This window comes from Falco punctatus (genome assembly GCF_963210335.1).
Source record: "Falco punctatus genome assembly, chromosome: 3".
Taxonomy (NCBI): domain Eukaryota; kingdom Metazoa; phylum Chordata; class Aves; order Falconiformes; family Falconidae; genus Falco; species Falco punctatus.
Window position 1 is genome coordinate 92,931,867 of NC_137582.1, and position 72,089 is coordinate 93,003,955.

At 39.9% G+C, this 72,089-nt stretch overlaps 1 protein-coding gene and 1 long non-coding RNA gene across 4 annotated transcripts; both read right to left on the minus strand.

Moving 5' to 3' along the window:
• Positions 1 to 572: 572 nt before the first annotated feature.
• Positions 573 to 35,055, minus strand: ECI2 (enoyl-CoA delta isomerase 2). Of its 3 annotated transcripts, XM_080379925.1 has the most exons (11): positions 34,912 to 34,989; positions 20,411 to 20,466; positions 15,573 to 15,735; positions 14,458 to 14,556; positions 12,691 to 12,882; positions 11,775 to 11,844; positions 8,627 to 8,729; positions 6,911 to 7,031; positions 3,774 to 3,863; positions 1,878 to 2,021; positions 573 to 1,103 (listed from the first exon to the last, which is right to left on the minus strand). In XM_080379925.1, exons 2-11 carry the CDS (start codon positions 20,419 to 20,421, stop codon positions 948 to 950), a joined length of 1,149 nt encoding a protein of 382 aa, XP_080236051.1. In that variant the 5' UTR covers positions 20,422 to 20,466; positions 34,912 to 34,989; the 3' UTR covers positions 573 to 947. The 3 variants fall into 3 exon arrangements, with proteins under 3 accessions (XP_080236051.1, XP_080236050.1, XP_080236052.1); XM_080379924.1 differs by lacking the exon at positions 20,411 to 20,466 and having other exon boundaries at positions 34,912 to 35,055; XM_080379926.1 differs by lacking the exon at positions 34,912 to 34,989 and having other exon boundaries at positions 20,395 to 20,466.
• Positions 35,056 to 55,455: 20,400 nt separating this feature from the next.
• On the minus strand, positions 55,456 to 61,259 carry LOC308060594. Its single transcript, XR_013926806.1, has 2 exons — positions 57,149 to 61,259; positions 55,456 to 55,939 (listed from the first exon to the last, which is right to left on the minus strand). It is a non-coding gene; the product is annotated as an uncharacterized lncRNA (long non-coding RNA).
• Between the last annotated feature and the right edge of the window lie 10,830 nt (positions 61,260 to 72,089).

The following is a 72,089-nucleotide window of genomic DNA, read 5'->3' on the forward strand; positions in this document are numbered from 1 at the left end:
GCCCACCGGCACCCGCTGCACCCCTGCTATGGCATGCAGTGCCAGGGCCTTTGGTGTTTCTCACTGTCAATGCTCTTGAGACTAGTCTAAAGCACTGAAATTAACAATTATTTATTTTCTTTACAACATTGAGCACCTTGTCAGTGACAGGCTTTTCTTGACAAGTAGCTTTGGCTTCTCCGTGATCTCCTTTCACTGGCACGAGGTAAATGCCTACCTACCTCCAGCAGCCTGACCCTGCCCTCTGTAGTGGCTGGTACACACGCTCTACCCAAAGACAGCCACAAACAGTGAAGAATTTTTCTGTTAAAAATAATTTGTTAATTTAGCTCCAAAATGGCTAAAAAGGTCATACTACTATAATAGGGTTTTTCACATAAAAAGTGCAATACAAGCAATTCATGGAAACATATATTTAAGATTAGAATCATAAAGCTCACAACAAACATCTGAGAATCTTCCAGTTAGTCAAGTGAGTATTTTTTGTAAGACTATTGTGTTAACACACCTCCAGGAACTACTTCCCCTCTCACTAAGGATGTTTAACAGAAGGAGCAAGAATCAGCACAACAGTCATTAAATACCTCGATTTATTTTTTCATTAGTACAGTATTTCTTTCCCCACAGATTAATAAAAAGAATCATAAGATATTTATTGGAGTACTATTGAATCCGTTGCTTCTTTTGGGAGACAGTCTGCTTTAGTATTATTCAGAAACACCACTGCTGTTTACAGAATAATGAAACTTCTTTCCCCAACCTAATATCCGTAATGGATCCAAGGCACATAATATTGTATTAATTTTATGAACCAGTTTTAACTCAGTACTCAGGACAAAAATATACCACATCAAAAGGTATAAGAACAATTATTTCAAGAGAAAGTTTATTAGCAATAAGAGTAGGTTAAGCTGTTGCCAGAAGGTGAATTATTCTACTGGTGAAGATTAGAGTTTTGATTTCTTCTGAAAGAAGCTGACAATAGCATTTACACATTCATCAGATAACCACCTCTCCTTCAGGACTTCACACTCCTTACTATTCACTGCATGGAGTTTCTCCTTTTCCACACTTCGTAAGAGTTGCTTTGACACCGCCAAGGACTGGAGGAGAAAGAGGAACATTAGTAAGTTATGTCTTCTATACCTTGATTTAATGTTTCAGAAAACAGCACAATAAACACATTGGAATTCTAACAGTTGTATTACCATTTTAGCTTTTAGTCAACTTTTTTGGTGGAAGTAATTAATTACTGACTGCTAATAAGGTGGAGGAGGTTCATGGGAAGCAAAACAGCAGTCCACTAAGTGCTCATAATCAAAGTAGATAGACATAAGAAGCAAAACCTGTTCAACTGTTTGCAGTGCCAAATGCAACCTCCATTATCAGCAGTTGGCACAAGTGTCTCCTCTTGTCTAATGGAACATAACACCATCGTGACTCAAGCAGTTTTGCAAAACCTAAACTAGTGAGCAGGATGACTGAATTCAGCAAAAAGTAAAGCCACCCAGCGTCATCTTGCGCTCCCACAGTGCATACAGTACAATTAATACTGTAGAAACAGTGGTAAGGCTCTTCAACCTAAACTACTGCCAAAACAAAAGTCTAAGAGAAGGCATCCAAGGCACGCACACGGAGACTGCAGGTGGATTAGTTAAGTTTTTAAGGCTTTTTGGCCTTTGAGTCTCTGCACTGTCTCAGATTCAGCCAAAGCAGAAGAGATGTATCCGTTTCCCAGCAGCAGGGGGACAGATCTGTGCTTGAAGGAAAATACATTGAGCCTTGTTATTTCAATTAAGGACCAAATATCAGGATACCTTTGGCAGGACTGGGAATGCTACAGACTTACAAGGTGAAGAAAAATTTAAAATACTGACATTTTTAGGAAGGCTTGCATAAGCTTCTAGTTTTGCCCAAACTTCCTTCTGAAAAGTGCTGTCGGGGAAGACTTCAGTCACAAGTCCCTGGGCACAGGCTTCTGCGGCAGTCAGCTTTTTATTGAAAAGCAAAATCTCATTTGCCTATATAAAGGAAAGCAGGAAGTGTAATTCAACAAGACAAGAATTGAGTAATCTGACAGGAAACGTACAAGCTTCCAAATCACATTTATTTTACTCTCTTGCTCATTAATGTCTGCCCTCTGAAGGGATCTCCAGATACTGCCTAGTTCAAACCACCTGCTCAAGCAGGGTCAGCTGGAGCAGGCTGCCCAGGACTCTGTCCTGCAGGGTTTTGAGTATCTCCAAGGATAAGACACTTCTCCAAGAACGAAGACTTCACAGCATCTCTCCACAATTTGTTCCCGTGTTTCACCACCCTCGCTATAAAATTAGTTTTTTACCTGCAGATGGAATTTTCTGTGTTTTAATGTGTACCCCTTTCCTCTTGTCCTGTCACAGGGCACCGCTAACAAGAATCTGTCTCAATCTTCTTTACACCCTCCCATCCCATCAAGTATTTAAAAACATTGATAAGATTCCCCCAAGTCATCTCTGCTCCAGGAGAAACAGTCCAGGCTCTTTCAGTCTCTCCTCACATATCTAATATGCTCTTGTGCCTTAATCATCTTTGTGGCTCTTTGCTGCGCCTGCTCTGGCATGTCCGTCTCTCTCTCGTAGCCAGAGCCCAGACCCAAACGCGGCACACTAGCTGTGGTCTCACCAGTGTCAACTGGAGGGGAAGAAACACCTCCCTCAACCTGCTGTCAACACTCGATCTAACGCAACCGAGGATACCACCAGCCTTCTTTGCTGCAGGGTGGTGTTGCTGGCTCACGGGCAACTTGTCCACCAGGATACACCAGTCCTTCTCTGCAAAGCTGTTTTCCAGCCAGTAAGACCCCACATACACTGGTGTGTGGGATTATTTCTTCTGAGGCACAGGACCCTGACTTTTCTTTTGCTGAGATTCCCCAATACCCCAGCCTGTCCAGGTCCCTACGGCAACGCATCTGGTGTATCAGCAGTTCCTCTCAGTTTTGTATCATCTGCTGAGGGTGTACTCAGTCCCATCATCTGGGTCATAATGAAGAAGTTAAATAAGAATTAGACCCAGTATCAACCCCTGGGCTACACCACCAGTGACTGGTCTCCAGCTCCTATTGTTCACCCAGAGTCTACATGTCTTTCTGAGCAGAGCTCAAAGGTTCACCTGACATTACCTCATCATAAATTTGTTTGTTCACTTCCTGCAGTGACTCCAAGATTTCTAGAACGTGCACTGGTAGGCTGTATCTCACTGAACAGACTGTCCTTGATACCTGGATGTTTATAAGGCAGTTCTCTATTCCATACAGATTTAAACCCTGCTCAACAAAAATACATTATATAATGCAGGCAATGATACCAGATAAGCACTTGAAGCTATCCAGATTTTTTCTGTGGGATACCAAAAGAAGCCTGATAAAGGCAGCCTACCAAGACATTTCTTGTGAATGCTCTTATTTTCTGTTCTTTTTAATCCTTCTTTACACGATACCCTCCCGTTGCTGGAGGAAAGATACAACCTTTCACCATATGGAAATTGTCTTGAGAAGGTGGAGGAAGCCATGAGAAAAAAAACTTCCTGCATCAGTATCACAGTATAGCTTCAAAAGTGGTGACTACTCTGTGATGGTGCCTGTGCTGGTTCTGTCATTACATTTCTTGATCTTTGGTTCAAAAGACATAAACAGGAGCTCTCCCTGAGGACCTCTTGCTGTGACTCCACTTACAGTTGCAGGATACCAACACACAAAGGTGAGATAATTCCATATACAGTGCAGACATTCTTACCTTGGCTGAGCCCATGATTTTTGGAAACAGGTAAGAGGAACATCCTTCTGGGCTCTGTCCAAGTTGACTAAATGGGCTGTGAAATGTAGCCTGGAAAAAAAAAAACCAGAACAACAAAACAAAGCAAAACTCACAACAGAGCACAGGACTAAATTATTAGGATTTAATTTTCATTTCAAAGCTTCTACTGTGAAAGAGTTCACCAGAAATACCTCTGAACTGTTGCCATAATAGGCTTTAACCATCACCCAGTAAACATTGCTTCAACCTCTTAATGTACCCAAGAGCTGACTTTGTATAATTCAATTCCCTTATTGTAACAAGCCCATTGATGAAGTTGCCTTATCTGAAAACAATGCTTAAAAGAAACTAATTTGCATGCGCATAATCTTTACAGAAGAGATGTTCATACACATCTGCCCTAGAAGTTATTAAATACATAGCCCAAAGCACTTAAGAGGTAAAGAACATTTTGCTTTCTGAAGGCACACTAAGTTTATTCTACTCCTGAAAAAAATCAAGTCACTGAATCTTTCCTCAGATTTTATGCAAATATAAAAAGAACCTGTGGCAGAAATGCATCATGAGATCATACAAAACAATACCCTAACTACAAGTTAGAACTCAGCTACAGAATTTTATGTTTGACAGCTCACATCAACTTTGAGCAAGGAAGATAAAATGCTTGCTTTTATTTCCATTGAAAAATATGAACTGATACACAGAGTAAAAAAGTTGGCAGTGAACCTTTCATTGTAACAGAAGGTAATCATCTATTACTGTACTACAGATGACCATACAGTAAGACAGATCAACAGACTTCCTAACAAGGAAGTGACATATAATTGTAAGAAAAGATTCAACATCTGCCAAGACACAGGCTAGTATTGGTCATGCTTAAGCAAGGGGAGATTAACTATACCAGGGGTATGAACTAGTGCCTCATGAACTGGAGCAAAATCCAGTGCAAAAGGCCATGTTAACTGACTGCCCAAAACGCTGATCTGTTGTCAGACTGGGCTGTGCAGCATCCCATAAATGTGGTTGATAATTATCTGCTCTGGAAATACCTGGCTGAGAATAAAACCAGATCTTGGACATAGCAAAGCTGGCCACTTCTAGGCTAGGCAGTCAATACCTAAGGCACTCCAATCAAACTACTGAAGAACTGTGAAATTAAGTGGTAATTTGGATGAGAATGACCCTATTGTATGGGAATTCACAAACCTGGAAAGAACAAAGAACAATCACCTTTGAGAAGGCTTCAATAAACTTGAAGTTAATAGGAAAGTTTTCATGAAGCTTTCACTTGGGTTAGTCCAAGTTAGACACTACAGAAATCCTCAAAGAACTGTTACCAAGGGCACAAGCAAAAGCTTTCCCAGTGCAGGTAGGAAGGTACCAACAGGCTGGCTCAGCTATGTCATGAGCTCATCACTGGCTTTAAACACAAGTACACAGAAAGTGAAAACTGCATCAGACAACTAAGTATGAAACCAATATAAGCATGCAGAGATAAAAAAAAATAGAAATACAAGGCAAAAATAAGATGCATTTACCAATGATTATGTATATCACTGGTAAAAGGAAGTTCAAGTTTGAATTCCAAACAAACCATTCAAGGAAGAAGGATAATATTAACAGGACAAAACTTTTACCACTTATTTGGATTAAACTTCAATTTAATCTATACTACTTATGGCTGTAAGCAGGTATTATGCTGAAATGCAAGTGATTAGAATTCAAAATAGTCTTAACAAAATGAAGAGGTAGGAGTAAGATGATACTATTTAATATGGACACGTTAAAGTTTGGCAGGAATAACTGTATACAGCACACTATATATGATAGGAACCACCATTTAACTTGCAACTCTACATTAAAGGATCCAGGTGTTATAGCAGATCACAAGTACGCAAATCAAATAACACTGGGGGATGTCAAAACTGAAAAACTGCCTGCAGAATGTGGAGTAGTTCTTCTGCTTCACTTTGCATCAGTAAGACATGAGCTGGAGTGATGTGCCCAGTTTGCACAACTATGCTTAAAGAGACACAGAACAACTGGAGGGAGTCCAGAGGAATGTGACTGCAGGCCACATGAGGAAAAAACTGAATGAATTGCAGCTGTTTAGCTCAAAAAATGAAAATATTGAGAGAGTGGATGTAAACCCGAGATATATCTAACAGTCCAAGTACACTGGTGGCTAAGCACACTTATGGCTATTGAAAGAGAAGATAAACGTAGTCTGCTCTCTAAATTCAGGAACAAGAAACAGTTTACCCTGCAGCAAAAAAAAAGATCTGATGGGAGGGGAGGAAGAGGGAGAACCCAACAATTTTCTAGTAAAAGAGAAATCTAGGGACTGCAATAGACAGAATAAATCATGCACACTATACAAGCGTATGTCAGGAGTGACACCGTCCTAGCTGATCCTGTAATGAAGCAAGCAGAAGGAGCTGGTCCCTGGTATCTCCATTTTCCTAAGTCTCATGGTGACAAATATAAGTCAGCTGGAACTTTGAGAAAAAAAATCTGACACAATGCTGAAGCAGGAGTCAAAGTACACTCAAAGACACTTCCGCAAGCAAAAGCTTGCCTAAAATTAATTAAGACCTTGGGTTAAGTTCCATATCTGTTAATAACCTTAACATAAAAAAATAACCCATATAATGGGATTCTGTGCTATGCCTTAATACAGCTTTTGGTTACATATTTGGCAAGTTACCTTAAAAGGAATCTTAAGTTGAACAAACCAAAGCTTTTCCAAAGTTACCTTGGAACACAGATTAGATAAAATGCCAGTTACTGCACTTCCATCCCATAATAATCTTTTGCTGCCCTTCACACCACGCACCTGAAAGGGGCCTGACAACTATCATCTCACATCAGCTACTCTTTACTGTACCTACTGATACAGTAAAGACTTTCAAAACTAGAGTCAGTAACTTGATAACAGCAGCAGGAACCACTGGCTGATGCAGCCCTGTGCTGGTAATTTATAGATGTTCCTTGACATGATATAAAAAGCCTTTACACTTGTGTGTTCTTCCCTAGGTCGTATCACCTCAAAACAAGTATTTCCCATAAAAAGAGGCTTAAAGACTGCCTTGGGGTCAGCTATGTAATCTACTTACCCTGTCAGAAGCATAGACAATGTCACACAATCCAAGGACTGTCACACAGATTCCAATAGCTGGGCCATTTACCACTGCTATCAGTGGTTTAGGAAAGTCAATAAAATGACCCACGAACTCTCTAGAGAGAAGGAAAACCAGAATGTAAGACGCACACCTCAATCCTTTTCATCAAATATAAACAACTTTCAAAACATGTGATTAGGTACTCTAACAAAACCCATGAGCTAGATAAGTAACATGTTTTTAACCCTTTCCCCAAATAAATTCTGACAAAGAAAGTAAGAACTAGTTGAAATACCTGCATTTCCTTACCAACTAAGAACCAAACAGGTACATGTCAGCATAGCTTTCCTAATTCCTGCAATCAGGTTATAAAAATGCTTTCTTCTTCAGCTCCAGTTACTCAATACAGCTCACTAAGAACAGTCATTAGCCCTGTCTAGCCATCTGCCTATACATCCATCCCAACTCCACCCATGGGATATTCATTCCCTTCACAGATTCTGTTCTGCAGTGAAGCCCCAGCAGGCAGCAAAATTGTGATGCTACCACAACACAGAACTCCCTAGTGCTGTTCTGCATGGGCTTGAGAAATAGCATTTTGTTTCATTTAACAGCTACTTCTCCATCCAAGAAGTGCAAAACGCATTCTCAAAATACAACAGTTTTCAAAAGCAAATTCCACGTCTTTGGCATCTCTGCGTACCAGTTGTAATGAAGCACTGTGCTTGTGTAATAGTAACAGCACAGCAAATATAGTCTTCTCCCAAGAGCAAGACATAAAGTACACGCGAGACTATTGAACACTCTACAAAACCCTGCAGGCTGGAATGCTTGCCACATACCACTGACTAACATCATCACAACAGATTCGGACTGCATCATTATCACTTTGTAGGGGCAACTGTGATCTACAGACAGCTTGCCTAAGTAAAAGCTGCAAAACTGAGTACTTGCAGTTGATCTTTAAAATATAAATCAAAATCATTGTCTGATTTTCTCTGTATTTTAGTTTTTCCATCAATTGCAGGTGCTTGAGGAAGCAATCCAACCTGCAAGCATCTCTCAGATGTAATCATCACATACAGAAATAAGACCAAAAAAATCAGCCTAAGTAGGGGAAAAAAGAAACACATCGTTTGTCCCAAAACCCCCACATTTCAGCACCTGTGTCAGATGATGCCCTTGAGCTCCCTGACTTTAGAAAATAAATTAGGTAGATTCAGACTCAAAGATGGAACCAAGACCTCAGAACTCCTGGGCAATTTTGAACAAGTTCATTACACCTAGACCTATTCAAAGAAGTCTGACAGGGGAGGCATTTTGGCATGTCCTGCTAGTGTAGACACTGTCAGACATCAAAAAACCCACAAACTTTTCATTGCAGTTAACAATCTATATAGTCAAAATCACATTTTTGTCATTATATCTGCAAGTACTTTGGGGACTCAAAAATAAAGTCTAGTCTTTAACATCACCGTACTTAAAAAGATTTCTAATATTCAACTCAATTCCTCATTTATTTCATACAATTAATACTACTTCTCCCACATGATCTTTGTGTTTATGCATATGGTGAGCCCTTAAACAGTCATCTAAATGAATGTATCATAGCATAACTAGGCCCCTGACATCATGTTTTCTAACAATGCCTGCAAACTCTATTTTACCCGTTACAGTAACTTATGCATATATGAAACCAAGATGTTCTACTTGAGTAATACTGCTCCATCTTTTGCCATCTTCTCCATTTCACCGGGCTGGATATTAGTAAAATTATTCAGATCATTTCCACTACTATAGTAGTCTCCATTTCCTGCAGAGAACACATATGAATAAATGCACCAATTATTTCTGAGTAGGTAAGAGAAGATAAACTTCCACTTACTACGTTTACAAAAGAATTTCATTCTAAGTGTCTAACATTACTAAGTAATTAGAGAGATTGTCTCAAAGTATACACACTACCTTAAAGGACATCTACAATTTAAAAATAAGGTTTGACTGACAATTTGCTGAAAAACAACGGGTAAAAAGCCAAAGAATGCTAAATCTGAAAGACTGGGGGGGCAATAGTTTTCTTTTTTTCTGTAACAGTGTCAGATGGAAAAACATTTATTTTATTTCTTTCCCTGCATACTTGCTCAAGTTTTTTTCCCCTGTTAATTCACAATCATTCACACAGTAAGACGTGAGAAACTTTTTAAACAAGAAAATGGAAATTTAAGTTTACGCATGTCCCTTCATCCCACTTCAAGCTGATGAAGGAATCAAAAGTAGACAGAATAGCCTATTTAATATGTGGTAGAAGTTTCACATGTTTTATGACCAATTAAGGGAAAGTCACAGCGTTCTAAGGATAAGACTGACAGCACTGCATTACTGCATTAAAATCATTGTACTGAAAGACAGATTCTTCAGTAAGAAGATAATCTGTTAGTGAAGGTATAAGTCAGTTTGAGGCATCACCAAAGAAGCAAGCTGTATTTAAAAGCTAGACTGCACAATTTAATTGCCTAAATCATCCTGTGTTCCGTGAGGACATTCACAGGATAGAATCTTTCACTGGTTAGCACGTCTGTTACTTTACATTGCAGTGCTCTAACTACGTAAAATGGAACAGAAAGGTTTGTGCAGGGGTGTTTGCTATTTACTCCTAGCTATACACGTGCTAGTCTTTCCAGTTGTGTCAGCTACCCTTCTCATTTTGTAAGGGCTGATGTGCCTAGTCATTACTATTGAAAAGAAGTTCAGCATCCTGGGAATATATAGTGCTGGTAAAGACAACAGTAGAGAAGAATATCATAGAATGGTTTGGGTTGGAAGGGACCTCAAAGATCATCTAAACTCCCTGCCATGGGCAGGGACACCTTCCACTAGACCAGGTTGCCCAGAGCCCCATCCAGCCTGGCCTTGAACACTTCCAGAGATGGGCCATCCACAACTTTTCCAGGCAACCTGTTCCAGTGTCTTACCACCCTCACAGTAAAGAATTTCTTCCTTATATCTAATCTAAATCTACCCTCTTTCATCTTAAAGCCATTCCCCCCCATCCTACCACTACATGCCCTTGCAAAAAGTCCCTCTCCAGCTTTCTTGTAGGCCCCCTTGAGCCCATTTTTTTCCAGGCTGAACAACTCTCAACGCCAACTTCTCTCAGCCTGTCTTCATAGGAGGCTCCAGCCCTCTGATGATCTTTGTGGCCCTCCTCTGGACTTGTTCCAACAGGTCCACATCCTTCTTATGCTGGGGGCCCCAGAGGTGAACACAGTATTTTTGCTAGGTGGGGCCACATGAGAGCTGGGTAGAGGGTGGGAATCACCTCCCTAGATCTGCTGCTCATGCTTCTTTTGATGCAGCCCAAGGTACGGTTGGCTTTCTGGGCTGTGAGTGCACATAGCTGCATCATGTTGAGCTTCTCATCAACCTACAACCCCAAGTTTTTCTCTTCAGGGCTGCATCCAATCCACTGTTCCATCCAGCCTGTATTTGTGCTTGGGATTGCCCTGACCCACATGCAGGACCTTGCACTTGGCCTCATTGAACTTCATGAGGTTTGCTCAGGCCCACCTCTCAAGCCTGTCAATGCCCCTCTGGATGGTGCTCCTTCCCTTCAGTGTGTCGACCACACCACACAGCTTGGTGTTGTCACTAGACTTGCTGAGTGTGTGCATGATCCCACTGTCCATGTTGCCGACAAAGATGCTGAACAGCACTGGTCCCAGCACAGACCACTAAGGGACACCACTTGTCACCAGTCTCTACTTGGACATTGAGCTGTTGACCACAACTCTTTTGAGTGTGACCACTCAGCCCAGTGCCTTATCCACTAAATGGTCCATCCACCAAACCCATGTCTCTCCAGTTTAGAGACAAGGATCTCATGCAGGACAGCATCAAAAGCTTTGCACAAGTCCAGGTAGATGACACCAGTCACTCTTCCCTTATCCACCAATGCTGAACCCCCTTGTAGAAGGCCACCAAATTTGTCAGGCATGATTTGCCCTTAGTGAAGCCACGTTGCCGATTATGTATGGAAATACCTCAGAAGTAACAAGTAAACAGGCTTAAGCCCAAATTCACCTTGCAACCACACTACCTAGCTTCCAGGCAAAGCTCAAGCTTTGGCCGATTTCCTAAACGCACACCTACTGCAGTGAGGATAGGCCAGACAGGCAGTGCCTGCACTCAGCCGGTTCGTCCCTCCCGCCTGCCCTTGCCACTGTGGTGTTCAGTCAGCAGACATCATCCAAATGACATGGCCTCAGAGCAGCTAGACTTCACAGGCAGCATGAGTTTAAGCTGCCCTTTCACACTGTTGCTGCAGTCATCCAGCTGCACACATCTGGCAACTAGGGCAGGCTACAGTTTGCCTGGCCAAATCTCTCCTACGGCAGCCACAGGAAAAACAAAGTATTTTTTTTTCCCCAATGATCATAGGTAAATATGCAGTGTAAACTTTCTACTGGCCATGCTAGTACAGGATTTGAGGGCCTTGTTTTAGTACGTTCCAACACATCACAGAGGTAGAGAAAATTGACTAAACCCATAACAATGAACTTCAAAAGCAGTAATGAAGATACTCTGGAGCAGATGTATCAGCTACTCAAAAGTGATAAAGGAGTACTGACATCCATCTTCTCATCTCAGATGTTTTGATGCAATAGCAAGCTTGCTAAAGCATTTGAAACATCACCTTGAAATAATTTTGCCCAAACACTGGAAAATCTTTGGTCTTTACTGGAAGAAAGTATTTCCTTACTTGTTTTATATTATGCCAAAGTACAGTATCGACATAAACTATCTACCTGTATTTAGACTAAGATAGAATTGTGTAAGACAGGCACATGAAGTGTGGTACCAGTAATAACTGCTATGGTAGAATCATCTTTCCCAGCTTCTTCAAGCGCTTTGATAATTTCTCTGTACATCTGCGTTAAGAAGAAAATTAACAAAGTATAAATGTGATGCTGCAAAAGATCATAAAAAGGAGATTCACACTGACAACAAGGAACTTAAAAGGACCATAGTTAATCTGTCTTTCAAGTAGGAAAAAAAAATCTGCATCCACAGGAAGTATTACATGTGAGGTATTTCTGACCATAAAGACACATGCTTGAAATACTCAAGACTTGCAAGGCAAATCTAAAAGGACAGAATAAGGTCCTTTGAAAAAACAAACATTAACTGGAAACAGCTAATTTTAAAACCTGAGAAGCAGTTTAATTGGGAAAAATAATATATTAAAGAATTAACAGAAGTGGGGTGAAGTCCCTGTTCTGGTACCTTTGCAGTTGTGAAACAGGATGATCACACTGTTTCCATCCATGATGAAGGATGGACTTCATCAGGAAGACAACTATGGGAACTGGAAGACTATCAAGACATACACACAACAGTGCTGAGCCAAAGTAGGCTGCACACTTGCTTTGTTATACATAAGACTACAGTCAAATCTTGTATCCACAAAAAAGGCTAGCATTCCCTGCAGTCTGCCATTTTAGTTTAGTGCATCCCATTATCCTATATTAAATTTGAAAAAACCAAGAGATACAGAAAATCCCAATTGGTAAAATTTTAGCTGAATAGTTTCATTTTGCACTGGATATTTATTCCTTAGGTTGTTATTGGAGTCAAGATACTAAGCTCTCATAGAATTCAGACCATTATGGTTTGGTCAGTTCTACTAAACCTGTAGTAACAATCTTTAAAAACTTAGTAGGTTACCCAGGAAAGAAAAAAAAAAATCATTAATCCTCCCAAGTTAATTTTTTTACCTTATGGTTGATGGCATTCTTCCTATCAGGTCGATTAAACATTATCTTTGTGATATTGTTTTTAGTGGTAACTAATATTGTTTCATAACCATCATGTCCACTCTCTTCTGGAGAAGCATCTTTCTTCTGGCCAGCAGATTCTGCAGAGACCAGACTTGAGACTAGTTCAGTATATTTCTGTCTGGCATTATCCTGTAACAAAAGGGGAAAAAAAAAAAAAGAAAAAAAAAGAAATCACAGAAGATTATCAAAGGCTGAAATGAAAATCAGCTTGTTATGCTATTCATAAAACAGTTACTGGGCAGGGGCTGTGCTTCAGGACAAAAGAAAAAAAACCCCTCAGTTAGAAAGCATTCTAATTAGGGTGAGAATAAAGATCTGCTGTATTTAAACATTGCAGATTATACTTAAAAGTCATCTGGAAAGCAGCAGCAATGGATCCACAATATAAAAGTGCTGCGATGATGACATTTATTTTGCTGAAGAGGTGCCCCCATCACTAAGATTACCAGAGACACTTTTGTCTTATTCCCAGCATTTACACGTTTCTATGGATCCTTTGTTTCTGCTTTCCAGTTTGGTATTTCTCCCACAAAATATTTTATTTTAGAACATGTGTTGCTGAAAATAAGAGTGCTGAAATGGGTGCACGGCATTTTAAAATTGCTTGAAGACACCAGCTTTCATATAGCACAAACATGACGTTTAAAAGCCTGAAGAATTTTATCTTCCTATTTCTATCATAAGCAGTGATTTAAAACAATTTTAAGTTCTTGGTTGTTACAACCTATTTTCTTGAAAGGATAATATACTTTGAACAATTCTATAATGCATAATCTGTAGCATGTGAAATTGCCTATTTCCTCTCCAGTATAACTTCAAGAGCAGATTCTTTCCCTTAAGTGTGTCTTGAAGCTGCAGAGCAATCTCAAAAAACAAACAAAACAAGACACCAAACCACAGCCCAAAAACCACAAAGCAGCACAAGAATATGTTATATTCATGACATTATGCAAGCATGTTTTCTTTTAAAAGAAAAAAATGCAAAAAACCCCTCAAGTAGTATCTTTGACTGATCTCAAACTACTCCTGAAGGCAGGCCTAGCACAGCAGTGACACAGCTGGTTTGTAAAGCTGATGTTTCCTACATTTAACAAGAGCTGAAGAAACTGCAGTAGCTATATGTGATGTCAGACTTACTACAGTCTGCATGAAAAATGAATGCTTATGTATCTGCATCTTTAATTTTCCTGTTTGCTTCACTTGAAGTAAAGACTTCTCTCAAGGTTGTGAAAGGTATTGATGTCAAGATAGAGAGAAAGAATGAGGAGAGGCTCTCAATAAACCACTTTTTTTCTAGTCTTTTAGTCTGTGGCATAAAAGGCTGCCTTTAAAAGTTACTAATATGCTGGATTCACAGATTTGTTCTTTGTTGTAAGAACTGAGAAGCTCAATCCATCTTTCTTAAAGGGAACAGCAGAACAGAAGAGAATGTGGAACAGACTTTTTATTGGAAGTCACCACATACATTTCTTACACTGATACAAGCTGGTAGTAATAACGTAGAACTAGGCTTACACAGCACAAAAAAAATCTCCAAACACTGAGGCAGTGAAATTACTATAGAATACAATGCAAAGTATTTTGATGTCTGAAGCAGAGTTGCTCAACTAGTATGTAATATGTTTAGACACCAGCCATTCACTTACAGACCAGGCACTTCAAGGTAATCTACAAAGTATTAAGTGAAATTATAGGTAATATCACCTGAGACAAATTTCCAAGAGAATTCCATGCATCCCACTTGGCTTTCTTGACAAAGTCCAACATACCTGGTTTTGGAGCATTGCAGGGACCTTCAGTAGCCTGAAAAGAGTGAAACAAACTTACTTAAGTTAAACATGTGATTAAAGTTCATACGTCTTAGTACAAAAGATGGCAACTGTTAGGAATATTCATCTGATTAGGATACAGAATTCAGCTTTCAGACAAAAAGAACACCTAGCAGTTGGGCAGTATTCAGACATACCATGAAGTACGCAGTGTCTGCCATGTCCTAATACCTGGTGCTGAGCTTTCAGAAGCTCCTAACCAATATGAGACACTGGTTTCCAAAACATCCATGCATGTTAAGTTCTCCTATCTCAAAAATTGTGGAAGCTTTATACTTAAAAAGGAAGTTAAAGACTTGTCAGCTGTGTGAACAAAGAAACCATTACATAGGACCAATTTAATAAAGTTGGACATACGACAAGCAAGGGCATTGGACCAGGTGAACTGCAAGAGTCTGAGCTATCCTGAAGTATTCTATGAGCAGTTTTCCTCAAGAAGAGTACACTATCAGAAAGAACTATTTCAAGGAGGAGGCAGGAAAGAAAGAATACATTTATAAGCTCATTATTATTAATTAGTAAAACTACCTGGAATAGGCTGAAAGATCAACTGACAGACCAAAAGATGCCAGAAATCAACCTTCAAATGTCAACACTGTTATATTATAGGCCCAGCTGACCAATTGTAGATACAACAAATTTAAGAGAAAGCATGCAGCATACACCTTTTTTCCTAGACATAAGCCATGTTCCAGAGCTGCATTAATATATGCTATATTATATGGAAGGCATCACAGCGGATGTAATTTGGCTTTATTTCTTTGAATAATGGTTTCTAGTCCAAGAATGATTTGTAAGGTAAAACAGGTTTGGCTTCCCTCAAAATTCAGGCAGAGTTTGAGGGGCTGACATTTCAAGAACAGAATTTGAGCCTCTGAAGAATGTTAAGACACAATACATTTGAACAACCCCTGTTTTAAGTAAATATTTAACATGTCCATCCCCTCAGATTACAAATGCTCCCTACAAAATAAAACAAGTCAAGCCTACCTGTTTAAACAGAGCATAGAGCTTCAACTTAGTTTCATTCCCAGGATCCTTTTTCAAAAGCTTCAGCTGTTCTTGAGCCTTTTCAAAATCTTTCTGGCTTACTTGCATGGTGGCTGCAGTCATGTGCAGGTGAACTGCTGGAATGCTAACAGCTTGTGCTTGCCTGTTAGTAAGTGGGGAAAAAAATTCCTATTACTTAGCTTTTGTGTAAGAGTAGAGAAGAAACAAATATGCTGCTTTTTAAGACATATACAGTACACGTAAAATATTAAATATTTGTACCTGCACTGATCAAAACCACAACAACAAAAAGCAAGGTGCTAAAAGTTACAAGAAAGTTGCTTTAGAAGTTTGCTTTAGCTGCAACATAATTAACCTTTGGAGAACATGACATTATCTCCATGTAATACGTAAAGTGTGAGGTTTAATGCTGCCAGATGACAAACTATGCAGTAATATACCAGACAATTGTACACAGACCACTAAATGCCAGTAGTGGTAAACTAATGTTTTACTGTTTCTGGAATAAAGCAAAGCCCTACATGTTGTGTCCATGACAAAGTATGAAACACAACATTTCTATTAATGGTTCAAATCTCATCCCCCTATATTTGGCACTGGTGAGGCTACACCTTGAACGCTGTGGTCAGTTTTGGGTCCCTCACTACATGAAAGACATTGAGATGTTTGAGTACGTCCAGAGAAGGGCAACGAAGCTGGTGAAGGGCCTGGAACACAAATCCTGTGAGGAGCAACTGAGGGAACTGGGGTCATTTAGTCTGGAGAAAAGGAGGCTGAGGGTAGACCTTATAGCTCTCTGCAACTACCTGAAAGGAGGTTGTAGCAAAGTGGGTGACAGCCTCTCTTCCCAAGTAACAAGTGATAGGACAAGGGGAAATGGCCTCAAGTTGTGCCAGGGAAGGTTTAGATTGGATATTAGGAAAAATTCTTCACTGAAAGGGTCTTCAAGCACTGGAGCAGGCTGCCCTGGGAGGTACTTAAAAGGCATGTAGATGGGCTGCTTAGGGACATGGTTTAGTGGTGGACTTGGCAGTGTTAAGTTTATGGTTGGACTTGATGATCTTAAAGGTCTTTTCAAACCTAAATGATTCTATGATTAACAATTCGTTATGTCTGTGAATTAAAATGAGTATGTAGCTCATCTTTTTTGTGATCTTTTCAAGTCTGCATGAATCTGAATCAGGGCAGTATAAGAAAAGACTAATTTCAAAATGTACTTTGCAAAAGGACTGGCTGTAAAAAAGCCTGTAGACCCTTCAAGAAAAGAGCTGGTCAAAATATTCTGGCAGAAGAACCTTCCACCAGAAAAAAATGTAATTCCCTTAAAAAAAAAACACAAACCCCCCCCCCCAAAAAAAATAAAAAAAACCACCCCAAACTCCAGTCCAAAAAACCAAGCCTAACCCTACTCTATAATGCTTTGTAAAAGCAGGTTTACTTCAACAGTTTGGAATGAAAAGCCAAGAAATCTAATAATTTTGTCTTGCTTCACCAGGGCAAAAGCATGTTGTCTCAGATTTGTTTGGTGAAATTGCAATATACGTTAAGCATTTTTAAAATGTTGGCAGTTTATGTATCAGTGTTCCTTCTTTATTTGAGTAAAAAGAGAACACCCCCCCCCCCAACTTTCCTCATTCTAACTTAGACACAACTGTCATGTTAGAACATCACATATAATAGGTTTCATATGCAGTCACATTTGAAAAATTAATAATCTGAAATGCAGACTTATACAATACTTAATCATTAATTTAATCTGTTAACATTTCAGTTACAGAACTGTCATTTAAAAATCATACCTAACATGAGAATTCTACCTTTTTACACACACCTGATGAAACTTGTAGAGAAATTCTACTGCTTCCTTCAAAGATATCCTCATTGCTCTTATTTCTTAAATAAAATTTATTTTCTGTTGCAAGCCTAAAAGTTGTAGGCAGGAGGTGTGAAGAACGCCAACTGTTTCCAATTATTCTTATTACTATTTCATTTCATGCAGACAGAAGATTTTAGTTGTCTTGTAAAAATGTTTGTAAGATCTATTGGTTTTGTGTCCCATTATAGCCCCTTCTGCCTTAATAAATCTAAGTTCCTGGTGTTTTGGAGCTACCGAGTTTGAATGACAGACATGGAAAGAATATTTTCTGTTATACACAGAAATTCTTTCAAAAAGAAAGAATTCCAGAATCTGCTTCAAAATCTTATGCTAATAAAAAGAAATCTATCTGAACAATAAAAAATGGGATAGGCTATCAAAAAAGGCTGCAGAAACACAGTCTTTTTACTTAAATTGATCAGCTGTGGGTCTTTATTAACAGCAGTGCACCCAGACGAACACCAGTTAACCATCTGCCAGTTTAACCAACATTCAAACTTGATGTGTTCAGAAGACTGTCAGAATTTAACAAGTTTATCCCTTAACCAACTGGGAGGTGATTTAGCCAACTTGTGGACTTCACCCTCAGCATCAATAGAAGACCTTTGACAGGAAAAAGCATACCTAAACAGATACAAGTGTTTTTTAATACTGAGTTTCTTCAGTTAGTCTGTCCAGGAGTCACAGAACATGATGCTCACTTTCAGATCCTATCCCCAAATGTGTTTTTAAAGTCACATTTACACGAAGAAGAAAATGAGAGCGCAGGAAGAAGAGTAGTGGTTTCTTTTTTTGTTTTTCTTCCTCCTCCTCCCAATTTGCTGGCCACCTTTGGAACTATTTGAACACCGTTGTTCCCAGAACGATTCATGTATCTGGTACATTTATTTTTTTTTTTGTCAGTCTAGGCAGTGACTATAGTGAAGCGGATTCAATGTTTAAAATGAGAGATTTGGGTTTACACCATGTTTGACAATCTGGACTTCACTCCATCTTGGCTATGGTCAATATTATAAAAGAGATTCTTAAAACCTATTTATATACGATTTGATAGTGACCATAAATTAACAAGAGTTGAGGATGGGCAGCTGGGGAGAGAGGGATGGCACAGCAGCCAGTCTGAAGGTGTGTAGGCACATATATTCACAGTTAAGGGGTTTTAGCATTCCGCAGGTCACAAGTTCTCTTCCTTATTAAGGATGCAAAGTGGCCAAGTTAGAAGAGGATGAGAAAACAATTAAATGAACAACAACAAAAAAATCTGGCTGGGAAAAAGTGCAATGATCTTTCAGTAAGTCCAGACTCAGCAACTTTCCTTTGCTGTTCAATTACACCCAATTTTACTTCTTAGTTAACTATTTTACCCAAACAGTTTGTATCTATCCACTCTAAATACTCCATCTGTCATCCTTCTCCTCCTTACCTATTGATTTGCAACAGGAGATTGTGCAACTTAACTATTTATTAAAGTCTGTTTATAAGAAAGGCCTCTTTTCTTTAGTTCTTCCTTGCTGCTTGTAGCTCAGTTCTCTGCAGGATATTGGTGATTCACTCCTTTCTGACTTCTGATCTCTAGAGGACATTTACTATACATCAGTGATGATCACTAATTCTCAACATGCTAAGGCTAAGCTGACTGCTACTGTTTCTCTACTAAAATAACCAATGATGAAAATGCAAAGGAAATATCAAGTTATTTCACACTTTATTCATATTGGGCAGGACCTTGTCCTTCAGAGCAATACAAGAATAGCAGGAACAGAGATCCTTGACCCTCAAGTAGATCACAGAGTGATGAGGAGATGACTTGCCACCTGGCAGCACACAAAACAGCACTGCCATCTCTCAGACTACACGGTGATACCATGCCACAATCCCAGAGACCGATGAGCAGGAGAGGCTGTGGTAGCACACTACAAGGATGACTTGCTCCCTCCACCTGCTGTTCCTTTGCTGTAACACTGAATCCTTCTTACTCCCTCACTGAGCTAATCCATGCCCCATTTTAACAGCCTCACTGAAATACTTCGCCAAAACCACACAAAGCAGGCAGAAAGGCTAGAACCTGACCTGCAGACTACCAGTGTCAAACCTGCACTTGTTTCAATCCAAGCAGAAAAAGAGGCCTAGGAAAGGCAATCAAGACCCCCTTCATATTCCCCCTTCTCATCTACTTGCTGCAACAAAGCTAAATTATTTCCTTCACAAAGTTTCCTCTTTTTTGCCCTGTGTCCTATGGGCAATTAGCTGCCACTGCCCCACTGCTACAAATGGGTGCTGTACTAGCACCCATGGGAGAGCGGTGAGGGCCCAGGAACCTTCCCTGGGTAGGTAAAAGCCAAATCCCATCAGAAAGAGAGAAGCAAGAGGAGTCGCAACTTGGCAGAGCAGCCAGAGTCCACGACAAATGCCTGTGCACTCCTGCAAGATCATTCACTGGGTACTTCACAAGTTGTACACTCTGAAAAAAGAAATAAATCCTGGGCATCACTGCCTGAACCTGAAACATCCAGGCTGACAATCATTTCATATTTATGCTTCAGACATCTCTTTGTTGCCATTCAGTCATTCAGGATATCTTGCAAACCCGCCATTCATCCTATTCACTCTACCTGTTCACAAAAGTGTCTCTTATTCTGATAAATATTCAGACATGGCTTTTAATTAAGACATTAAAAGTCAATTATACGGAAGACAGTTTCTCACTGTTTATACGAGTAGCAAAGACTACAAAGCCTGTTCAAAGACAGGGACTCTCATTACCATGTAGTTCCATTACTTGCATAAGGACTTTTATAGAGTTAAAAATGGCAACTTTCTGTAAAATGCTGGCTGCTCACTTTTAAAGCAACTTAGCAGTTTCCTCATTAAGACTAAACAGAAGCCAAAAGATCTGTTTGCACAGGAAACATCAGACATGCTCACCAAAAGAGAGGGATACCTGAAATCCATCTTCCATTTACTTAATAAAGTTTTTCTTTTAAACGTTAGTAGATCCTGGGGAAATAAAGCACAGACAAAAGCAGTTAAAAATCCTATTAGGATTAAAAGCAGCAGGGTGGTGCTAGAAACATGGGTTTAAAACTCCTGACAAAACTGGATGGAAAGTGCTTATTTCACATTATTGTAACTAGCTTTGGGGAGACAAGGAAGAAAAAGAACAGGAAGTGTTGCCAGACAGAAGCAAGCAGTAAATTGAACTGTCATTTGGATGAATCCTGGAACTTAACAGGAGATGCAGTATCTTTTATGCATTATGTGTAATACTTCAGATAACACGTATGACATATCTTCTTTGCCATGATCTCCATCTCAAGGTGCTGTGATGTTTTGCACTGCTCTTTCCACACATTCCTCATGCAGAACAGTGAGCAGCATGGTAGCTGCCCCCTTGTTTCAGAGACACCTTGCCATTTCAGAGACACGTTTTTTCATCTTAAGAGAAAATTAAACAAAATGCTGATTTTCTGCTGCTACTGTAGAAAGAGTTGTATGGGTGGCTGGTTTGTTGTTTTGTTGTTTTGTTTTTTTTTAGTTAGGATACAAAGCAATCAATTCCCACAAACCTCAACACGCCAAGTGTTTGGTTATAAACTGAAACAAGCTTCTGATTACATGCCTCTCCAGAGTCCCTCCAAAGAGGAGGCAGCACACATTGCCCAGCACAGCCCAGCCCATCACTGTTTCTGAGTCACCAGCCAGAGCTTCAGCTCTTCTACAAAGTTCCCAAGCACTTCACCTGGTCTGCTCCAGCACCAGCAACCACTGCTCTGAGTGGCTGCTGCAAAGTCAAGCAGGGGAGCAACCACATGAAACTTCCCCACTCTCTGTCCTCCTGCTGTTGGGAAAGAGATCCACAGTGAAGAAACTACGAGCCCTCCCTAGCAAGGTGACCAGGGTAGTCTTTGCCTGCTGGCACCTGGCCATGGAGTATTCCTGCTCCAAGCAGAGCCTCAGGCTTCAGTCCCCCTCTTCCAACAGCACTTCTCCTACTTTGATCCTCCCTCAAAATTATCCTAATTTTTCTCCCCAGAGAAAAAAAAAGGGACCTGGAAAAGGAATAGCCTTTGATCATCAGTTCAGCTACCTCAAGGGATGCCGGAGCAGAACTGGTGGGAAAGGCTGCCACCATTGGTAACTGCACCAACTGTTAGGAAACCAGGCACGTGAAGGGAATAGAAACCAGTATTTAAAATGTAACCATGAGAAAATAAGTGGACCATCTGCAAAAAGAAATTCAACCCAACACACCAACTCCTCTTATTCTTCCCTCCAAGACTTCGTATCAGAATCTTTAAAAAGATTTAAAAAGGAAGATTGATAACCAAATAATGACAATGAGCAAAGCATTAGCAGTACCATGATTTTATAGCTTTCTTGGTAACTGGGAAACTAATGTTACCATTTTCCATATCCACTTGCAGTATTTTCTGCGTGCAATTAAATTTAAAGTTGTACTTCACTTTATTTTGCTGAACAAGAGGAAGCTACTGTCTATGATGTTAACATAAAAATCATTAGAAATTTTAATTGGCAGGTTGCCCACGTCACCATTCATCGTGCCATTTTTTATATACTACAGAATCCAAACAGATATTTACCTACATAATAATGTAAAATTCAGGATTCGTAGTTTTTCATATAGCCTGAACACTTACACAGCAATATAAGAGCTTTCCCCAGGCAGCTGAAGATGGAAAGGGCTAATGTCAAATTTCTACCATACCTCTCAGTCCTCCAGTTATTCTCTCCACACAAGCTACCTACAGCTGAGCTGGGAAAAGAAGAGGCACCTGATAGTGCCAAACAAACTGAGCAGCTTGTGGTGTGTTAGAAGCAATCGTTCCTCCTTTGCTGTTAGAGGAAAAAAAAAAAAAAAAAGAAAAGAAAAAAAAAAGAGCAGTATGTAGGGGGTGGATGTTTAATCAATACAGAAAATCTGGGCAGAGGTTCTTCTGGCTGCAGAAGCAAAGCAACCTTCTCTTTCTTTAGGCCATCCTGCTACCAGCTCCTCCCAAAGAACTTTAGGTCATTTGACTATATGTACTATTTCTTTTCATATAGTGTTTTCAGGCTGTTTCTGGTATTGTATTTCCTCTCCCTGCAGAATTACTGTCTTTTATGAGTCTCTATCAAATGAATATGACATGTTATACCATCTTGTCAGACTTCTAGGTGGAAGGCTGTATCCCTATAACTTATACAGACAGACTTGCTTACAAATAGGAGTTCTGTACTAGGCAGACAGTATCATACTAAAAAAAACCTCAGCTTGACAGTTTTTGTACTAATAAAGTCCAATTACTTCAGCTGTTAATTTCTAGTCCTGTCCTTCCAAGTTTCTCCTCTTATACTGGAAAACGTGGAGTATCCATATCTGACACAAACATCTTCCTTTGCAACTTCTGTCATCCTGAGAAAGCTTACACCTCCTTCCACAACCATCTCATGTGAAAACTTCCAGTTTCCCTCATTTGTATGCACCTCTTTAAAGATTCCTTGCCATTAATTAAAACAAAAACAATTCAGAACACAGGCAGATGGAATTCAATCTTCATTCAGAAGACGGATAAGCAGAGACCACCTCTAAGAATTTTTGCCTGCTCAAAATTTCGTAACTGGTATATTTCCTACTATCTAGCAACTACAAAAGATGGAAACAGCTAAATAATTGAGTTGCTCCCTTTGAGTTAAAACCAAAACCCCACACTTTTCACGACAGCAACTGTAATAGCTTACAATCAACAAGTTAACTAACTTGCAGCAAGTGTTGCAAGCAAAGCAGTCTGTACTGTCCCACACAAGTTTACAGGTTCACTCTGTTAAGCCCTGCATTGCTATCACCTGCTAACATGCACTACAGCAGTAGGTTAGTAGTTGTCCAAATTAGTAGGTTAGCAGTAGGTTAACAGCAGCTTAGCAGCCAGAGTAGTTTTATTTCTTTGTGCAGCAAGAACCAATCCACACATTCGTTTGATAAAGCAACGCTACTGTTCACCAGGCTCCTGCAGAGATCTATTGGAACAAGTGCATCACCTCTTAGAGCAAACACCAGCAGCCTAAGAAAGTCTCATCAGCACCAAGTTAATTCTCTAGAAATAAATGCATTTAGCTCCCTTGGGGAAATACAAAGTTTTATTAACCATGATGATAACATGGAACTGTTGATGACTCAGTAGACAGAAGTTCAGTTTTCCTAAAAATGCCACCCAAAGCAAAACAACAAAAAAAACCCAAACCATAAGAAAACAACCATCCCTCCCTGTTCCACCAGCACAGTTCCTGGCAGTACCCCATTATACTGTGGCTAGTGTGGAGTTAACTAAAATGTATTGCTATCAGGTAATAGGAATGTTCTGCTATTTCCAATATATCTAGCTAGCAAAAAGGATCAGTGCAAATACTCTATAACCAATTTACTTACTGGTACTTTAATAAACAAAGAAATGAAAGTCAAATGATTTCCTCCATTACATTAGAACACTTCAATAGTTGTTCTAAACACAAGTTTGGTCTACAAAACCTTATCAGCTTTTACTATTTTACACTCCTACACTGTTTTGACTTATAAAAGCTAGAGGATAATGATGTGTCTGTTGGCAAACTGAAGTGCTGAATCACTGTTTGTTTAGTGTAAGTGGCTCAGCTGTGCTTGATAGGGCTTTTTTCAGTATTAAAGAATAGCTAAGAATCAAAGATCTAGATTACCATTCACTGAGCTCTGAAATGGTCTGCTCTTTGTGCTCTATACAGGCACAGTTAATATTCTCTCATCACAGCTGCTGGGAAGAAAGTTGGGATCATCTCCTAAAATCTCTGCAAGTGCTCTCTCTTCCCAGCACACTTAACTGGTCATGGTGAATGACTAAAGCACAAAATAATTTCCTGTACATCCTCAGTCTGTTTAAGACATCTCCACAAGCAGGAAGATTTACAGACAGGTATCCTCTGAAACACATTTGAAAGTTACAAACATGAATGTTAGCAGAAAAATATAGAGCTATGATACTCATACATGTGACATTTGCTGAGAATTGCTCAAAGATTATTGTAGCATTTGGAGAGCAACAAACTCAAATAGGTTCTTTATGCATCCTTATCCAAGGTGACTTTAACAAAATAGTTATGAACAAGTACTCAAAATAATTTTGCTGCTAATGGAGAAAGGAAAGAGCCATTTTTATCTGGCTTCCAGGGACAAATCTTGACTGTATGGAGAACAAGAGTGTACACTTTGATGTTAACAGGTTTTGCCAAGGTACGTAGGTTTCTGACAAGGATGTAACGAGCTGCTGGAGTTCCCATCCACATTAGAAAATCCACCGACACTCCTGCTAGTTCAGCTGAGCCAGTGAAAGATGAAAAACAATTTGTCTGAATCTTAGTTTCTCTCCTGAATCCATGATGCCTAGATACAATGGGGATGGACACAAAGAATACTGAAGAAGCTGTATGACAATAATGAAGTAGTATTTGTCAATGGCTTATCCTGTCCAAATCCAGAATTCTTTCAGATAATTTAAACAAATTGGGTCTAAACACAAAGTAGCACACTACTCTTGGCTTTGGCACTATTTCCAGCACCCACAACCAGACAAACCTACTGGTATCCTGTAAAGAACTGGACCAATTTACTCAAAAATCTGATGATTTGGGTTCAGAGCTGAAGTTCTCACATACGTGGAAGACTTGCAAGTACCTTTCTGTCACAGCAGAATTTACATCTGCTCTATGAATAACAATTTTACTGAAGTTTTATCAATTTCCAACTGATAACTTTCCCTTTAGATACCCTCTATAACACACCTTGCTCTTAGTTTTATCACAGAACCAGGTAAGCTTGTAGGTGTGACACAATATACAAAATACACCACTGAACATCTGTCACTTTTAGAATTGGAAGTTAGACACGTTCCAAGGAATTTCAAGTCATGACTTACTAAAAACACTGTAAACACTTAAATTATAGCATTTAGAACACTACACCTATAGCAGCTGCTCCCAATACAGAGGTCAGAGGCTCACATTGCATCATGGCAGTTATTAGTGGGGATGCAACATGTACAGAGGCATATTGGCTTCTGCCATCATTGTACAGATTATGAAGAACTATTGGTCTGGGAAAGTGGCTGACAACCCAAATAACTCGAAAGTTCTTCCCCAGAATAAAAGTGTGTTTGATTTGTCATCTTACTGGCAATTAAGGAGAACAACGTAAAGCCAACCAGAAAGATTCTTTTGTTTTGGGAACAGGCTTGCTATACTGATGTTTTTGAAACAGTAAGCATTTTACAAGTACATTTATCATGGTATAAAATAATAGAGTAAAGTTTTTATTTCAAATTTTCTTTGTGTTTTAATTGTTGGCCTCTAAGGACCAAAGTATTCAAGAATTACTGGGGATTCTACAAGTTACATATCACTTATACCATATCGTCAGAATAAATATTATCAGAACACTTTACTAGAAAAACAGTAGCCACTTTTTTTTTTTTTTGGAGGGCCAAACAGTCAGCAAAGAATTCATACAACACACAATCTAATCCTCAAGAAATCATTTTTATTATATATATTTATTTATATATATTTTATATATATTTATATTTATATATATTTATTATATATATATTACCAATTAAGAATGGAATCACCCTACTCAGCACTGGTGAGGCCACACCTGGATTACTGTCTCCAGTTCTAAGCTCCCCAGAATAAGAGACTCACGGGCATACTGGAAAGAGTCCAGCGAAGGGCCACAAAGATGATCACAGGACTGGAGAACCTCACATATAAAGAGAGGCTGAGAAAGCTGGGACTGTTCAGCCTACAGAACAGGCTCAGGGCAATCTTATTAACGTATATAAATATTCAAAGTATAAAGAATATAAGGGTAAAGTGAGTGAGCCTCTTCTCGGTGGTGCCCAGTGACAAGACCAGAGGCAATGGGCACAAACTGGAACACAGGGTGTTCCCTCTGAACATCAGGGAACACTTTCTTACTGTGAGGGTGACCGAGCATTGGCACAGGTTGCCCAGGGAGGTGATGAGTCTCCATCCTTGGAGATATTAAACCACTGTCCAGACATGGTCCTGGGCAACCAGCTCAAGGTGGTGTTTGGTGCCTGAGCAGGGGGGGTTGGACCACGCAACCTCCTGAGGTCCCTTTTCAACCTCAACCAGTCTGTGATTATGTGAAGAACACACACATTTAACCTGCTAGCTATACTGAAGCAGTACAACTGGCCCACGAACTTTTACAGTTCATCACTAGACTCAGCTTTGAAGCTATAGCTCTTTAGCCTTCATATGAAAGCCTTCAGAGTCTGTTTGAGGGGAGGAATCTGAATGACCTGTTCTAGGACACTCAGAAAATAGGAAGACTACAATTGCTATTAAACTGAGACTGTTTAAATTCTCAGCTGGCAGGTTCACTCTAAGTCAATCTACATTCAAGGACAAAGACAGTACTGAGATTAATGTACACATCCAATCTTTGTCGCCAGCAAGTCTAATCATGAAGATCAATCTGCAGGATCATGACAAGAAAAAAAAAAAATCCTGACTGTAAATTAGTAAAGATCTTTCACAGAGCAAAGGACACTATCTACTCCTTGAAATGGTAACACTTGCTAAAAGCCAAGTTCTCCCCTCTGCCATTGCTCAATCACAGACTACACTGGGATGAAGGGCAGGTACACACGGCCTCTGCCACAAGGAAAGAGGTTTATCTGCAAGCTATCCTAGCTACAGATAAAACATGTGAAATATCAAGAATTACATTGGGACCTAAAGGGACAACTCCTGTGTGGCATCCTTCTCCAACCTAAGCTTATTTTTGACAGAGCAATAAGATTACCAGGAGGAAAAACCACAGAAATGCCCAGCAAAAAAAAGTGGGCTCTGGTGCAATAGAACATGACACTGTGAGCAGGTTAAAAGGACTCTACCATATTTAGATAGGAGGAGCTTTTCGTTCTGAGGGCTTTTTGTTTGGTTTTAAACATGGCTTTTCACTACCACGGTCAAAAAGCTAGCATGAACTATGTCATCAGATAGCACTCAGGGCAACATCATGTTTACTTCTTTCTAAACCAACAAACACAGTGATAAATTTCCATTTAGTCTTCGATTAAAATAGACTTCATTCCCTGACTGGATCATAGAAGTTTCCTCTTTGATTACTCCACTTTATCAGAAAAAAAGGTAGCTTTCATACACACAGCAAAACAACAACGTAACAAAACATTACACAGTAATCTCTGGATTTCAGCACAAATTATATCTGTCTACCTACTGAATTTACTGCTATCTACTGCTGTTATCCTTTCTGCAGGCATTCAGGTGAACATGAAAAATTGGTACCTTATGAACAAAATAATGCAGTTATTAGCTCACTGATAATGCTTACGGTTTGATTTCTGTGGCTGGCTAACCTGCAGTTCTTAATGCTGCTTGTACTAAAAGCACTAGCTGATAAAATACTACTCTGACAATTGTAAGAGTGATTTTTTTTCTTTAGTATCATTGCTTTCAGTGATAAAAGACTACAGCCAGGATAATTTACAAAACAGGATGTTGGCAAGTTATCAAGTCGCTACGTGTTGATCACTGCCAGACCTCTCCAAAGCCAAAGAGCACCACTTATTCAGTAACTTAAAGCCTGAGTTTTGATGGAAGCCTTAACCAGAACCCATTCGAAGAGAGCTTTTGCTTCCTCTTTTCTGCTGGAGTATCTAGTACTGACTTGCCTGGCAATAGTTTCTGATTCTTTGAAATAAAGGACAGTTTAACAAGACCTTTCAAATCTTAGCTCACAGTTTTTGCTTTTTACTGATTACAGACTAAATTCTATTACAATGAACTTCAAGGGAACCTGAAAAATGTCATGGTAATCAGTGAACTCATCACAATAGAAAGGCTCAATCATTTACTACATCAGAATAATAAAGAAACATCCAGTCTGAACTGAGTAGCAGTATATAATAGTTTTAGGTAGATTATTTAAATTATTCTTTTAAAATAGAACAGTCATGAAATAGGAAAAAAATCACAAATATTCTTATGCTGAATCACAGAATGATCAGGGTTGGAAGGGACCTCTGGAGATTACCTAGTCCAACATCCTGCTAAAGCAGGTTTTCCTAGAGCAGGTTGCACAGAGTTGCATCCAGGTGGGTTTTGAATGTCTCCAGCGAAGGAGACTCCACAGCCTCTTTAGGCAGAATACAACAATAAATGGAAAAAAAAAAGAAGAGGCTGACATTAACTGCTTCACTCTCCTGTACATGTTCACTCCAACAAGGGTAACTACAAGTGAAACCTCTGGGGTCTACTCTAGCATTACTATAAATGGAGGTTACTTGTAAACAAGGTTCATTACAGTGAATTAAGTCTGCATCTCAAGCCCAGGTAGGAAGACATGGTTTGCACTACGAATTCTGAAATCCTGACATTCAAGTGTCTTTTGTTGCTTCAAACATGCAACATTCCAGAAATGTGGCTAGAAATAAACAGACCAATTTCCATCCTAATGAGGACCGCTATATGCAAGAATGAAGTATAGCTTGCTTGCTCTCTTAGCTAGATCGCAGTTGCAGACACAACACAATCTGCTCAGGGGGAGAAGTACATGGGAAGAGAGCAGTAAGTAGCTTCTTCAAATGGTACTATCCAAAGACAGTACCTTCTACCCTAGCAAAAACTCAAAATTAATTTCTAGCACCATAATAAAAAGACCACAAACCAAACATTTGTAAAAGTATTTATATTCTCCTTGAGAAACTTGTAATTAACTTCTGCTGGGGAGAGAAATCTTAAAAAGCAAGGGCAGAAAGAAACTGTGTGGCTCATCATGTGGGAGCTACCTGAGAGCCCACTTTGGAGAGGACGGCTGTTCAAGCCTAGCAAAATTCAACAATGAACAGTTAACCACCACCTTATTTGCATTCACATCAGATTCTTTTGAACTCCACAGCAAAGCTGCTGCAGAACCACCTAGAGATCACTGAATTCAGCAGGCAAAGCTGACAAGGTTCCACTGGCTTCAATGATCAGCTGCTTCAAAGCACATGAACTACAACAGAAAGCTCTGTTCCATGCCAATCCATCTTCAAGGCTTCCAGACATTAGCTGTGAACTGTCAGATCCAGCTCCACTACATACAGTTGGTGAGCTTGCTGCTCCGGATTTTGTTTTGTTGGTTTTAACTGCTGTGTGTATTGCTGCTCAAAACGGTTTAAGGTGGTGTTTAAATAAGGACATATGTTTATTAAAATGCTTTTCTGGACAACTGTTCAATCATTTCAACACTACCTATTGTCTTTTAAGTTGTATTGGTCAAACAGGATGTAGTAACTCATGCAATTAATGTTAGTCAATTTGCAAGAAAAAGCAGCCCATTAAGAGATTTGTTCCTTTTCCATTGACTAGTTCGCCTCAGTATTCAAAGGACAGTGGATGAGTTTAATGGCTCTGTGGAAAAAGATAAATTCAAGATTAATTGGTGGTATGAATACCATTTCTGAAAGACTATGAAAGTTACCTTACAGTCACGATGTTCAGGGAGGCTCATTTTACCACTATTTTGAAAAAAGTTACTGCAAAAGTCAAAATAGGTAAGATTTCAAGAAAGAATATGATGTGAGTTTTTAATATTTTTTTAATATGAAATTATTACAACTTAAAAAGGTAAAGGAAATGTGACAAGCTGTCTAAACTTTTTATTGACCTGCACCAAGACAGAAAAGACTAAAAAGAAAGAAAAAAGAAAAGGTTCAAAATCAAGGCAGTTATGTGCTCTGCTTGCTTTTCTGGTGATCAGGCAAGGACCTGTGGTTCACAGTCAAGGCTCGGCAAGACAACCTGGCTCACAAACTAACTAGAACTAGAGGCTTGACCTACCCAAGGGAAGTTTGAAAAAATAAGCACAATTAACTTGAGCAGGCGGAGCACAGCAGAGTACCTGCGACTGACAGAATCCAGCATAAGCCAAGGAGAGCTGATAAATAAAAGCCTGTCACAGAAAAAGAAATGTTGGCTGGCTGATAGGAATAGCAAACAGCTGAGCAAGGCAAGCTAGTGCAGCCTGAGACACAGCACCAAGAGGCATGACTTAAGTGACATGGAAACCAAAACACAAGAGCCCATGTAAGACAGCAACAGCGAGTAAAAAGCATACTCCATAGTGCCTCCCTGGTGTAGGATCAGGGTATGCATTTTGTGCTGTGGATAAAACACAACCCTGTACATGGACACATTTCCTCTGTCAACATGTCAGGATGTGTTCCCACCCAGCTGCTAGCGAGCAGGCAAGTTGGTGGGCACACGTTCAGGAGGCTGCGGGAGACCTGCTGCCTATGCCACGCAAAGAGCAGAAGGGAAACCAGATCCAACTCAGCCAAGACGTAACATCTGGGCAAGAGTTTCAGTCATAAAAGCAACTTCTACTGTCAGCACCAGAGGTTTTGGTACAGCCCACAGAAGACCCAGGAGTGTGAGCAAACAGGGTCTTTAAGAATATAGTCTGATACATGAACTTGAGAGCAACACTACAAAAATCCAGTCCTTCTCCTTGTAAAAAGAGATTGGATTAGGGGTGACAGCAAACAGCAGAGGAGAGAAGGAAAGCAGCTGCTGCAATACAGAAATAGGGCCTGGCAGCAGGAAAGTGGGTGAGAAGTGAAGATTCGCTCAGCTGGCACGAGAATATCAGAGCAAAGCTATTGAAATTTGTGTGCCCATATCCAACCACAGCTATCTGAATAGAATTGACAGAAAGGACCAGACATTTCCCAATACAGAGTTACAAGGCAGACTCCCTCTGAGGTAGATTAGCACCCTGTGGCCAAACCTGGAAAAAAGGAATGGGACAGAAGAAGGGATACCACCAAACTCACCGGTCATCTCCAGGATGACAGCAGCCTCAAAGAGATTTTACACAAGGCAAGGTTCGCATGCATTTTGGGTGTACCAACATCTGCAATTAACCCCAAATGCAGGAAAGTTTATTGCGTATCTGTAGACAGGCAGGAGACGGTGTCTACATCCTTCTCACATACTAAAAACAAGCAAACAAAACCCCATGATACAGCCAACAGACTGTTAACAGCAATAAAGAAGTATCTTCAGGGAATGACCTGGAATACCGAGCCTCTTTTTCACTGAGAGGCCCCAGACCATTGCTGTGATGAAGCCAGAAATAATCTCTCAGCTGCAAGTGATCAGCTCTTCCTCCACCCTCAACAGAGGAGTTTCTTCCTAACAAGCACAGTTCCAGGGCAAAGACAAACACCCTGTGCCTTTTCCCAGGACCTTACATCCGACTGGCCTAGTGGAAGGGAAGGCAGAAAAGAGCTGTAAGATCCGCAGTCAGAGACAAGAAAAGGAAGAGATGGAAGGTTTACAAAGTCCTGCTTTGCCACACATCTATCAAAGGGCCCTTGATTTAATGACCAACGAATACAACTGCTCTACCAATTAAAGGATAAGCAGTTCAGGGAGCAGGTTCAATTAATTCCCACACAGAAGTAGAAAAGGGCTGCAGACACTGAATAAAGGCTGTTGCATATTGTGGTGGGACTCAACAGCACCCAAGCTCCTGTTGTGTGGGTGGGCTGTAGACATGCAGATGTCATGAGGTGATGCAGGGAAGACAAGAATAGATTTGGGACACTGCTCACGAGCCAATACGGAAGTGAACTCACACCCTTAAGACTGCTGCCTCACAAATGGAACAACAGATACCGTAGTAAAGACAGATCTACTGTAAGCAGTAAGTATTCCAGGCACAGACAAAAGCTAACAAGGCTAAGCCAAGAGCTTAACAGAAAATTAGCAATTTTCTAATTCACTTCATTTAAAGACCAGCACTTAATAGCACTCCTCTGAAAAAGACTCTTCCGAAATGCTGAGAAATAGAGGAGCTCATAGGGAAACTGGTCTTTGATAAGATCTGACCTCCTTTAAAGTTGCAGAGATAACTAGTAAGGAACACACGAGGATGTTAGGGTGGGACTATGTTTCTGTCAGTCTGGACCAGGTGAGCGCCCTTGGACCAAGTCTCTAAGTTGCTGCCAACTCCATTCCCCTGATTTGTGCTGCCGAGCTGTCCTGGCACAAAGGAGTTGGATCCCTTCTAGACTACATAAAATTGGTAGATGTCCTAGAGCTGCTAATAAGTGTTCAGTGCTGGGATCACACTACAACTAGCCTGAAGGAAACCTCCAAACCAAGGATAGCGTGGATACAGGTTTCCCAGTAGCAAGCATTCTCCACCCAGTGGCCCAATGTGCCACAAACGCAGAGCTGTGAGCCCTCTGATCTCAAACAGCTGAATGCAAAGACTGTTGGATGGGTACAGCCCCAGTAAGACTCACCTGAATGTGCATTTGTGTCAGCATCCCCCCTGTCAGCCAAATTCAAACTTGGAAAAATAACATACTGCAATAGGGCACGACAAAAAGTGGGCATGTGGGAGAAGAGCCTATGGAACCCACTACATGTCTGAAAGGATTAGGAATGTCCTGCTAAGAAAAAAAAAACAAATAAAACAAAAACTCACAACAAAACCAACAAAGAGGAATTCTTGCATTCTGTCCTTATATTTGTATGAGTATTCCTCGCCCAAGGATATGCCTCTCTTTCGAATTTAGATTACAAAAAAAGCTTCCTAAATTCATTGGCACAGCAAGGCTGCCAGTGTCTTTGACACAATTCCACTAGTATACTGCTGATATAGAAAATAAAGTCCACCTGCCTGGTGTGCCACCATTGGGAAAATGGCACCATTTTCCTGTGTTATATCTGATCATATAGTAAAAACATTAACTCATTGTTGGTTTATGATCTTATTTCACATACAGAATATTGCCACTTCAAATACATCCGACTCCACTAGCCGAATGATGTCCAGCAGGCCAGTCTTTTATGTGTTTTCCCATTCGGAACCACTTTCCCTCCCTCTTGTTGTAACAACTTAGGTATATGAAATTAATATTATCTGTAGAAGGCTTGCCTCAAGAGTTCTTTTTTTGAAATGAGGGCAGAAATCACCCTGATCACAGTTTGCATTCTCCTTGTTTCTCCCTGTATCTTAAGATGTTCATGTACATACTTCAAATAATTTCTCACAAAGCTTTGGGAGAAAAATATTATGATTTAATGTACAAATAGCTACAGTTTTCTGGTCAAGATGCACTCATATCTAATGGAGATACTTGAATACCTGAGTAAAAGCATTTCACTTCTGAAAGTATGTACTATTAACAGTCAAATATGCATGTTGTTAATAACCAGAGTATCACAAGTCTTTTATCTATTGGTGTGATGATGCCTGTTTCACCACTGTGTTTAGGAACCTGCTTACCAAGTACAATTAACAAACAAACACTTGCTTTTCTTTGAGTATTTAAGCTATTTTTGACAGAAAGGAAATTCTACAAACTGACATACTTTGCAATTCTTACTCAGACACAAGCAATTTTACAGCAGAATTTCCAATTTAACCACTTTCATCACAATTTCAACCCTGCAATTCCAAGTCTACTTGCAAGCCAAGCCATCCTTCCTGCCTCGCACAGCCCAGCTGATGCCGAAGGTGCACAGATGCTGCAGCACACGCTACTGCATGTGACACTATTTGAAAACAGCTTAAAAGCAGTATGTAATAAAGCCACACCACAGGAGATACTACATCACTATTTGGAAGTTGGAGCAGTCTTAGCAAGAAACCTTAGTTAGCTGGACACAATTAAACTTGTTTTTGTGGGACTGACGAGGTAGGGGTGGAAATCCCAAGCAAGCACGGAACCACACAGGCTGCTCCACATTTTGGTACAGTTTCAGATGCCATACCTCAGGCCTAACCAACATTTCTTCGGTGGTTAAACATTTGCCTCAGGAGACAGAAAGATGAGGGTATAAGCCCTGTTTGCGGAAGGCACCCGGTGCGTGTTTCCCACTCCCACGCCGTGTTCAAACACCTCAGAGGTGGCTGGTACGTGGAAGCGCCCCCAGCTGAAGCAGAAAGTGATCTCCCTCGTCTTAGGGCGAAGGCAACGTCTGTCCTGCGCCTTAACCCCTACGTATGGGCCATAGGGAGCGAGCTAACCCGGCTCACCAAGCGGCACGGGCGGACAGCACCCGGCCTCCGCGCCAGGCCCCAGCAGGGGGGAGATGGGGCGGCACCGGCCCGAGGTAACGGCTGGCCCTGCCGCCGGCCCTGCCGCGCTCACAGCCCCGGCCTCCCCCGCGCCCCGGCCGCTGTGAGGGGGCCCCGCAGGAGCCGGGCGGCTGCGGGAGGGGAAGGCGGCCCAGGGCTCGCCGCCGGCGGCTCACCCGGGAGTGCGGCGGGCAGACGGCGGCTCGCAGAGCGGTCCCTCCCCAGGGCAGGACGACGCCGGGGGTCCTAGCCGCTGGGACGGCGCGCGGGCGATCGGGGCTCACCTGATTTCGCGGAGCGGCCGCCAGCACAACCTCCGAGCGAAGGTCAGCGCCGGGGCCGCCATGATACGGGGAGCAAGGGCGGGAGGAGGAGGAGACGGCAAACTCCGCCCCGCCGGAGCCGCCGCGCCCTGGGGTGAGGCGGTGGCCGCCGCCCACTGCCGCCCCGGGGAGGTCACTGCGGGCGGTGCCGCGGGGCGGCCGGGGCGGGAGCTGTGAGGCGGTGGCGCGGGCGGGGCCGGCCGGTGCGTCTGCTCTCGGTTCGCGACGGGACGCCCCGCTGGGAGCCGCAAGCCGGGAAGCGGGCTGTGGGGTCAGGAACGTGGCTGTCGTGCGAGTGGCCGTCTAGCCACGGTCGCCAGGGGGGTCTGCGGAAAACGAATGGAGGTGAAGCCAGAACCCCTCCGTGGGGAGAAGCCGTGGGCTGAGCTCAGCCCCCCCCCAAGGCGCCTGGTAGCGGACGTCACGTTGTTAGTCAGGGCCATTACTTGGTGGTCTGTCTGTTTGTGCATGCTGGGTAGGTCTGTAACATGTTCGCGTTGTTGTTCCACACGGAGCACCTGGCGGGCTGCTGGGCAGCCCCGCGGCCGTTACCTCAGCGGGGTGGGCGCCGGGTAAAGGCGCGATAAACGCCAGCGTCTGCCCCGGCTAACCTCAGAAATACTGCTCTTTACTGGTAAGCTCGTGCTCTTTCAGCTTCAGCTCCTGAGGGTGTATTTCATTTCTCCTTGCCGATACTTCTGCCCTGTGAAATTCGGTTAGGTGCTGGGAAGACCTTCACGATTTGAATGCTCTGTCAGTCTCCTTTCAAAACGCATCCAATACAATCACTTTCTAATCCTGGTTTGGTGTTTTTTTTTTTTTTTTCCCTGACCAAAAGTAAATATATTTAAGACTTTGAGTTCTCCCTCAAGGATAAATCTTTCAAATGTGGGGTTCGCCTTTCCGTACTGTTTGATCACAGCTTTCCAAAGGCCTGCATAACCACTACAGACCAGCAGTTAGGACGGCAAATTTTTTTGACTAGTAGTGCAAAGGTCATGATGTATGACCCTGGTCAAATCACAATAGCTGACTTTTTCTAACACGGCCTTGGATTTCAGTCACGGGCGTTCCTCGAAGTTGGTACAACTTGAATTTTGTTTATGATTACAAATCCAAAAGCCTAGCATTTCTCAGTTTCAAACGCAGCCTTCACTGGTTTGCGCCTCTAGCAGACCTACTTAAAATAAGTATTTATTTGCATTTTAGCCTCTCAGTGGCAATTTCCTTCTCTGCTACATGGGGCTGTGAGGTGAAATAGGTTTGTAAAAAAAAAAACGTTAAAAGCACCATCCCAAAGGTGTTATAGGAAATGCTATTGTAGATCTATATCCTTAATTAGCCCTAACCAAGCAAAACTCATGGGTTGTAAGTATGTACCTTGTTAGACAGAGACAGTATTTTGAATACCTAAAACCAAACTATGGGCTAAATTTTGCTCTGAGCTAGAGGAATGAGGCTTTCTGTGAATAAGAAAGAGGAGAATTTGGCCCGAACTAGCATTCATTTTGTCAAATAACCACACTTTTTTTTTTTCCCTGAAGCTTATGCACACAACAGTTTTTGTCTTTTAGTTTGAAAAGGCCAGAAAAATCATTACAGAAATGTAATATAATGAACATCAGTTGAAAGTTTACTGTAGTAGTATTGTTAGCACTAATGTAATGAATCTGGAGAGGACTCCCTAGAGAACTCATTTACTAAGTTGTCTCAGATTTATTGTTTGACAAACAAGTCCCTAATGACAACACCCTCTCTAGCATTTTATTGTTAATGGTAAGATAAAGGATTTTTCCTGGCTGTATTTTTATCCTTGTGTAAAATTCTCGTATTCTCTCCTTTAGTTCACAATAGTACAGCTTCACATTTTGTGCTACTGTTTAGAAACTACAAGAGGAGTGAAAAAAAAAGTGTAATTCTCTTTGCCTTTAAATTATCACTCTCTTAAAAACCTAAGAGCCTTTTATATATAGTGCTTAGTTGAAGATCATTAACAGTAATGAAAGTCACCTATTAGACCCAGCTCACCTGTTTCAATTCCAAGGCAAAACAGTATCTTGCAGTATGTTTTCTGTTGCCTCTGTGCAAGTGTAAATAAAGAGCACAGCAGCTGTGCTTTATTTGGGGAGCTTCCTTCTAACCCAATACCACTTGCAAAAAGTTTTTGCTGTTAAGTATTTGAGATTAAATATCTTAGATTTTGTTTTTCTTAATTTCTTTCTGTTGAACATATGTCAGTTTAAATAGACCTGCCTTTTTAATAAAGTTACCCTGTAACTTGCGAGAATGAATGCGTGTTTTCTAGTTTTACCTGAAGACAGCAAAAAGGCATCTCTGCATTCAGTCAAAGATGGATTGCATGCTGTAGGAATTAAATACAGACACCAGCAGTATTCAGTGCTCACCAGAGAGGGGCATAGAGTAATAAATAGTAACCAAAATGACTTCTTTTTCTCATCACCTCTCTAAAATACTTACCACAATCCATGTATTCTGTCTACAAGAGTACAATTTGCTGTATGTGTTTGTCTCTATAAACCTATACCTCCAGACGTTCTCCTTCCTTTTTTCTTTTCTTTTTTTCTTCTCCTGTCTTCCTTTTGACTACTTAGCTACTTATCATTCATCTGACTGCTCAGGTGAGCTAAAATATTAAAAAAGCATTTTGTGAATAGCACATCACATAAACATCTTTCCAGTCTATTGGTGTTACCTTTTCCTCTCACACATGGTATTACTTATTTTCTTAGCATGCATTTAACTGTTTCTTCTTTGCAATGTATTCTTACTCCTTGAAGTGGGATCTCAGCGGAGCAAAGTCACGTACCTCACAGGATGGGATTTCAACGTGGCTTAACGCTTTTGTTCTGGCCCCTTGCATATGTGCATAAGTGCATTTTACCATATATGTCCTGTCATAATAGCTATAAGCCATGTGTGTGCTAGAGAAACTGTTGTGCCCTTACTACAAAACACAAAATCACACAGTAAGTTTTCAGACCCACTAGGTCCTGATTCTTTGGTTGCAGAATGAGTGGTTCGGCTGTTGTAGTCTACACCTATGTGCTATGTGTTTTAGCATAATTGCAGGTTCTCTAACATGCTGGTACAAGCCTAAACAAAAAGTCATTTGCATAACTTTACGGTGGAGGGGAGGAAGGGTGCTAACATCACCGGAGCTGATTCTGATATATCAGGGTGATCACTGTATCATCTGCATCTCCAGTTTCTTCAACACTGCAAAATATTCTACAATCTGACCAGCACAATCATCTTTTTTTTTTTTTTCCTGTAATGATAATTCTTGCCTCTTTGTAATAATTTCTGCAGTCTTTGTCAAGTGTTTGACAGTTTTTCCCATAGATTTTCTGCAATTTGCTTTCTGTAATGTCACTGAACTGAAGTCAGTATTAAGGAGTTGGATATTTGTCATACTTTACCATGACAAGGCAGCTGTTCTCTCTTTGATAGAAATTGTTTATCCAGGAAGCAGATGTGTCGGATACTTTATTATTCAGAATTTGATTTCCAAGGCAAATGGTTTTGCATTATCACTACAGGGAACTTTAATACATATTTAACAGAAAGTTTTCTTGATGATTTTTTCACCTTCCCCTTGAAAATCAATCCAATAAATCCTACAGGACTTAATTGTGTGATAATATTATAATGTTTTTTTGCATTGATGATGATGAGCTGTTTCAGACGTGGAAGGGGGGTTTTCATAGTTATGTTGCTACAGTGTAGGAAACTACAATGTTAGCAAAGGGCATTAATTACTGACATCTTTGTAAGCATGGTTTTGGAAACCCCTGTTTATGTGGGCCATGTTCATACCTCAGCATGAAAGGTATGCTTAGCTCCTGACACCCAAGAAGAAGTCAGACTTGGACCCATTTACTTAAGCAGAGATTCTAACCGACAGAGAAATACAAACATGAGCTCTAATCAGGAGGTAATGAATTACACAGTACTCTACTCAACTTTTCTTAGCTGGATTTCTGGTTCATTCTCAGGCAATCAGGAATTCTGGAGGAGTAACTTTTTTGCAGCATTGTCCCTTGGTATGGATTTCAAATACCAAATTCTTAGCTCACAATTCTCAGTAGTCACCTCCACTGACCACCTGGTGTGTGCCTTGAGCTGTCTGTATCTTCTCACACTGCAATAACATCCACCCAAAAACATCCTTGCCACTCCAAATCATTGCAGTCCTTTTACCATGAATGCAAATTAATTTACCCCATCTAGCTGCAGATTATCCTCATTAATAAAAACGTAACCTCTTCTATCTTGAATTGTGAATCTTACCAAAACTCTCAGGATTCAGTAAAGTTGGAGAACACATTTTATTTTGATTAAGATCATATGTTCTGGAATACAACTTTAGGCCTATGTCACTGAAATATTTTAACAAATGAGGATCTGAAGGACTAAACCTCATGTCTGGAAAGTACTGTAATTATTCAGGCACTTTGCCGCTATTGAAGGACTTGGCCTCAAGTGTGCCATGAAGTTAGCTGTCACATTGTATTTTTATTGCTTAATCCTCCTTCCCATGTCCTGTAGTGTCTCAGTATTTTCTCTCAATATTTCACTGTACAGTCTTTCTGATCCCTTTACAATACAGCTGCAAGAGGTGTCTGTGTTGTGCAGGGTCTACTACAATTTTCCTTAGGTAGAACATGGGCAGATTCCTATTTACTTTGGTCATTCACTGTTTGCTTCCAGTATTCAGAAACAGGAGAAGGCTATGTACTCTGTAGTCGTAATAACTTTTTTGCTTATCACCAGCACTTAGCTGTTCTTATGAGTCGCTGTTGCATGTTTAAATAAACTATTTGGTAATCTTGTTTTGAGGCTGCTCTCTGTAACTCCTACGTTTGTGTTCAGAAATTGCCACACTTTGCTAAGCAGGTTGCTTAATGTATTGACTGAACATTTAAACTGCATGGGAATTAAGATATTTAATCAGAATAGAAACAAAAGTGCAATTACGAATATTTGTTTTTTAAGGAAATAACATCTGAAACAACCTTGAAGAGGTTTTGTAGAAGTTTACCTGTCAGCCAGCAAATCTATGTATTTAGCTTTTCAAAGACCTGTATGTTTCTAAATATGTTGTAGATTTGCAACCTCAATTAACAATCTATGGAATGTGTACATTCTTATCTTGGTGTTCTGAAGTGCTACAATTATTTGTGAAAGGTTACATATCATATCTTATTTGCCAGGACTGTCAAGATAACCCCTTAAAAATAATCTGCAAAATGCAGGAAATGAGAAAGTACTGTTTGAATGCATCTAAAGTAGTACGTTGGGTTGCATAATTTTTTCACACTAGGAACACCTGGGAAAGAAACATTATTGGCAGGAGTTCAATCAGGAGATATGGTTACAGGGGACTTATTTTACATATGAATCAACTAACAACAGAATTGTTGTTAATTCAAGGAATTGAAATGTTTTCTAAGCTGGAGTCCTTTATAGTTTCCTGAACCTTTAATCAATGCAGGTGTTGGGTGTGTGCTTGTCAAACCCTTTTGCCAAAGAACTGGCATTCCTACCTTTTGTACTTCCACTTTAAAAAAAAGAAGTCTTTGGGGCCATCATTTCACAGTTTAAACTTTAAGCCAGGATAAGCAAACACTGCTACTGAAAGGAGTAGTCTTTCTATTTTCCTCAGTCCCTCCTGGTTCACTTGCATGCCTTCTTTTCTGCTGACACGGCTGTTTTCATGGCCAAGCATTGAACTAGTTCAGGGAATTGATCTGAGTTACAATTAACCAGGCAAAACCAAGTAAGTAAATGAATAAAGGTTAATTGTGACCCAGATCAAATCCCTTATCCTTTTTATCATGCAGCTGAATGCACATTTGTGTCGGTGCCAAGGCGGGAGACGTAAGGGAGTCTGGCAGTCAGTAGGGTTGCTTCTTTCAGCAGCGGTGCTTTGTGATGTCAGCTTATGACATTCAAGCATTAATGCATCACCTCTGAGTAATTTGTTTCACTTTCTGTTGTAGCTTCTGAGGGATTTGGTACGCTTTCTATCTTGGGCTGTTTAATATTGCAAAAATATTGCAGAAAGTATCTCTATGAGTAGGTATAAATGGGGCCATTAGCTTGCTCCTCTAGGAAGTGTGTTACAAAGCAATAGTAGTGGGCATCTACTGGCGTGTTAAACCAAAAATTGACGGAGGGGTAGGGTAAGATAGTAAGTCCTTACACATTTTTTTGCCTGACAGAGAAAAGTGAAACTATTAATGATCCCAGTAAGCAAAAGACTGTGTCATGAGCTTTATCCTCTATAAAACAATTGTCATAGGAAACATTTTTCTCATGTATGGGATTCTCTGGGCCTTGATGTATTGTAAGTGGCAGCAATCTCTACCTCTGTTTGTTTGTGTTTGCTCTTGCATAGCCTGTTGTGCTGCGCCAACACCAGTATTTGTGTGGGCATTCAGTGAACAGGATCAGAGAACTGATTGAGTTAAAAAATAACTCACCCAAGAAAACCCATCAGCTAGACCAGTTTCCCATTTTGGTTTACTCTCTCCACAAAAACAGTGGAGCCGACACAGCTTAGAGCATAGTCACTATTCAAGAGGGCATGATTGCTGAAACATTTATATTTTGACTACATCCTTATGTCTTGTAAGACTTAGTTCCTTCACTAGATTAATATATCTCACTTTCTATATGGTGACCACTGTCTAACTGGAGTAGATCTCTGCCTAGCTTTATTAATGTGAACATTAGTGAAAAAGGTATCAACAATCTAATTACTCCTACCAAGCTGCCAGGGCAGCATAACCTTAGACCAGTTAAACCATTTAAGTCTTGGGTTTACCAGTGTTGCACTGCACCTCCTACAGCTCCAGCACTTCAGCCATCCCAGTTTGGCCCAGTGAGCATCCAGACTGCAGGATGTATGTACTGCCTTTTGGCTGCTCAGTGTGTAATTTGCTTTGCAGGGTGCCTGTTGTGCAGGACTGGTTTACCTATCAAGGGGAGAGTTTTTTTCAGGATGGTCTCAATTAGATTGCTAAGTAATTCAGCATGGGTTTTGTCTGCAGGTTCCCAAAATACTTTGGCATGTACTTAATATATCCTTTTGCTAAGGGAGCATTTCTGATCTGATTTTCTTCATCTAGGGCAATTCTCTTCCAGCAAAGGCAAAATTCACCTCAAAACTTCCCTCACAGATCTCTTTGATAGTAATGTCCTTCTCATTTGAGGGAGGGTAGATCCTTTTCCATCTCTCTGTATTAGCTTTTAGGAAGTCATGGGTAATCACATTGTCTCCTAACGAAGTTTAGCTGTTAGCATTCTTTCAAGCTGTAACTTTGCAGTCTAGCAAAATGTATCTGTATTGCTTTGACTTTTAGTGTATGCCACTATCCCCTTTTCTCCCTCCAAACCTGATGGACAGTTACTCATCTAGATCTGTTAAAATGCTTTCCTGTGGCTTCTCACCTTTCATGACATAAGGCTTGGATAATACATTCAGACAGTTAATTTTCAGTGAAAAAAAAAAAAAAGAAAGAATTTAAATAAACTATAAAATAATGTCACTTCAGTAAACAGGTTCCATAGTGTGCTCTGATGATTATTTGTTGATGCCTACATTGCACCTCCACAGTCCTTAATCTCTCTCTGCTTTTGTCTAGACTAGGATATCACCAGGATATTCACCTTCCTTGATAGCATCCCTCCTGCTTACTTGTAGAAACACTTTTGGTTAAATTAGGTAGCCAAAGTAATCAGAAACAACGTCTGTGAAAAATAATAATTATTAGTGTGAGCTATTTTGGATTTTTTTCAGAAAGAATGTTTGTCAGAATGGTTTGGGCTTATTTGCTGCAGTGAAGCTTGCTGGAATCCAGCCAGTTTGATATTTATTGCTTTGCAACTGTCTTGAATGGCAGTGAATTCCTGGTTAAGGATATTTGATTTTTTTTTTTTTTTCAAATGAGGACTGGCATTCCAGCTGGGATTTTCAGATGACAGTGCTCATACTTTTTTTACTTCCTTAGGTTTTAGGTGATTTTTAATTACTCCTTGATTTATTCAGGTGCATGCTTAAATCGTTCCTTATATGCATGGTTTAGTTTCCGTTTAGCATAGAACAGCACTGAATTTCTCCAGGGGGCTATGTGGACCGTTCATCTCTTCTGGAGGGTTGTTAAGTCCCAAGTTTTGTTTGGATTTTAGCGCTTGTCTTGCAGTAGCACGAGTCATGGGCCTTCTCCCCCTAGTGGATAGGTTTTGTACAGACACAAGGCAAGGCGACTTCCCACATCTAAAGGATTAAGGTTTACAGCGTCCTGTAAAGCAAGACACCACACAGACATGAACGAGTGAGACAAGACATAGCAGTGAAACCGCTGGTCAAAGGAGCAGGCAATGGTCTCAGCATTTCAGGTACTTCATGTTTGCCAGGTACACAACAGAGTATGAAAGTACTTATATTTTATAATTTCTTTAGCCCAGATTTATTTTACATTGAGAACTGGATCCGTTCTGAGGTGTACTGGTGATGATACTAGGAAAGGTTAGTAAAACAATGGTTCTGAGAAAGTGGTGGCAGATATACTTGAACTGTCACAAATTTTCAAACAGATGGAAACCCCACCACCACCACCACCACCCCCAACAAAACAGATTCTAGGCCCTCATCTTCTAAAACATTCTCAGTATAAAAGCATCTATAACCACAGTCGCAGTGGCATACAAGTCTCTGTACCTGCTGATAGGTTCAGCATCCAAATGTGGCATGTAACTTGCTTTCATTTTAAGAGATCTATACCTCAAAAGGATTGAAGTGCCTCCTACTGTTGCTCAGCTTTGATTTCCTATGCACTTACACATGAGAAAAAGACCTCAGAAGGATGACATTAAAATTTATCTGCCATTTAGGGAGCTGCCTGAAGCTCACCAGCGTGAATTGCTAAGTTTAGGGGAACACTTTCAGTCTCATTTCTGAGAGCCGATGCAGAGCTGCAGACAGGATGACCCTCCAATGACAGATGGTATCCATAGGATTCCCCCAAGGGTATGCGCCTACCTTCATTTCTTGAGACAATTTTGAAGAGCTTGTTCTTATTTTAACATAGGAATTAAGGAAATGGCAGGGAAGGGGATGGAGCAGTAAAAGGAGAATTTGTCAGTCTTTTACACATAACCTACAGGTGAAAGTACCCAGCCCAGCCTTGAGAGGCTTAGGTTCAAGCCTGTATCTCTTCCAAAAGAGCCTTAAATTTATTTAAATGTTACTTTAATAGCATTCTGCAGTTTCCACTTGCACTTATGTCATGTACAGGCAGTCTGCTTATATTTATTTTAATGGCAATAAAATTAGCGTAAGGCAGATGAAAAAGAGAACTGGGCAACTTTGTATCTTGAGGTAGCTGCAAATGAATTTTGGGCTGTCCTCTCAGCCTTGACTTCCTCAAGCTCCCTGCCTGCAGTGAGTGGCTGGTTTCTGCAGGATGCCTGTGGCTACTGCCCTGGCTCCTGCTGGCTGATTACTGCTGCACCTGTGACAAATTAAATTAGCCACAGCTGGGCTGGCTGGAGGCCATGGCAACAAGTTGTCAGGCAGTTATAGCTGGTTCAGATTTGGCCTGGATTGCAAGCTCAAGAGAAGATGACTGTTATTTGTTTTCCTTCCAGGTAAGGATTTCTACATTAATTTAGAAAAAATCAAAATTGTTACTAGATCTTGGTTAAGCCTTTTTCACTGAAAGATGACAGTCTTTCCTTTTGATTGTAATTGTGCTGTGTAGCTCATAATTTCCAATTGATTAGTTTTCCAAAGTCATCGATTCTGCAAGGTATGGTACTATAACATACTTTCTATTTTTGCTGATCTCAGTGGGACTGTTCAGCTGAACAAAATAAAGTACATGTGTGCTGGCAGTGCAGCAGCCTTACTATGTTTATTTAAGTGCTGTTTTGCAATCATGTTCTCTCTTATTGTTTATATTAATGTCAATATTTTCTATATATTTATCCAAAAGTGTAAGAATCGCATTTTAGTATAGGGATAGTTGATCTTCCCGTGATTATGGACATGTATCAAAATCTTCATATGGCTAAGAGCTAAGACAGGTATCAGCAAGCTAGGGGAAAAAAGGAATTTTAGCAGTAGATCACACCTGGGTTGGAGGTAAGTGCAGCAGGGCATTCAGCTAGGACCCAGTGTAATCTGGGGACTGGCTCCTGCTAATTCACTCCCTCCCACAGTCCAAGGCTTAGATGAACTAGCAGACTGCAGGCCTCTACAAGCCTGTTGACAAGGGTATGGAGTAGGTCCATTTCAGGAGCTGTGGTTCAACTGCTTGAAAAGTTCAAGCATTAGAAGCTGGTCACCCCTCTTAAAATGTGACCTAGTGATTTTTTTGGGTGTTAATGGTGTTCTTGGGAGCTACCCTAATATGTAACATTTTTGCTTTGTAATTCTTCTTTGCATTGTCTTTTTGCTTTAAAGCAAGTTTAGTTTTGAAGTGCAATTGAAGTCAGTATATATTAAAAAGACTTCTTAGTTATTGGAGATTGATAGAGATTATTAAAAAAGAATAGAACTTGTAATGACATAGATAAGTATGATACGTTCTTTTAGCATGTTTTTTCTAAAGAGTCATAGAATTGTTAAGTTTGGAAGGGACCTCTGGAGATCATCTAGCCCAAGTGACCTGCTCAAAGCCGGGTAAATTTAGAGTAGGTTGCTCAGGACCATGTCCAATTGGGTTTTAAATATCTCCAAGGATGGAGACTCCATAACATCTTTGGCCAACTTGTGCCAGTGTTTGACCACTGTCGAAATAAAGGTTTTTGCTTATGTTTAAATTGAATTTCCTGTGTTTCAAATTGTCTCCCTTGCCAATTGTCCCGTCACTGGACAGCACTGAGAAGGCTTTGGCTCCATCATCTTTACATCCCCCATCAGGTATTTATACAACTTGGTAAGATCCCTCTGAGGCTTCTCTTCTCCATAATTTCTCAGTCTTTCCTTGTATGTCTGATATCCCAGTCCCCTAATCGTCTTGGATGGTGGACCCTCTCCAGCATGCCCATGTTTTTCTTGTACTGGGGAGTCCAGAGCTTGGCACAAAACTCCAGATGAGTCTTATCTGTGCTGAGTGGAGGGGAATAATCATCTCTGTCAACCTGTTGGCAATACTTTTTCTGATGCAGCCCAGGATGCTGTTAGCCACCTTTGCCACAAGGGCACATCCACGGCTGATGGAGAACTTGTCCACCAGGACCCCCAGGTCCTCTTCTGCAAAGCTGTTTTCCAGCTGGTTAGCCTCCAGCCTATTTTGGCATGCAGTGCCAGGTGCAGAACCTTGTTGGATTTCCTAAGATTCCTGTCTGCCTGGTGCCCCAGGCTGTCCAGGTCCTTCTGACTAGAAGCACAACTGTCTGGTATATCAGCCGTTCCTCACAGTTTTGTATGACCTGCAAACTTGCTGAGGGTCTGCTCAGTCCTGCCATCCCGGTTAGATGCATCGTACAGGTCTCAGTACACATCTTAGAGACGCACCACTAGTGACTAGAGCCTCCAGGTGGGCTTCATGCAGCTGATCACAACCCTTTGAGCCCAGCAGTTCAGGCAGTTTTCAGTCCACTTTACTGTTCGTTTCTATAGTCTGTATTTTATCAGTTTGTGTATGAGGATGTTAGAAGAGACAGTGTCAAAAGCCTTCCTGTAGCCAAGATCAATAACATGCACTGCTCTTTCTTCATCCAGTGACCTGATAACTCCTGATGGAGTTATTCACAGTAGGAATAATGTGTGCCAGTGGCGAAGATGTGCAGAAGGACATCGTGATATTGAGTGACTGGTTGATAAAAAGGCAAATTAATTCAGTCCAGATAGATGTTAAATGATGTATATGTGAGGAAGAAAATAGTTATTTTGAATAGAGATACTAAAGTGTTTATTTCTACTCGGGGTCAAAATTTGGGTTATAATAGATAGTTCTGTGGTCACTTCAGTTTTGTGCTGAATAGCAATTAAAACAGACAGCTGACTCTAAGCATCTTTGTTCCACATCTGTGTGAAATGAACTGAAATGCCTCTACATCATACGCATCTTATGAGGTTAAGGAAGTATGCCTGCTACCTAGATGCTTTGATACTAGGGGTATATTACTCCAATGTGTAACTAAACTGACTGATTTCTTTAATTTGTTTTAAAACAACTACTGTGTTTTTTTTTTAAATTGGGTTGATCAGCAGCTCGTATAAAGGAATATATTAATCATTACAATAATAGCAGTACTTTCCTAGGGGAATTCCCTTCCCCCAACCTTTAAAAGTATTCTGAAACTTGAGAGTCAATTCAAGCAAAAACTTACCATATTTAGTCAAAATAGTCAAATCTCAATACTTAAAATCTAGTCTCACTTCACTGTCTCTCAAATAATATTCTCTCTTTTCTTCCTATAGGTTTTTTATCCCTTTATTTTATTTCCTTTTCCCAAATTACCCTTTCAGTCTTTATCCTCTTGTGATCCTCCTGACCTCAGACTTGCCCCTGTGTTACGAGTTGTTTTAAATCAATTAGTCAATAATAATCTAAGATAACATGGTGAAGAAAGATGCTTTCTTAGAGGGGGGTGTTTATGAAAATGCCTTTTCCCAATTATGTTTTAGAATATTTTGGCTTTGGTGCAAATCTCTGACTGCTGAGGTCGTGGAGAAAGCCTTTAAATCATGTCATTGCCAAATGGATAAATGCAGGTAAATGCCTTGGTCTCCATTACAATGATCTGACCCTCCATTGCTACTTTCTGTTGCATGGAAGCATCACTAATGAAATCAGGGATCTCACGACTATGAATGAAGTGAGAACTTGGGCTCGAGCTTGATTACAGAATGAACTGGGGCAATTCTGGGGCACTGTACTTCCCATTGAGAGAACCTAAGCGTTGCCAGTCAATGCCCTTGAGTTGTAAATGAAATGAAAAGCAAGACTGCTTCTGCTTAAAAGGGAAGCCCAAGCTGCATGAATTGGATTTGGCATAGCTGAGAGTGGAAGTTAGCATTTTTCAGTCTAACATCACCTGTTTTGTTCCAGTAAGTAATACTGTTTCTCAGGGAACTAAGTAGAGTTTGCTGAAAACCACGCTACCTCCTTCCTGCACATATGCACTCAATCTGTGCATCCCAGCAGTGCTATAAACGCTGCAGGCCATAAGCATTGCATCATTCTTAGAGGGGTAAACTATGCCTGACAAAGAATTTAGTGTCGTTGCAATAAGTCAATAGAACTTTACTGTCTCTGTTATGGTGGAAATGTCCGGTTGAAGAAAGGGTAATGGCGTTCTTCCTCCAATGTACAGTGGATACCCTTTCCTTGTCCAGCTCTAAGATGTGCTTTCAGTCATGTGTGGAGAATGTTTTCCAGCTATTTGCCTTAACATTGAACTATTATTTATTTGGAAGATGCAGAGCCATAATACGCCTCTTGGAAGCTTTCAACTGATTTATCTTTGGAAACCCTAAATATATCTGTTGTGGATTTTGGGTTTGTTTTGGCAATACACAAAGAAAATGGAGTGTTAGTTTATTGAAAGAGGACATGGTATATGCAGTTCTATTCCTGACAGCAGCTTTTTTATGTATAGCTCCAATTCATATGAGGGCCTAGAGACCCTCAGCATAAGTGCTGAAAGCTATTAGTAAAACATCTTAGTGCTCCAAATTACCCTGTTTATTATATCACTCAAAGCAAAATTTTAAAGTTCCTGCAATTAAAATGAAACTTCATTATTGACTGAATGTCTTGGAATGATGCATTAGAACAACATGTCAAATTTGGAAATAGGGATTTCTTTTGCAAAGTAAAATTCTGTCCTAAAGAGTCAGACGATAGAATTAGATCAAGCTTGCTTCTAGTTCCTAGCAAATAGGTGTCCAGATCATACCTGTCACTAGCACCAGTTGTCATGCTGGTAGACAGCAGCATGCAGTAGAGAAGCAAAACAATGAACAGACCTGAAGAGTTAACTGATTTCTAGAGCTCATACATTGGGAGAAAGAGAATGAGAAGGAAAGGTAGGGACAGAAGAAATTTCAGCTGACTTAATGTATCTGATTCAGTATAGAGAAGGCTAGATGCTGAAACACAGAAGAGAGGATGAAAAGGAGAAGGATATAGTGGTATTATTTCATTTATATACTTATTTCCTGTTAACCGGTAATTTTCTGTTAATTTCCTGTTAATTTGTGGTAATTTTATCATCCTGTTCTGCTTCATGAAGTAATGTGTCATTAATCTGAGTTTGGAAAAAAGTTAAAACATTTCAAAGTATGGTTGGCTTGTAAAATATTTATTATGACTATTGCTTTGAATAGCATGTTCACAGTATGCTATCGGTGTTTTACATCTCTATAAATAGTCAAGCTGCTGTAAAATTGAGCAGGAAATAACATAAAATTCCATAGGCTTCAAACAAAATTCTTGTCTAATTTTTTCTCTGGGATTTAAAAATAATGTGTACACTAAAATTTTAGAAGACATTAGAATGTAATATATGCTAATCCATTTCCCCTTCTCTGGAGACAACTCAGCCAGTTCAGCATAGGCTTCAGCTTGTGGTAGACTTGCCTGCTTGAAAAAACAACCACCTCCCATACAGAAGGGACCTTTGCAGGTACACACACGTAACTACACGTGAATCCCAGTGCTAACGGTTGGTTCCACTCATCCTGCATTTGGGAGAAGAAATGGAAGCTAGGAATAATAGCTAATTCTTTTTATTAGCAAACTGAAAGTGTTTTTTAAAAGAATAGAAATGGCATTGGATGGTTTTAGGAGACAAGAATGTAGCCTTTGATTTTTCAGCCGTGCTAATATTCTGATTATAAATGTTGTAAGTAGTTGGCTGAAGTACTTGTTCCATTAATGGCTGAGTCTGGAGCAAATGCTTGCTATGAGTGTGTTCAAAGATAAATTTTCCAGTTTTCCACCTTGTTACAGGTCACCTTACAGCTCCTCCTGGTGGTAAAGCATTGCAAAATGAGGACAAGGAAGATGTTAAGATGGTATCTTCGTACTGAAGCAGCAGAGATAATCAAATACAGTACACAAAAAACCCCCTACCCAACTAATCAAATGATTCATACTCTGTCAGATCCTTAAAGTAACTGAGTGAGGATAAATAAGTGTTGTATATATTTGCTTTCCTGTTGAATAGCTTTCAGATTGCAAGCTGTGAAGGGTAGAAAATGCAGAGCTGAATGCAGCCCCAATAAATAAATGAAATAGAATACATGAAATAAATAAATGAATAGAAACATTAGCAATCGGTAACATCTGAAGCATAAATTCTAGTGATGTTTTCTGAAAATACGTCTCTATATCCAAGGTTTAGTAGCCTTCGGTAACCTGGAACATAGCAGCATTGATGTGTATTTTTAATGACATTACCCTCCCTGCTGCTGGCAAACACAAGCTGTAATGCTTAAGCAATGCTTCTTTAGTAATTAAAGATTCTTAACACAACCTAGGAAATATAGGCACATGTCCATTGTTTTATAAATAAGCACAGTATCTTTCTTCTTGGAGAAAGGCCACTAGATGTACTGTAAGTTAATTATAAGGAATTAAACGTAAACTTGAGACAGCTTACTAATTCTTCTCCCACCAATTTACCTCAAAATGATCTCTAGCACCCTTCACTGATCTTTTGAATAGTGCAAGTTTGTAGCTAATAGAGCTCTACGTTCTCCGTCATTTGCTGCAAGCCAGCCAGTTAGTTGTCTGGAACAGATACCATGGGCCAATAATGCAGAAATCTCCCAAATTCAGCTTCACTTTTGCATAGAGTACAAGCTGGTATAAGTAGCTTTTGCACAGCAGGAGCTGTCTGGAGTGAAATAGCAACTTTCTGGAGCAGAAGAATTGCTCATTTATTTCACCAGTATCAGTTGCTGCACATTTAGGGACATATAGATGCCATGTGAATTCCTGCAAATTCTGAGACAGAGCTAGGAAAACTCCAGACTTGCTCAAGCCCAGAAGAGGTCTGCTGATAAATTCACCCATCTGCAAAAACTACAGTGTTTTCATTTTTGCCTTGCACTGCTGATGCAAGTTGTAAATGGGAATCCTGCAAGAGCTGGTCACTTTGCAGGTACCAATTCCAAGGGAGTGTACTCTCTAGTTGTTGGTTTGGTTTTTCCCTTGCTCCCTCCTTTTCTGGTATGTTGTGCAGGATTTCAGTGTTGTATTCCCCCATTGCAATACAGGTACATTTGCGTCTTCAGAAATGACTGATTTATTTATACCTACTGAGAGCAACATGACAGGAATATATCTCTCCTCCACGGATAATTGGAGTAGTTAGGCTTTCTCACACTGACTTTGGCTAGCTTAAAGGAGATGAACAGCTTTAAGTGTTATAGAAGTATTATAGATACCTTTGTCATGCTTATGCTTGTAATATCTTTTTAACTGTCCTTTTGATCAAGCATTTGATAAAATGCAGTTTATTGATGAAGCTATGCAAAAAAGTATTCATCTGTCATATTGTGATTTGCGGCTGTGTTCTTAAAATACTTTCCTAAGTCTCTGTTGTACCTGTCAGCACATTTTATTGCTATGCCCCAGCATGTATGGATTACCACATCAGTTCTAGGTATTTGCACCGATTTGCTTTGCCAGTGACCATGCACTTTCCACAAACTCTGCAAATTGCTATTAGCAGTGTTTGTTCTTTGGCTCAGACTTATGCCAGCAATAATACCAGCCTGGCCTGGGGCTGGCTTTAGCATGACTTGCATTCTTTCCTGCTCCTTTTCCTGAAGTTGTTTCATTCTGTTTTTTTAGAGGTAGAAGGGCAGTTCTTGGAGAAAAAATAGGACATTAGAGCAATGCTTAACATGGTTCAAATGAACTTGTCTTTTTTTCACTATAACATTATTTCCTGAGAGCTCTGCCCTCTTTTCTTTCAGATGAGATCCAAAACCATGTAAGATTCTAGTAGAGAGATTACTATGACGTTCCTCTGTTTTCAAGGCCGATCTGGAAGCTGTCTTCTCTTTGCTCTGAAGAAATACATGGCAGGACTAGTTGGTCACTGACTGATGCCCAGCTAGTCCCTGAGCAGCCATCCACAAGCCCTGGCCAACTCTCCCCAGTTTATGTACTGAGCATGACTTTCTATAGTATGGAATATAACTTTGGCCAGTTCGGGTCAGCTGTCCTGGCTGTGGCCCCTCTAACCTCCTTACTGGCAGGGCCTAAACAACTGAAAAGTCCTTGACTTAGTATAAACATTACTTGGCGACAACTAAAACCATCAGTGTGCTATCAACATTGTTCTCACACCAAATCCAAAATACAGCACTGCACCAGCTACTAAGAAGAAAATTAACTCTGTCCCAGCTGAAATCAGGACATGTTACTACAATCTCACGGGCAAGCAAAGAATACTTCAGTAAATATATGATTTGTGAAAATGAGTAAGTCTGAAAGATGGTATTGAATTTTTCTTGGTAGATGTCATCATAAGTACTGCTGATCGGTTGAAGTTCACAGTTCAAGTAGACAATATCAGTGAAATAATTAATCCTTTGTGATTCTTTTGTGCTTTGAAGCATTTGTTTCTTGTCTGACAAAAGAAACATTCTGCCTCTGTATTGTTGTTTTGCATGACATTTGTTTGTCACTTCTTAGAAATTTATTCCTAGCTGGAATTACAGCTGCCTTGCTCTTTGGACACAATAATATTTGAAAACTTCTTCACTGAGAACAGGGGTGCAGCACTTTATTGAATCTGTTTTATTTAAGTTTAGTTCAGGTGTTCAGGCAGTGTGGATTTATAATACAGTTGAAGTTCTGGGAAGCTCTTAGGAGAGTATCCCATGAATTAATGCTTTGGAGTAACACTAGGTGGACACCTGGATCTTCTGAAGCTGTGTGAATTTTGTGTTACATGTTCTCATTTAGAATGGTATACACTAGATCCTCCTTCATTGCTACTTCCATACCTTCGGCACTTATCCTTCAAACATGCATTCAGTGTTATTGTGAACAGCATCAATTACTTGCTGATATTACTGAAATAATTGCAGTACCAGTAGGTGCAGGAGCAACACTGAGTTTGGTGCCCTCAGTCTTGATTTCAGTAACCTGCTTGGAAAAGCTGCTTATATGGAAAAGCCACCCCATATACCCTAATACTCTGATAACCCCTATAAATAGACTTGGCACCACTGGTGATGCATTGGATTTTTATCACTCAAAGGGACTTGATGTTGACTGGGAAAAGGCAGCACTGTCTTCTGTCTTGCGTGGTGTCCTGGTATGGCCAGTACTGATGGAGTGAAAATACAGAAAAAATAGAAAACTATTGCTTCATTAGACTCTTTCCCCTTGTGAGCGCTCAGCTGAAATGCCTGGATTGTTGAAAAGTAGTAGAGATGAGAGGGACCCTATTCTCAGTGTAAAACAAACAAAGAAATTTCAGTCTTGTAAGGTGATGCACAAAAATCCTTTGCTGTTTGGAGGATCACTTAAAAATGAGCTGAAATCATAGCTGTTTCTTTTTCACATGCAGCAAAATAAATCATGTCTTAAAGTGGTTATTATGAGCACCTCAGAAGAGCTAGCAGACTTAGGAACAAAATATTAAATGATAAAAGAAACAAATTCTGAGAGGTGCACCTTGAATGTTTTGCACATGCAGGCTGCAAGAGCCTTACAGATGCACTGCTGTAGAAATAGTGCTTGTTTATTAGTTATTCAGTCTTTGTTAGAATTGTATGGTGTAAGGTAAATTGGTGAATTTGCTTCAGGGTGTTATTACAGACATTTAATATGGTTTGCAGGCCTAAATATTCGAATTTTTTAAAGATTCATATGGCATAAACCCGGATTTCAGAGCATGAGAGTGTCTCTCAAGAAAAATACACACAAAGTACAAAGTATTACGCAAATCAGGCTTCAAGAAAGGTCAAATTTTTTTTGTTTGTTTTGTTTTACAGTTGCTTAGAAGTGTAGGGAAACTTATTCATGTAGGTGAAAGGAGAGACTAATTTATTCAAATCTTGAATAATAGGTTATTAAAATAGATAGTCACTGCTGGAACAAAAGGGCGTTCCACCCAAAGTACCATCACAATGAAACCGTTCTGACATATAGACGCAAATGAGAATATAGAGTCATTCATCAGTGTTCCTGAAATCCTGTGCTATTTTGATTATGCTTGAATAGACTACATAGCTGTAGACTGTGTTCTTAAATACTGCAACTGTTGGGATGAGAGTGACTGTCAGTACTGAATTGTCTGAAAAACACGGGTCAGGTGTCAGGTAGTTGGATCACCTTTCTGCTGACCTGAGTAGTGTCATCTCCAGAGGCAGATATTTTTTTGCCTCTCCCCAGCAGGTAGTGGCGTTTTAGGTAGCACTTACTAAGGTTTGGAAGGAACTCAACTTACCAACTAATTGTAGAAGAAACAGTGTATGTACCTGTGAAAAGAGGAAATGAAGCCTTTAGAGACAAATTGTTTTTACTTTCTTCACCATTCATGACATATGCACCTGTGCTTGTGGGGAGTGTGTAGTTTTTTTTAAAAGGTGAAGTTTATTCTACATGACTGTGTGTCACTGAAGGCATGATGAAACACTTGTATTCTGGTGTTCCAAAGCTTTCAAAAATAAAAAGTAACCTTTCTCTGGGCCTAAGTGTATACTGTAAAAACTTCAGTGCAAATATGCTGGTTCTTCAGTGGCAGTTAATAAGAAGTCTCTTCCTCTCTCATGAAGAACAGTATTATGTTCTTTTCAACTTGTCTTTTTGTTATTTTTGAACAAAACCATTTACTGTAACAAAGATCATCTTGCTCTCTCTGGCAATAGCAGCTTATAACTTTGTCATCTTTTTGTGCCTCTGTCTCTCTTCAGAAATCTGATTATATCTGTAGATGATGTATTGGGCAATATTTATGTTACACATTTGAAGAGGAGTATTTGGAACAATCTTCTACTTACTGTAGCCGAAAGCACTATCTTAGGGAAGATGCGTGTGGAGCAGTTTCTGTAGTGTGGCTGAGCTGGGTACAAAGGGTCTAAAATGTCACCTATATAAGTATAAAAATAGAAAAAAATGGATGAACATATGTTGCTTAATATTATGGTAAAGCTTAGGAACCTCATTCCTCATTGTGCTGGGTGCTGTCCAAAAAAATCCACCACAAAACAATGAACAAAAGGCTTTTCTGCCACAAAGGGCTTACAGTTTAAGAGGCAACTGGATAGAGAAAGACAGTGAGGCATAAAGAAATAAACAGCTGCCTCTGAATTCATAGGAGGCTGGTACAGTTGTCATTGCTGGATATTTGAAAGAAAGCGGATAAGAACACAGCTTTGGAATCCCCCAGTGCCATATTTTATAAAGAATAAATGTATTTACGTGACACGTCAGGATTGATAACTATATCTTTTAAAAGTTGATATAAATTCCCCTGAATAATGAAATCCATATGTACACACAGGACAACCTTCGCCATTTATTAAATTTTTTAGGAAGGAAAACAAAATAAACACATTTTCTGCTGCACAGTGAACTTTCCTCTGCAAGCATTCAGAGTCCTGGGTCTCCAGCTTTACAGGAGTGATTTCCACTATGTGTGTTGTAGTACCTCAGGCCTTTGCATGCTATGATCTGAGATGATGTAGTTTGTTGGTGGGATCTATTGCAGCCTTGTCTCTCGTTCCTGATGGGGGGTGAGGTAAGAAAAGAACAGGGGAGAGACCCTGGGCTTCAGAAGAGCAGACTTTGGCTTATTCAGAGAGCTGGTAGGTGGCATCCTGTAGAAGGCAGCACTGAAGGGCAAAGGAGCTCCAGAGAGCTGACTGACTCAGAAAATGTTGCTCTTAAGGAGTAAAGAGTTGTCCATGCCAGGACTCAGGAAAGTGAGTATACGTATCAGAAGACTGGCTTGACCAAATCAGGAACAGATGACTGAGCTGCAATGCAAAAAGAACATATGTAAGAGGCAGGAACAGGAGCATATTACAAAGAAAGAATATAGAAGTTGCCCAGGATGGCACAGGTGGTAGTAGGAAAGCAAAGTTCACCTAGAGCTGAGACTGACAATAAGCAGCAAGGGCACGCTTACCACTACATTAGCAGCAAACAACAAATGAGGAAAATGTAGGCCCATGGCTAATGTGCTGGGTAAATTAGTGGCAGCAGATACAAAAAGAATGAGGTACTCAACACTTTATTCACCTCTGTCTTTACCAGCATCTCCCAGGCCTTTGTGCCTGGAGACAGGCTCAAACACAAGAGGAACTACTGGTAGTGCAGGAGGGTCTAGTCAGGGTTGACTTGAGAAATCTTAACCTGTACAAATTCATGGGACCAGATGGGTCAGCCTTGCTTAGGTCCCCAGGAAATTATGGTGCAAGTCCTCTTGGAATTCAGTTCTTAGCACATGAAGGAGAAGGTCACTGGGAACTGACGGTGTGGATTTGCCAAGAGTAATATGCTTGACCAACCTGATTCATGTTATAATGAAATGACTAGATTTATGGATGAGGAAGGAGCAGCAGATGTTGTCTACTTTGACTTTAGCAGGGTGACAAGGTCTCACACAGCATCATTCTACCCAGGCTGGGGTGTTACAGTCTAGGTGGTAGAAAAACTGCCAACTCTAATAGTTTCAGTTTATACTTCAGTTGACTTTTGGGTGTTTCCAGTAGTACAGCTTCTACAAATGGCCTTTATACTGTCCCACATTCTAGTTATTCCTACCACTACCATTAACTTCAGTAAATATTTTTTCCTATAAATCTTCCTTTTCAGATATAATAATAGGAAATAACTTACTCTGTCCTGGCAAACAAGTCTTCCCCCCTCACTCCCAGTCACCCTTAAGATAAATAGTTGTGGTCTGGTTTTGGGTTTTTTTTGTTCCTGTTACCTTTTTTTCTGAGTTAAATGTCATTATTACATACTCTGGTTCTTCTCAGTGTTGATTCATGCAACACTTTAATCACATTGGTAGCATGTTCTTCTTGTGAATTGCCTTCTAGTTTCAATATCACTTTTGTTGTTGAGCTACCTATTGCAGTGTTGATTTATCGAACCTGGATAAATAAATAATCTAAATTTCCAAGCCCTTAGAGTTATAAAGAATAACTATGTTGCTTGAAGAACAATTGGACTCTTACCTTCTCAGGTTATTCCTTTTCCACTGATGCAATACTGCTGACTTAGACACCTTGATCTTGATGTATGCAAGTTTGTACCATCTGTATAGGCAGAAATATCTATTTAAAAAAATCTGTGGTTTCTGAAAGTTCTCTCTGCAAAGAAGTATCAACCAAATGTCTTAGAGTACATAACATTCATATCACAAATAGATGATTCCATGGCCAAGTCAACTTGGAGGGGAGCTTCATGAGCATGGGTCTTAAATAGGCTGGCCACTGGCGTTCTCATTGATTTTTAACACAATATTGCAAATACCTAGGAGTGCTTAAACTTAGATTGGTATTCACTTGCGTGATTCATTGCATATTCAAGGTTTGGTGCAATGGTGAATTTTTTGCCTTTTATCTACATAAGAAATGCATCTGAAAATTCATTCCAATTTGCAGTTTTCCTTGATCTTAGTTCACATGGTATAAAGGAACAAAATATTCATTAATATCTTATTAAGTCTGGTTATAAATTAAGATTGACAGATGTAGATTTTAGTTTACTGTAGACACAATCATTTATGCATTATAGAACAGGATTGGTTTCTGAAGAGAAGAGTTCTCTTGTGATGGTCCTTCACTGTAAAGAAAACAGTATTCATATAATTCACAAATGCCTCTTTAGGTGGCTTCAGCTTTAAAGGATTTTCACATTTCATTTTCAGTCTGATCTGTAGCAGCATCTACATTCACAAATGTCAGCATGAATTTGTCTCCTAAATTAATTTAATTATCTAAATATCAAAAGTAATTTCACACCTGCAACTCTTATTTAATTCACAAAAGGCAACATAATTATCCTGGCTGCAGTCTTCCAAACAAACTGTAGCTCTTGGGTCCAGCTAAAAGTATTACGTATCCCAGAGTTTTTCTTAGTCTTCTTTTTCTTCACTTAGCAGGTTTGGTGGCTATACAATAATGTTATTTTAACACCTCAAAAATGTGTTTTAAAAATACCCATATCACAGCATCTAAAGGAAAGAATGCTTTACCATCTCAAAGTACATGAACAGCAGCCCATTTGAAAAAATGGTTGGCAGACAGAACAAAAATTGGAATAGTTTTTTTGCTGCATCCTGAAAGACCAAATGCAGAGATGTATCACATCACTGTCATAATGTATCATTTTAATTGTGGTGCTCAACAATGATGTGATACTGTTATGACTGCACTACAAAAGACTTTTCTGGTACCTTCCTATTTTTAAATTTCAATGACATTTGAAGAAAAATCTATTTTTTTTTTAAACAACCTTTTTAATAAAGTGAAAGTGAAAAGAATGTCTTGACTATTTTGGTTTTGTCTTTAGATTTTTTGGGGAGAGAGGAAGGGAAGCATAAGAATTTGATTCAATTAGATAAAAGGATTACTTAAATAAGAATGAAACAGACATCTTGTTTTTTCTGCCATTATCATCAACAAGCAAGTACTGAGTTTTAAATAAGGGAAAGGCATATGCTTCTTCCCAGTCTTGTCCCAAGAACAAATGAATGTAAATTGGCCATCAACAGAATAATCTTGAGGTTAGCAGGAATGCCTTAGCAGGGCACATGAACACATTAACATACCATGTTCCATCTAGAGCTGTGTTTCTCTGCTAAAGGAGATGGGAGGTTATTGTCCTCTTCCTGTCTTGAAAAATGGTGCTCCCCCCTCTTAATTTCCTTCCTCCCTTCAGTGCCCTGGAGCCTCTGTGCTGCTTTAGCTCGTGCAGTAAGAACTTGCCCTTCCTGTCTCAATCTCTCTCAACCATTGTGCAAAGGAGTAAGTCACAACAGAAACCGGCTGCTTCTGAGCTCATTGTGGGTGGCTAAGCATTTTGCTTAAATAAAATATGCAGGACTTTTAGTACTTGAAAAATCTTATTCCATATAGTGAAAACCTTGTAAGCAGGTCAAAAACTTATTTTTCCTGAAAACTGTTATTGGAGTTATGAGAGTTAAGAAGAATGCAAAAGCCTTTATAAAGTCTGAGATGCAGTAAAATGAGGCTAGATACATGAATTAATTAATGAAGATCTGTAGTGTGAGGAGGTGCTAAAAAAGCTGTGGGACCTGTGTTGCAAATAGATCGATGTAGGCACAGTCCTATTGTTCTCCTAAATTCTCATAAAGTTTCCTGGAAAAAAACCCTACTGTTATCAACTGACTGCCACTGTGGTTGACAAATCAAATGCCGTTTCAAAATCCATCTGTATCAGTCTCAGAACAGTGCCCATATCTTGCCTATATCACAGATAACGACACGGCAATCTCCAAACCAGTCCCCTGAGTCACCCTGTCTGTAGGCTGTAGCTCAGTCTAGAGTACAGAGTACAGATATTAGCTGAGAGCTGGGAACGGTGTAGCTGCACCAGCAGAGGTTTTGCACCAGGTTTTTCTACTGTCTTCGGCTCATGTTCTTATGGACCAAAGTTTAAAAACGTCTTTTCTGAATTTATTTACTCACCTTCCAGCTTTTCTGCCAAACTGTTGAGGTTGTTCCCACAACAGTAATAATTGCTGCTTCCTGAAACAGTGAAGAAGTCTCCTAAACACACAGATGCGAGCTGATGCTGTTCTTAAATGTGGCATTCAGACACTTTTACAACCTGATGATGGAGCTGTCTGACAGGCACAAAGGAAGTGACAGGGTAGGGGATCCAGATCAGCCTTCTGAGAGGTGATGGGGTGTATGACTGGGCTCAGCTGGTTAGTGCTGTATTTAATCAGGATTCTTCCAGATGCTCACCTTTGTCTGTCAGTAACACAGCATTGCACAGGCTGTAGGTGCTCTTGAGTTGTAACAGAGGTCACAGGCATTTCCCTGTTTCCCTTTTGTTACTAGTCATGGCTCTCTGCTGTCCCTGCCCAGATTCCCAGCAGCCTGGCCTTTGGTAGATTTGTCTTCTTTGCAGGCCTACTTGTTCGGGGAGCCCCTTGATTTACTCCACAGCCTGTACATGAGAAGCTGGGGGGCAGAAATGAGGAGTTGGTCTGATGTGTAGTAACCCAGTCAGTGCAAGTTTGGCAGTAAATGCCCACAGAGAGATTCAGGAAGTGCAAAAGGTGTAAGTATTCAGCTCCCTGCCTAGTTTTCTAAGCTTTGAAATTATTCCTGAGGGGCTTTCCATGAATTCAAGGCTGGAATATTTCCAGGGAAGTAACCTCCGTGCATTCACACCAGCTTCCTTCTGCTGTAGCTTTGGGATGGTAGATAGGTCTGTCCTCCCACATGCCAAAGATCATCTGATCTTTCCTGCATGACATCAAGGCTGGCAAAGAAACACATGAAATGTGATGCTTGTTATGACACTTACAGCTGAACTGTCCTTGGCAGCTTTGCTAAGTGCTGTGTAATTTCTGTGTACCTCTGAGGAAAAAAAAGTAAGAGAGAGAAAGAATAAGAAAGATGTTTGGGTTTTTTTTGCCAGGATTTCTAGGAAGAAAACTGTAATACAAATCAAGGGGGAAAAACTTTTGTTTTAAATAAAAGTTGTAAAGATATTGATGCCACACTCAAAAGGCATGATTGTGGTCTCATGTACTCGTTTTACACTGCCTCCAGTTGAATTACATGTCGCTGCTGCTAGTAGAAGTGTAATCAGGGTGAAAATCTTGAGAGCCAGCAGACTTTTTTATAAATGATCCCATAGTTTCAATCAGATTACTTTGTCATTTAGCTTTTCAAGAGTATTAATATTTTGGATAAATTTAAGGCCCAATTCTTTGACTTCCCCAGTTCTTTGACTTGCCTTTAACTCCTGAAAGATTACATAAATGTGACTGAATAGAACTTGGCTTGTGCTCAGCTTAGGTATTGAAATCTGTAACAATTGTATTTTGTATGAATAGTTTTATGAACAACTCATCAACCGATTTGTGCCCTTCCATCCTTTTTGAGCAAGTGAGAAACAGAATATTGCAAACGTTAAGGTATTTGTGCCTTCCATTAAATCAATTTCAGATATATTTAAAGTATGGTAAACTTGATTACTCTCTCTAATGCGTGTTATTTTGTCTCCCTAACCATTACTTGGCAGGGAATGCCTTTTAAAAAAATGTCATGAACCTGAGTTACTAGAAGCCAAGTGTACTAATGTTTTATATATATATATATATATATATATGTATAAACTGCAGGACTAATTTGAGAGGACGTTGTTCTGAAAACAAACTTCACAGGCTGGAACAAATCTCCTACCTATAATTACAAAACCTAATGTTCAATAATAAGGAGGTGACTTCAGTCATTTCTCTTGAGCATTTTTAAAGATAAACCTGTAGCCTCACATAGGGTCCAAAATTCAACACTCCTCAGTTTTACTGGAAATTTTACTCTGCTAGCTGAAGTTTAGTTGTTCTTTTAGATGGAACCCCACTTAAATTAGTAAGTTTGATCATAAAATATTGTTTGCATGGATTAAAATATATAGTAACATTTTAAGGGGAACTCATGGAAACTTGTGTTTAGTACATGTGATGTTTGACTGTATTTCTACTTAATATTTACTTTAAAAGAGCAAAACAGTTTTACACTTCTTTCCATTAGAAAAAAAGTTCAGTGCATTGTTTCCAGTCTTGATCTAGTCATGCTCCTGACAGACAGCATACACTTGCTTACATGTGTTTCATTTCGTCCTGATTACACTTTTGTTGAAATCAATGGATGTTAGTGGGATCAGCAACTGCTTTTGATAGTCCTTTGAATAGGTCTTAAAATTCATTGTACAAGCCTGGTAATCTGTAGTTTACAATACATGTATTACTCAGTGCACCACAAGATTGGTATCATTGCTTTTTCTGGGCAGTTTACTGTTGCTTTGGTTTTGCTGTTAGTGGTAAGTTGCAGGAATCTTTTATTTGCATTTGCTAATATCAGTCAATGTCTTCCCAAATTAATTCATTCAAATTATAAACAAGGTAAGAAAATTAGGAGGAATGTTACTTTATAGGTTAAGGAGACTCAATTCCAGTAGAATCCAGCAGCAAACAGATGCTTTTAGTCAGGCAGTGTTTTGTGTCCAAGGTTTTTCACATTGGTAAGAGCATTAGTGCATACCTGAGATACTAAGTCAGCAAGCAGGCCTAACATTGGGTATGAATGCAATGCTTTTCATCCACAGTGCCCTCCACAGTAGTCTTCCATCAGCTTCAAATCATCAACAGGTATTTGTTGTAAGTGTTATTGTAGGTGACTGTATTTGGCTTGAAGGAGGTCTTTAGGATGAGTTGCACACACTTCAAGGCTTTCCGAATGCATATAGGATAGAGAAGTTGCTCATGCAATGCATGCAATGTGTTTTTTCATGAGGGCTTGAGGCAGAAACAAAGTGAACAAGCAAAACTTGCAGTGCTCCAGCACCATCGGACAGACATACACAAATTAATAGACTACAAGCCTTTTTATGGCCAGGTCTCTTACAGTGGCCAGAAGCTGAAGAGATATGTGCCAAGAGGTATGCCCAACAGCATCTGTTAAGCAGGAATCTCTTGTACAACTTCTAGTCATTCATGTAAGAGACTAGCAGGAGGCATGAAGTATCTTTTGGGGTTGTTTGGTGGTTTGTTTGTTTTTTTATATATAAATGCTTTATTTATACTTCCCTAGGAATAATAAAGAATATTTAGTCAAAGTTTCTTCTAGTTTTTAAAAAAGAACTTTGATAAAATATTTCCTTCCCAATATTTATATTAACATTTGGTAGGATCTCTCAGAACACTATTCACATAGTTAAAGAAACTGAAAAAAGGCAATACATACTTCATATTTGTATACATAGTATATGTTCTTAGACAAATATGCTTAGTCACTTGAGCTGGGAATAGAGAAGTTAAAAAAACCCAAACATGATTGACTTGCACACACAGTGCCAACTCTTATTTAGAAATGTTTCAGGACACCTGTAGTTACCTAAAAGACTAGAGGAGAGAATATTTAGACAAGCAAGAAAGACACAGGGAAAGTGACAATTTTTATCTAGCTTTTTCAGGAGTTACTTCTGGAACAGAGACACATCAAAACAGTGCATGAAATCGATGTGAATTAGGCACCTATATTGCATATTAAAAATTTGAGAGGTCTGAGACATTTTTGATGAGTCCACCTACCAATCAAAAATCCCATCCTGGATTTATAAGCTTGTATCCAAGGATACCATTTTCTGGAAGTCAAAAAGGATTCCTAATTTGTGGATGTACTTTAACTTACTCTGCCTAGTCGTTCCCTGAAATCCCAGTCACAACTAACTCTTGGTACTGGTTCTCAAAAATACTAAAAAATAGATTTGTTCCCTGCTCTGAAGTGTCTAGGCAAATGAACAGCAAATAAAGTGAGGTCAGTATCAAGTAAGTTCATTTTTTTTTTTACATTTTGGATGTGTGTTGTTATGCCTGTTTATGCAAGTACTATATATGCTTTCTAGTGGCTGCAGTCAATAGCATTATACTAGAATTATGTCTCTGTCTAGTCTGGAGAGTCTATGGCCAAGACCACGTCCTGTTGCTAGTAGTGTGTTGGTAACAGACGATGACTGGTTGTGTCATCTCTGTTAATGCAGATGTTAAGCAATACCAGTACCAAGAGCAACACTTTAGAAACATTGCTAGTAACTGACTGCCCTTTGGATATTGAACTCTTTGAAGCTGGCAATCTAGCTAGTTTTCCACGCACACGAGCCAGATAGGCTGAAAAGATGCTTTGGGAGACTGTGACAAAAGCATTACTAAGGTCAAGGTAAACGACATCCACTTCCATCCTCTTGTTTACTGAGCCAGTCATCTCATCACCCCTGTCTCCTTCATCTGTTGAGAAGTGATGTTCAGGAAGATTTGCTACATTTTCTTCTCAGGCATAGAGATAAGACTGACCAGTCTGTAGCTTCCCAGATCTTTTTTCACCAAAAAAGTGTTTGATGTTTGCCAAAACAGTGTTCTGCCATGCCTGCTTGACACACCACACATCAGAAAGGACTGTTGTCTGTATTTTGAGTTTGCCCTAGGAGGTCAGCCATCCTTCTGTTCTTTGTCTTGTTAGAAGACATATGAGATACTATTTTTATTCTAGTCCTATCAAAATCAATGAGACTGTTCACTGCTTAAAACTGGACAGGGTATTATGTATATGTTCAGGTGAGGTGCTGAAGTGTTGGAAGAAGGGTTCACCAGAGTCAAGAAGACGCTCAATATGAGTTATGCATCTTGCTCAACTTTATTAGTTTCTAACACTACTTATATAGAACCGATACACATGCATATTCGTAAAGCAGAAATATAGTGAGTAGTCTCTAAACGCGTGCGGTTCTCACACCCCTAATTATCATGACTAAAATAAGCATTCTATCCATGTAGCTAATTGTGTTGCTGTGCTTCAGCTTTGTAGTTTGTTACTCCCTATTTTCTCATAACCAGTCCCTATCTTTCTTGGCCCTGCACCTGCTTTCCCAGCAGCTGTATCTTGTTACAGCCACAGCCTGTTGGCATAACATAATTACTTGGTCTTAGGATTCAAGAATAGCTCAAGGCCACCTTTCTTGTTAACTTCAGCACAGCAACTTCAGTACAATTCTGATTACAGGCCTATTCTAATACCAGGCCTGGATTGTGCAGATCTTCAGAGATTCTAAGGCCATGCTTCTGCAGCCATTCTTCTACACTGAAGCACTCTCTAACTGGCAGCAAAACAGGCATTAGCTAAAAGGTATCATATTCAAACATCTAATTTTGTATCTCATTTTCAGGAGTCAGAAAAAATATCCGAAAACCAAACCAAAATGCTTACCAGGTTTTGAGGAAAATTGATCTTTGGAGCCAGGCTTTGTCCCTTAGGTCTGTCACTAGTCAAGAGACTGATCAGCAATACTTCATTTCTGAAAGATATAGCAGTGGGGAAATTAGTTTTAAACTGTTTCAGACAATCCATTAGGCTTTCCATAACTGGATTATTTGTATCAGTGGGAGCCAGGCCTTCTTGAAATCACACAGCTAATAGTTCACCCTGAGACATTTCAGTGGGAATAGTGCAGTTTTTTCCCCATCTAATTCCAGATGTAATGCATTCTTCTTCTAATTGCTGATGATATGTCCTGAAGTTGCTAAATGCTCCAAAGGCAAATATTTATAGCTACATGAAGCTCCTAAATGCTCATAAAAAGATCAGCAATACTCCTTAGCAAATAAAGGCAGACTTATTTAATTTTATAAAATCTCATTCTTTCAAGACTTCAGAGAATGAAAAGAAAATGCAAGTGAGGGAGTCTCTAACTGATAGGGAAATATGTATACTATCAAGGATGAACACTTTGTATATTTTACATGCAGTTTATTTAAAGTACATACAGTCATTGGTCTTCTCCCTGGGTGCTGTCTAATGCATGTGGAATTAAAATGCCATCAGGAATTTTTGTTTGTGGCTGGTTTGCTTTTTCATTCTGCTTCCTATATTGATCACAGATTTCACACTTGGGTACCTTTTATCTTCAAAGCAAACATTCCCTGAACCTTATGTAAGACATCACTGTTTTGGAGCTCTGCCATTTGCAAAATTGTTTCCATCTTTCCTGGATTTGGTCAAACTTGTTTGGCAATGAGCATTTGGTTTATATATTTATCCCATTCATTTCAGCTTAGTAGGTCTTTCTCCTCTTTTTCTCACTTTTTCTTTGGTGTATTGCAGAAATTTCTGTTGCAGAGCCCTCTGTTGTGATAGTGCTCTGTGCACTCAGTGTCTCTGTTCTAGACAAGGTCTTTCACAATCTTAATGCCTCTTGATCCTGTTGTGTGAGAAGTGATGTTTTGGGACTTAGCTGCAAAATGAGATCGCTTATAAATGTATATTTTTCAATACGTGGTCTGAAGATGCAAAATTTTATACATTCTATATGAGGTCAAACCTGCCAGAAATGTTGGGTTTCCTCCAAATGTGAAACTATTCAAAGTTCGTCTGATTTTCTGGAATGCTGTCATGGGGAACAACAGCTTGCTTCAGCCATACTGAAAACATTGTGCCATATTGTGAGTATCTCCAAATTTAAAGTAGGAAAACAATTTTATACCTAGTCATGGTATATGTCTTTATTATTGTTGTTATCGTTTAGAAAGCACAGTTCTTAATAAGTCTTGCAAAAGCCGCTTCTGAGAACTTTTACCTAGTTCTCTCAATAATGTTACTTTGACCAGTTAGACTACAAAAACTTTGCTACCAAATCTGTACTCTCAACTTTTATAGCTTTATTTTATTTTATTTCACTTTAGATATCTGTAACAGATCAGGAATAGTCTTGCCAGGTAACTGTTTCCTTGTAAAGAAAAACACTTTTCCTAGAAGCAAATTTTAACAAAACAAAATTATACTTTAAAAATCTGGCTGGGTTTGTCTTGCAGTATTTTTCATGCTCCTGATGAAATATGTTGTGGGTCTGTAATGTCTAGTTACAAGTTTAGCTTTTTGCCTGACTGCCTCCTTCTTTCAAAGGAATTTGGAAGAGGGGGAACCATTTTCCTACATTACATTACGGAAGATTCAGGTGACTTATGTCACCAAAACCTCCTGAATTTTTGGTAAAAAATAATCAGAAATTTTCCAGTGGTGCAGTTGTTTCCCCCCAGAAAATGATGATTCTGTGACTCCAAGCATTTCATTTGGTAGAGGCTGAGTTTATCAACCTTATTTCTGATGTACCCAAGACAGTGTTTATCATATAGATGTTCAGAGCTCACGGACTCTGTCCAAAGCCCCTGCCACAGCCCCTGGAGCTCTGCACAGTCTTTCCTGTGGTGGGCTGGGCTGGGAGTGCTCCTGTTAGGATGCTGCCATGCTAAAGACCTGACCAGGCTTGGAGGCCTCCAGCTGTGGTAATGAGCCACAGAGCAGCATGAAGTCTGTTCCAGTCTTCTTGAGAACTAGATTCTTGTTATTATGCCAAGCTCTGAATAAATGATACGTTCTCATTTGAGGGAAATGTATCATGTACCTTCTCATTCTTTTCTCTGTTCCTCACTCCCTTTTCTTGAGAAAAAAAGGACTTAAATACAAACTTTGTAGTTTACCAAATGAGAAGCTCAGATTTCATTTCCCCCTCCCCTACAAATGCTTATAAACAGTTTTCCAAAGTGTGAAGTTGACTTTCACACTCATTTCTTTGCTAGTCTTTCCAGATCTACCAAGCAGCTGCAAAAATATATTCCAGTTTAGAAAGTGTGCTTTAGTGTCTTTGAAAAAGATATTTCCTCTATACTTCTGGTTTGCAAGTGAAGGCATTTGCAAGAAGCTTTCAACATCTATAAAGCATAGGCAGGGCAGTTTCGGGGCCCTGATGTTTGCTGATAGTCTTAAGTACAGTGCCGAGGGCCAGCCCTGTAACTGAGCACGGCAGCGAAGCAGGCAGAGTCATCTGGAAGCCTACGTGAACGACAGACTACATCAAAGTCCCCAGGACCATTCAGTGGCACAAACTTCGTATCCTGCCTAAATACGTTTGCAGGAAACTGTGTGGTGATGACCCAAGCAGGAGGCCCCTCCAGCAGCAGATGGAGCTGCATGTTATGCTCCATGTGTGTGGCCCAAAGTGGGCGTATGTCGACATCACCAAGTCATTGCAGGCAATTGCTGAAGTGATTTGGAGCTTGGGTTTTGACCCACAAACATGTATGTAAATACAGATGAGACTTTCGCAAAGCAGAAAGATGTTTGTGGGGCCCTGCTGAAGAAATGGTCTCTAGAAGAATGCTTAAAGGAAACGATGTTAGAAATATGGTCAAAAGAAGAAACAGAAAGGAGTAGTGAAATTAGTGAGATGTAACAAACAGAACTGAGAGAAATAAAAAATGTTTAACACCCCTCCCATATAAATACATATATAAAAATATATATCTCCCTCAATACAGTTGCCAGTATAATAGCCTGGTAAACAAGGAGCTGCATGCTTCTGTGGCAGTAGGGGAAGCTTGTCCTATTTCTCCTTCTGCGCTTGTTTATATTCCTCTTCTTCAGAGGATCTGTAAATTTTCCTTCCCATAAAATAGTGCCACTTTGAGTGAGACAGTTACGCCTGTCATCCAAACCCACTAGCAGATCAACTAGTTGTCTCTTATTCCTTTATTACTCAACAGAGTAGCTGCTGTTAACCACATGCAAGCCATCCCAACCATCTGCTTCTCAGAAAGCTTCCAGAGGTACATCCCAGTCCTCCTTTCTTTTCTAATTCATCTGGAAACTTCATTATCAGCAGCTAAAATACCCTTCAATGCAGAAGTTGTTTTGTTTTGATTTAATTTCAGTTCTCATTCTCACTCCAAACTTATTTTTTGCCCTTGTCTTCTTTCCCCTCACACTAACATGCATTTTTACAGCAAAGAAGAGCCCATTATAACACAACTTCATTACAGAACATACTCTATGACAATATGATTTTCTTCATGGATGTGTATAAAGAAACAGAACACATGAAGGAGAAAGTTTTAATGTTAATACGGCAGATCCCATCCTTAGAGGGGTGAATCAGTGCAGCTCTACAGGAGTTAGCGGAGATTTACTGCCCGTGTACTTCTGAATGAAGCCTGTTCCCTCTAGCAGTGGGTGTTACAGACAGATCTTTTTTATTGCCTTCACCGTGTTATCAAGTTGTCTCCTCGATAAATTAATAATGTGGTTTGTAAAGAGCTAATTGATATTACTATACAAGAGCCACAATTTAATTAAGGATACTGTAATTGCTTCAAGAAAGATTCTAGTTCATATATTTAAAACATGAACTTAGAAGCTATAGTACTTATAGGATAAAAATTTCAAGGCTATCTATTCCATTTGAACTGTGGGGTTTTTTGAATACACTACTTTTTATATTGAATCCATAAATTTATATTTCTTTCTTCTTGTTCCTCTTCCCTTTTCCTTGAAGTATTTTTGGTTTTATACTGAGGCCTCCTCAACTAGACAATGAGATGAAGGCTAATATTGTTGCCCTTCCATTCCTCATTGTCTTTAAAATACAGAATGGTTTTGACATAAAAACAAATCAGGAGCTCTACATTTGATTTTAAAGGCCTGATTGGAAAAATGTGTTCACTAACATAACTTAAAAGTTTTGTATAGGTAGAGAACTCATGCTTAACACACATTTAAGTGCCCAAAGTGAGTTGTCAGGATCCATCTTTCACCCATGTTTTGTGAGTCCTCTGGATTAAGACCTCTGTTTCTGCTTCCTAATTGCAACTTCCCCTGCTAACATGCAAGGTATTCCCTGATCTAACTTCAGAGCGGATCGCTCTTAAAATAGTTTATACTATTGTGCAGAGGGAGTAATTTACTACAGTCACTGTAGTACGTAGGTGTCAAGGGAGAGTGGAGACATCTTTTGTTTAATTTTGCATCGACATCCATGGTGGCCACACTAAGGAAACATAGCCCACTGTAGACTCCCCGGCCATATCGAGCTGCAGTTCTGTTGGGCATAACAATGCTCTATAATGGAGCTTCCCAGCAGGCTCCACCATCTGATTAAAATGTTACTGCTGCTCTCTGTGTTATAACATAAATTGGGGAATTCCCTCTTGGTCAGAGTGCCAGGAAGGAGCCTTTGCAAATTGTGCTTGACAACTGGCCCGTAGGAATTATTCAGCCCAAATAATCGGAAATGCCAACTTCTGTGCATTTTGGAGTGCTTCCGAACTGAACTATTTTAGTTGGAGAAAATACAGAATCAGTAGCTGTGCTCTGTGTGTGCTGCAATATAGTTTATTTGCAATAAAGAGGTGCAGACTTTTTTTTTTTTTTTCAAATTGAGAGGGACAGGAGGAGCTTTGGTTTTTGCTCGTAACGAACAATGCTAACTAGACACACAGTCAGAATTTCAATGTGCTGGAACAATGCAACTTATACCCAGATCTGTTAGGGGCTTCAGCAATTGTGATGAGACCTGGGGACTGAAACTGACTGCCTTAATATCACCACATGTAAAATGAACTTGTGTGAAATTGTGCTTTCAATAACATAGTAGAATTAAAGTAATTAAATATTCATTTCCTTATTGTTGGAATGCTTCATGGATGAGTGCATTTGGGAGTTTGGGGAAAAGGACTTCTTTTTCAAAGAAAAATGTAAGAAAAATAAGAAGGATAAAAAAGGGTTGGATGTCAGCTGCTCTGTGACTAATTTCTAGTGTAACATTGCCCAACCAGTGTTATCCAACATCACTTATGTCACCCTTACTGGTAGTTTGAGAAGAGAGGCAAAAAAAAAAGAAAAAAGAGTTGGCATGGGTAATGAACTGTATTCTTGTCCCTGTAAAAAGGGAAGAGGAGACAATTTCTCAAAGAAGGGAAAGGAGGGGTAAGATGTTGAATGACAGAGACTTTAAAGGACCTGTTGATACATAGATCTATAAGGTGTTAGAGGAAAAATAAGAGTATGAAGAGCAAAATAAGCAATAATAAAGGTATGGGTTAAATCATATGTTCTAGAAAATGTCATTTTCTGAAACCGAACTGGTTTTAGGACTCACAGTAGAATAGTCTTATCTTTTGATGTTTGTTATCTGTAAACCCTTTACAGATTATCACAGAAAACAGACTTTTTTTCCCCGATCATGAATAGCAGATTGTTATAGGTACAGTCTGTAACAAAAGTCCATGATTTTTCTGTTGTGCTACATATCATAAGGGATACAATGATTAACATATAGTAAAAGAAAAACAACCCATACTGCCAAGGTCAAAAGCAGGTCACAGTTGGTGTGGGCAAAAGGCCATCTTCCTGGTCCTTCCTCAGGAACGAGTATTCCTTAAGAAGAGATCTTCAGAGGGAAGAGTGGTAACCCTGCAAAATGTAGACATAGTACTGCCTGTCTGTGTGTGCTCTGGAGCACAGAAGTATTGCAGAGGTGTGATTGCCACTAACTAGGAGGTATCATAACAATACCCATTAGTATACCCCTAGCTTGGGAGGGCACCCGGGAATCATGGCATCGTTTGGACACCCAAAATAAGTATTCGTGGTCCTGAGCAGCATGGGCTGAGGTGACAAAACTTTGCTGCTGTTGATATGTAAAGTAGAATGAAATTAACATTGGTGGGCCCCTGGAGCAGGAGTGCCAACTGACTGTCCCAAAGATGTATTTTGAGATTGTACTTGACCTCTGGGGTTTTCAGTTCAGCACTTCTCTTGGGCACTACAAATTTTTTTATTATTTTTTAACATGGCAATCAATAGTTTGTGAAGATACCTTCTCAGTGATCAAGCACACTACGCTTGAATATTTTGTACCTGCTGACTAAGTGACATTGCCCAGAATACGGCCCTGTTACTTTCCTCTGTGGATGCAGAAATGATTTAAGCTAACTCTCCTCCTGAAGCAATAACCCTTGAAGTTACTGCGACTATCTCCACTCAGTGTCTTGGCATGACCCGATTTTGGTTTTTTTACTTTCCATTTGCAACATTTTGGAAAACAATTTTCTTTTGTGTTACTGTTTTAATGCAGGTAGAGTTGACTAGCAACAGATACGGGTGTGTTGTTATTTGAGGTTCTGTCTCTGGAGAGACAGACGCTGCCTCTGGGTGCTGGGTGGTGTCATTATTTTTCACCTAACAGCTGCTTACATCGTTTGGCAGGTTGTGAGCTCAGAAGGGTTACAGAAAGTCAGCGGTGATGCTGTAATCCTCCAGGACCGCCAGCACGCTGCACTGTTGTTGTGTCAGATCAGGGGGGTTGAAGGAAGCTGTGCTAGCTCCAGCAGCTGCCTCAGTCACGTCTGTCATTTTGGGTGTCTGCTCCTCACAACATGGCTGATGTAGCAGGTAAAATGAGTGATTCCCATTCTGGGTAGGAAACTGTATTCTTTCACTGCATCCAGAAAAATGCATGGCCTCGAGAAAGAGCCATCATCTCCTCAGAAAACTAACAGCACGTCAGGAACGTGTGCCCTTCTTGGGGGGG

What these genes read in the sequence shown, in the direction of transcription:
- ECI2 (XM_080379924.1), bottom strand. Translation starts at nt 34,973, where the DNA reads ATGGCGGCCCCGGCGCTGACCTTCGCTCGGAGGTTGTGCTGGCGGCCG. An exon ending in CTCTTGGAAATTTGTCTCAG is followed by an intron (nt 12,883 to 14,457) that starts GTGATATTACCT and finishes CTTTTGTTACAG; the next exon opens with GATAATGCCAGACAGAAATA. An exon ending in GATGGAGCAGTATTACTCAA is followed by an intron (nt 7,032 to 8,626) that starts GTAGAACATCTT and finishes CCTTCTCTCTAG; the next exon opens with AGAGTTCGTGGGTCATTTTA.